This window comes from Emys orbicularis, chromosome 6, assembly GCF_028017835.1.
Source record: "Emys orbicularis isolate rEmyOrb1 chromosome 6, rEmyOrb1.hap1, whole genome shotgun sequence".
Taxonomy (NCBI): Eukaryota; Metazoa; Chordata; order Testudines; family Emydidae; genus Emys; species Emys orbicularis.
The window spans coordinates 1,007,226-1,075,700 of NC_088688.1; the positions used below are offsets into that span (position 1 = coordinate 1,007,226).

The 68,475-nt window shown below is 64.4% G+C and overlaps 1 protein-coding gene across 1 annotated transcript; it reads left to right on the top strand.

The window, feature by feature from the left end:
• Positions 1 to 5,613: 5,613 nt before the first annotated feature.
• On the top strand, positions 5,614 to 55,374 carry NPR2 (natriuretic peptide receptor 2). The gene is made up of 22 exons (XM_065406324.1): positions 5,614 to 6,310; positions 18,096 to 18,295; positions 25,675 to 25,788; positions 30,410 to 30,545; positions 30,881 to 30,975; positions 31,277 to 31,409; positions 31,885 to 31,969; positions 33,671 to 33,791; positions 44,392 to 44,466; positions 44,652 to 44,729; positions 45,271 to 45,375; positions 47,385 to 47,456; positions 47,966 to 48,125; positions 50,094 to 50,249; positions 51,129 to 51,297; positions 51,916 to 52,062; positions 52,705 to 52,828; positions 53,767 to 53,835; positions 54,093 to 54,267; positions 54,431 to 54,529; positions 54,759 to 54,850; positions 55,312 to 55,374. The coding sequence occupies exons 1-22, from the start codon at positions 5,614 to 5,616 to the stop codon at positions 55,372 to 55,374; spliced, it is 3,165 nt and encodes a 1,054-aa protein (XP_065262396.1).
• The last annotated feature ends 13,101 nt before the right edge of the window (positions 55,375 to 68,475 follow it).

Here is a 68,475-nt window from a genome sequence, read left to right on the forward strand (position 1 = left end):
GCACGTAACGAGCACGGATGGGCCTGACTTTCGCATTTAAATCTGTGCAGCTCCATGCACAGAACTGTGTGTGCAGTGGCCTGGCTGATGGGCAGGTGCGATGCCGGGACGTGCACACCCCTGTGATCAGAGAGGGGCACACCAGGTGTTCAGGCATGGAACTGTACAGCCCGCAGGCCCTGGGCAAAAGGCCAGCTCTGTGCACAGAACTGCGTGTGCACTCGCCTGGCTGATGGGCAGGGGCGATGCCGGGACGTGCACACCCCTGTGATCAGAGAGGGGCACACCAGGGGTCTAGGCATGGAACTGTGCACCCCGCAGGCCCTGGGCGAAAGGCCAGCTCTGTGCACAGACGGGCCTGGCTTTCTGGGGGGAGTGTCTTTCTCCCTTCGTGTGTGCTCTCTACAGACAGGCCGGGGTCTCGCCCTCTGGGCAGCTCCAGGGCTGGGCGGAGAGCTGCAGTGGCCTGTCTGCACAGCTCCCCGAGCGGGAGGGAAGTTTGGGGCTGGTGTGAGCTCCGGAGAGGCAGGTGCGACATGCTGCTGCAGAACAGCCCAGCCCCAGCCGGGCTGCACCACGACTTCGCTGGGGCCAGGCCCAAAAAGAGCCCCAGCGCTAGGCCTGGGACACTCCCTGGCTTCAGTGAGGCAGGGAGCCCCCAGCACTGAGCGCCCGTGCGGTGTGACGGCTGGGCAGCAGGCACGGGGCAGCCGGCTGACGGGGGAAGGACAGGAGTCTGGTGGTGCCCCCTCTCCTGGGGGGAAACAGCCACTCCGAGCTGCATCCCCCCCGCCCAGGAGCCAGAGGAGTTTGTGGGGGAGGGAGGAGGGAGCAGCTCACAGGAGGGGAGGGGGAACAGAAAGAGCCCTGCCTGCTCCCTGCAACCCCCACCTGGGAAGGGGCCGAGTAGGGTGAGGGGCCCCTGGAGGAGCCGGCCTGGGTGGGGGTAGAACTGATGTCGGAGCAGAGCAGGGCAGAATTAATTGCTGGGGTGCGGGGGCTGGGAGCCCAGTGCTGAATCCAGCTCCCTGTAACTTGATCTCAGTCGCCTTGTTCCAGCTCCAGAAATGTGGGTTGCTGGCAGGAGCGCGGAGGCCGTGAGGCGCTGGGGGAGCTCGACAGCCAGAGGCCAGGCCAAAAGCCACACGCTCCTCGTGTGAAGATCTGTGGGGCTGGCTCGTGCAGTATGACCTTGGGGGCCACATCCCGCAGGCTTGGCTCCTTGGCCGGCTGCCCCGGGAGCTGATGGGAGCTGGAGGGAGCCTGGATTTCCCCCGGTGGCCACCAGGTGTCACCTCATGTCAGTAAAGCCACCCCATAGCTGGCCGGGGGCACTGAGGCAGTCCCCAGAGAGGGAGAGCAGGCCCCAGCCCCCGGGTGCGGCTCTGGGGCAGAGCAGGGGGCTCCACGTGTGGGCCCATGAGTGACGGCCAGGGGCGCGCTGGAAGCATAGGCGTAGTTTGATGTCTACAGTAGAACTCAGCGTTACGACCCCTCGGGGATGGAGGGTTCGTAACTCTGAAACGGGCGAAACTCGGACAAAACCTCCTGGTTCCTTCCAAAGTTACAGCAGAACAGTGACTTACTGCAGCTTCGAAACGTTTCTGTGCAGAAGGAAAATGCTGCTTTTACCCATGTGAGTTTAAATGAAAGACGCACGGAAACAGTTTCCTTCCCCGTCAAAGCTTTTTTAAACTTGCCCTTTATCTTGTAGTAGTTCACGTTTAACACAGAACTGTGCGGGATTCGCTTCATTTATTTTATTTCTTTACTGGTCTCTGCTGCTGCCCGACTGTACTTCCGGTTCCAATGAGGTGTGTGCTGACCGGCCAGTTTGTAACCCTGCTGTCCGTAACTCCGGGGTTCTGCTGTACATTTGGGTGGGGCAGCTCCAGTCAGGCCAATGGGGCCGTGCGTGTGCGTGTGTGGGGGGGGGGGGAATTCTGCACCTGCCCCAAGCTTGCAGTCTGGGGGGACTATGTCCCCCCACCCTTCCCAAACTACGCCCATGGTTGGAATGTGCCCACTGGGGCCAGGGCCTCACCTCACCTCACAGAGGGCCCTGCCCCACCTGCCACCTCCCTCAGGCCTAGTGTCTGTGCCTGAGGGCAGGGATGGGGGGGAATTACCCCCACCCCACTGTGCACTGTTTTCCCCACCCCACAAACCACTCCCCACCCTCCCCTACTGGGCCCTGTCCCATCCCCCAACTAGGCCTTGCCCCCCCCACCACATCCCACTGCCCCCACCTCCACCGGGCCCCTCCTTGTCACCCACGCACACCACAGGGCACTGCCCCCTCCCCCACTGGGCCCTGCCCCTCCCACCACAGGGCACTGCTCCCCCTGATGAGCACTGCCCCTGCCAGGCCTCACCTCTGCCTCTGAACCCTTTTCTCTCCCTGTTTGCCCAGCCCATCCTTGGCCCTTTGTACTTCGGTGTCTGCTTCCCCCCCCCCGGGTCCTATCTGCTCCTGGGAGCTCCGAGCACCACTCCCCAGCATCGCTGCCAGCTCCTTGTGCGTGGATCAGTGGGCACCGGGGGGGGCAGGGGATTGGTGCCCCCCGCACATCAGGCCAGGCTCTTTCCCACAGCCCTGCTGCAGGCTGCAGCCCGGGCCCCCGGGGAAGCTGCGTCTGTGGCGGGGTGGGGAGCAGCTCTCACATCTGCTGCCGAGTTTACGAGCGTTGGCGTTGCGTGCAGCAGGCCCTGCTCCAGGGCCGGCCCCGCAGGACCATGGGGCCTGCCCAGGAATGAGAGGAATGCTGCGTGCAGCGCGAGACAGACACATGCAAACCTGCTTTGTGCTGCGCGGCCCAGGCCGGGCGCTGGGCACCGGCCCCAGCTCCAGGGCCCCAGCCAGACGCGCCTGCTCCCCCAGCCCAGCGCTTCCTCTCACAACAGCAGCCTGGAGAAAACAGGAGGTGGCAGCCAGACGGGAGGGTGGCCACGGGCACCCGTAGTGCATTTGGGTGCAACCCCCAATGGGCAGGGCCATTCCAGCCCTTTGCTGCTGGGCGACTTCTGCAGAGCCTGCCTGAACTCGGGCTCTGAGCCCTGCTTCTGGAGGGGACTAAGCGCCCTTCCCTCAGAGCCTGTTGGGCCGCGTCGGCCGGAGAGCCTCTCCCTGCCTGGGGAGGGGTGATGCCAGTGGGCTGGGGCAGGGCTGCGGGTTACGCTTGCTGAGCGGAGGGTTCCGGGCTCTGTGAGGGAGGCAGCGGGGCGCGCAGGGCGCTGTGTCTAGATGCACACACTTGTACCGCGTGGGGGCTGTTTGGCGATCACTGGCTCCTTGCGCTGGCCTCGGGGCAGAGCCGGTCAGGCAGCCCCACAGAGACCTCAGTCCCCGCCAGGCACTCAGGCAAGGGCACAGCTCAGCTCCCAACAGGCGACTCACCAGGGACGAGGCTGGGAGGGAATTTGGGGGGCAGGAGGGCAGGCTCTGAGGCAGCTGAAGGCAGCGTGTCTGAGGGGGGAGCCAGGGACAAGGCTGGGAGGGAATTTGTGGGGCAGGGCAGGCTCTGAGGCGGCTGAAGGCAGCGTGTCTGAGGGGGGAGCCAGGGACAAGGCTGGGAGGGGATTTGGGGGGCAGGACAGGCTCTGAGGCAGCTGAAGGCAGCGTGTCTGAGGGGGGAGCCAGTGGCACTGGCTGGGCGGGGATTTGGGGGGCAGGAGGACAGGCTCTGAGGCGGCTGAAGGCAGTGTGTCTGAGGGGGGAGCCAGGGACAAGGCTGGGAGGGGATTAGTGGGGGAGGCTCCGAAGCAGCTCCAGTTGTTTGGAACCTCAGATCCGACGTTTTACAGAGCTCATAAAATACTTCCCATGGAAACGTCTGGCAGTAACCAGGCCGATGAGCTAGGGCTCCGCTTGCGGCAGAGACCAGTGGAGTACCCGCAAGCTGCTCAGATGGGTGTAAGAGCCCTCCTGGGCATGCCACGTGCTCTCCATGGAAGGGCCACTGCAGCCGAGCCCGGGACTCGTCCCTCGGCCACCCTCCTGTGTAAGGAGACAGGAGCCACAGCTGTGGTTCCCAGGCTGCCAGATGTTGCACACCCGCACTGGCGCTACGGAGGACACCTAGTGCACTGGAGTCGCCCCTGGGGAGCTGTGCTGAAAACGGGCTCCCAGCTTGCTCTGCGCCCTGGAGCCGACCGAATTCCCGCCAGCAGCGCCCGCGGAGCCCATGGTGGGCGTGTGCCACGCTGCCAAGCCCGAGGCTGCGGCCTGCTGAGAAAACAGCCTTAGCCGGGCCCTGAGCGCGTATGCCCAGGCCTGTCCTGGGGAGAGCAGGTCTGCAGCCCCTCTGCCCTGCAAGGCAGGTGCGGGACCCCGTCCCATCCACACCCCCAACACGCTCGGGTGCTCGCACCCATGGGACCACGAGGCCTCCTGCTCCAGGTGTGGGAGGAGCAGAGCTCGGCGCGGCACAGCTCCACTCCGAGTTTGCCAGCTGAGAGCCCCTCTGCCCCTCCCATGCCGCTTCCATACCCCCCCACCATGCTCTGGCTCCAGTCCTGTGCCAGTGCCCTGTATAGCTACATGGCACGGCGACTCCCCCACCGGGGACATTGCTCGAGGCAGTGGTTACGTGGGGGGGGGTGCAGGGGGAGCGCAAGGGCCTGCAGCTGGCTTGACAGCTGGGGGCTGCAGTTCTGCTGTGGAAGTACCATCCAGGGGCCTGGGGAGGGTCTGGGGAGCTGCTCGGCTGGAGCACAGGTAGGGGAAGGCGCCAGGCAGGGATGGGGGGCACTAGGGGAAGGATAATATGGAGGGGGGCCTGATCCTGCTGCCCGCAAGGGGGATACTCCTGATGGTGGCTTGATGCAGAGGCTCATCCCCTAGGACCACAGCTCCCGTCACACCCCGTCCCGCAGTGGGGGGTCCGTCTGGGGACTGGGTGCCCTGAGCTCCCAGAACAAGCAGCCCAGCCCGGAGAGGCGGAGTGCCCCTTCCACCCCCGCGGGGCGTTGACTCTTGTCCCTAAGGATGGCGGAGCGCTGTGAGCTTTCAGCGGGAACCGGTGATTGTGCTTCCTGCCCCGTGACCGCCTGCCCGGCTGCAGCCCGGGGGCGTCCCGGCCGCGCTCCAGGATTTGGTGCCGGGATCGTGGGGCCAGCGCGCGAGGCGCCCACGGGCTGCAGCCGCCGGCCCCGATTCCCGCCCCGGGCGCCGCAGCCCGCAGCTGAGCGCTGGCCTGGGGCGGGGCTGGCCGAGGGGGCGCCCAGCTCTACCGGGCGGGAGCAGCCGGCCCCTGGCTCGGGCCGCGGATCCGCCTCCAAGCCCCGGTGCCGAGCCCCGCGGGCCGCCCCGGCCCTGGCCAGCGCGCAGCCCGGGGAGGGGCGGGCGGGCACCGGCGGGCGGCTGGGTCGCTCCTGGCGGCGGCGGAGGCGGCAGGGGGCGCTGGGCGGCTCCGCGGCAGCGGGCTCTGTGCAGTCACGTCCGGAGGGAGGCGCAGGGCAGCGGGGGCCGGGGCCGGGGCCGGGGGAGGAGGCGCCTCTCCTGGGGAGCTCGGCGCATTCGGAGCCAGCGGCGGCCGAGGGAGCAGGAGCCGCGTCCGGAGCGTGGCACGGACAGCCCCGCACGGCTCCCCCCGGGGCAGGCTCGGGCCCCCCATGGCGCCGCCGCTGCTGCTCCTGGCCGCGCTCTGGGCCGCCGGGCGCGCCGAGCCCGAGGACGCGAACCGCAGCCTGAGCCTGGCCGTGGTGCTGCCGGAGCGCAACGTGAGCTACCCGTGGGCCTGGCCGCGCGTGGGCCCCGCCATCCGCCTGGCGCTCGAGGCGCTGGAGCGCGGCGACCCCCCGCTGCTGCCCGGCCCGCTCGCCGTCCGCCTCCACTTCAGGAGCTCGGAGCTGGAGGGCGCCTGCTCCGAGTACGTGGCGCCCCTCAACGCCGTGGACCTGAAACTCTACCACGACCCCGACGTGCTCTTCGGGCCGGGCTGCGTCTACCCGGCCGCCTCGGTGGGGCGCTTCGCCTCGCACTGGCGCCTGCCGCTCATCACGGCCGGGGCCGTGGCCACGGGCTTCAGCCACAAGCGGGAGCACTACGGCACCACGGTGCGCACCGGGCCCTCCGCGCCCAAGCTGGGCGCCTTCGTCTCGCAGCTCCACGCGCACTTCAACTGGAGCGCCCGCGCCGCGCTGCTCTACGCCGACCACAAGACCGACGACCGGCCCTACTACTTCACCATCGAGGGCGTGTACCAGGAGCTGCAGGACGCGCTCAACCTCACCGTGCGCTACCACATCTACGCGCCCGACGAGGGCGGCGCCGACGCGGCCATGCACTTCCTCCGGGCCAGCGGGCGCGGTGAGTGCGCGGGTCTCTGCGCGGGGCAGGGCGCAGCGCGGGGCGCACGGGCAGAGGGGGGCCGGGCTGCAGCGGGACGGCCGGGCGCACTCATGGGTCGGTTCCCGAGGGGTCCGCACCCCGGTTTTGCTCCCTGGGTGGGCACTGAGGGCGCGCGCAGCCCTTGGGAAACTGGGCTGAGTGTTCGCGCAGGAGGTATCGCCTGGCGCGCTGGGCCGTCCGCGGAGCAGGGGGCATCGCCGCGTCCGGAGGAGTGTCGGTACCAGCGCGGGGTTCCGGCCGGTGCCCAGACACCAGCCACGCCTTGGTCTCCTCCACGCTCCATGGCACCTGACACAGCGCCCCACAGCCCCTGCCCGGCCCCCTGCGCGGGGCAGCCCCCCGCCGCCCCCAGCCCAGAAGCGCCAGCCGCCCAGCTCTCCTCGGGCTCCGGCGCGGACCCAGCCTCCCCGGCGCTGTGGCCGTCCGGCGGTCCCGGGAGGCGGAGCGGGGACAAGCGGCCGAGCCGGAGCCTGAGCCGGGGCAGGGACCGTGCGCGAGGGCGGCTCAGCTCTGGGGGGGCCTGAGGCGGGGGACGCGGCTCCGGCCGAAGAGTAAATGGAGCTGGCCGGGTGGGGCGGGGCCCGCAGGAGCCAGGAGAGACCCCAGCGACTCCTGGGCTGAGCTCTGTGCCCAGGCGGGGGGGTGAGACCGGCCAGAGGGGAATGAACTAGCCCCTTCCACACCCCAGCCACCGGGCTGCACCTTACAGGAACTGCACCCGCTCTGGCGCAGGCCGCTCCCCACAGGCTTTGCAGGCCTGGCTCTGGTGTGGGGTCCCGGGCTGTTCCAGGGACATCCCTGGTCCCGTCCCGGCAATGTGGCTTAGGGGCACTGGGTGGGACTTTATTATTATTATTTGTGATAGCAGCACTTAGACGCCGTCTGAGATCGGGCCTCCATTGGGCCGGGCGCTGCCCAGAGCCCAGCCAAGGTTGGGGGCCCCGTCTGGCCGGGCGCTGCCCAAGGCCCCATCAGGCCGGGCGCTGCCCAGAGCCCGGCCGAGGTCGGGGGCCCCGTCGGGCCGGGCGCTGCCCAGAGCCCGGCCGAGGTCGGGGGCCCCGTCGGGCCGGGCGCTGCCCAGAGCCCGGCCGAGGTCGGGGGCCCCGTCGGGCCGGGCGCTGCCCAGAGCCCGGCCGAGGTCGGGGGCCCCGTCGGGCCGGGCGCTGCCCAGAGCCCGGCCGAGGTCGGGGGCCCCGTCGGGCCGGGCGCTGCCCAGAGCCCGGCCGAGGTCGGGGGCCCCGTCGGGCCGGGCGCTGCCCAGAGCCCGGCCGAGGTCGGGGGCCCCGTCGGGCCGGGCGCTGCCCAGAGCCCGGCCGAGGTCGGGGGCCCCGTCTGGCCGGGCGCTGCCCAAGCCCCCATCAGGCCGGGCGCTGCCCAGAACCCAGCCAAGGTTGGGGGCCCCGTCTGGCCGGGCGCTGCCCAAGGCCCCATCAGGCCGGGCGCTGCCCAGAGCCTGGCTGAGGTCGGGGGCCCCGTCGGGCTGGGCGCTGCCCAGAGCCTGGCCGAGGTCGGGCCCCCGTCGGGCCGGGCACTGCCCAGGGCCCCGTCAGGCCGGGCGCTGCGCTGATGCAGCGAGAGACAAGGCAGAGGGGAGGGGAGCAGCACAGTAGTGGCAAAGGACATGCTAGTGCCATGATGGGGGCGGGATTTGGCCTGGGCAGAGCCTGGGGAAGGCACCGTGGGCTAAAACCCCCTTGCAGGGAGTGGCAGAGCAGTGCCAGTCTCTGAGCTGTCATGTGCCCTTTGGGCCAGGCTGGGCAGTGTCACCTTCTCCGGCCCCAGCCCGGTTCCCAAGAGGGGCAGCTGCAAGGGAGCAGAGCATGGAGCTGGAAACAAGTGCGTGACTTTTCCCGGCAGCTGGCCGGAGCTGGGATTCCAGGCCCGGGGGATGGGGGGAGGGGGCTGGGGGCTGCGCCAGCCTGCTGATGGATTGATAAAGCTGCCGGCCCACCGGGGAGGTGGCCCTGGGAGAGCGGCTATATCGGGAGCAGGAGGAAATGGAGAGGATTACGGAGCAGCTGGAGCCCAAGGGCAGCCTGAGGCTGGTTCATTATTGATGAGAAGGGGTTATTGATTCCGGAGGCAGCTGCTCGACTGCTGGCTAATGGATCCTAAGATGCTGTGTCATTAAGAAGGGCAGGGAGTCTGGGATGCTGGAGCCGGCGTGGCTGGTGGGCGTTCCGCTCTGATCCCATGGAAGCCTGGCCACCGCAGAAGTGGGGCATGGGGCAGTCGGTGCTTCGCACTGGTTCCTGCCCCAGGTGCTGGGCCTGGGGTGCCCCCTGTGCTGCCCCACACTCATGCTGGGAGCAGGCAGGTGCAGGCCCAGGCTGGAGACGCAGTTTTTGCTGCTGAGAGTTAGGAACGGGGAACTGCAGTGACCTGGCCCTTGGGGGGCATCGCATCCCTGAGAGCGTGAGGGGACGCGGCCCCATGCCCAGCTCAGGGAGGGGTCAGTGACCCGGCCCTCACATCGTGCCAGGGCTCTGTGACTGACAATGGGCACTTGTTGGGCTAGGTCAGAGGAAGGGGACTGGGGGTGGTCCAGTGGCCAGCCAGCGCACTCGCTAGGTGTTGGAGACCCAGGCTGAGTCCCTGCTCCAGGGATGGTTTAATTAGTTATACGGGTGGCAGCGAGTGACTGACCCCATTGCTCAGGGTGGGGAGACACCCACCGCCAGGTCTCCTCTGTTCATTGCGCTGTGGGTGCCCAGCGTCTCCCACGTCCCAGGGGAATGTGCTCGGGGCTAGAAGGCCCAGCAGGCCTCAGCTTGGGCTAAAGGGCCTGAGATTAACCGGAGAAGTGCTGGGCTGAGACGGAATGTGGGCATTGGGTCGCATTAATGTGGGCGTTAGCAGATCCCTGCCTGGGAGCGATACTGGCACCGGGGCCCTGCATCCTCCTGGCTCCTTCCAGCGCCCAGGCCTGTCCCAGAGCCTGGCGTCTCCCCCGTCCCGCTGCGCTGCTCCCCCCACGGCAGGGCGTGGGCATGCCTGTGTGCAAGGGGTTGGCCTGCAGCACCCTGTGACATTCCTGCTGCAGCCTCCTCCCACGGCTTGCTCAATCCCACGGCCTGCGAGCTGCTGGGGGAGGCCCTGGCTGCCCCCTGGCCTCTGGCCCCCCTGCTGGGGGAAGGGGCCCCCTTGGGGAGGGGATTTCAGCTGGCGGCCGGGGTGCTGAGCAGGGCTCTGGCCTGGCCGGGGAGACAGCCTGGCCGTCCCGTTCCTGTCCGTGGAGGCGCCGGCAGGGCAGCCGCTCTGTTTCCAATTAGCGCCGGGGCGGCGCTAGGGGCAGGAATCCAGGGACCTGCACATTCCTGCCGCCGCCGCAAACCCAAACATGTTTTCACCCCGCTTGGAGCCTGGTGGCTTTGGTCAGGGATTCCCCGGCTGCGCCAGACTCTGCCCCATGTGGGTGTCAGGGGCTCCTGGACCCAGGGCCGGGGCTGAGCCAAGGGGGACGGCTCAGAGCAGGCTCCCCCAGCACTTTTCTGCCCCACACTGAGGGGCCCGCAGAGCAGCCGGGGCCTGTTTTGAAGCCTGTCTCCCATCAAAGGCAGGCCCTGGGCTCCGTCGGTGCCCCCCTCGGCGGCTGCTCATGCTGTGGGTCCCCGGGCTGTCCCGGGGGCAGAGGCCCGGGCTCCGTCGGGGGCAGAGGGGCTAGGCCGGGGATAGAGAGGAAGAGGGGCAGGGATCTGGGGGCAGGTGGGCGCTGAGTTCTGGAGCTGCCAGAGCAGGAGATGGGGGTCAGGAGGGGCAGGTGCAAGGCTGGAGCAGTGGGAAAGGGCAGGTCCCCCCTTAGCTACTGGAGCACTTGCTGGGGTTGGCCTGGTACATGGGGCTGGCTGGAGGCCTGCAAGGGGGGGATGCCCAGCATGTGGGGGGCTGGCAAAGGCGTTTGGCTGGAGGTCTGCATGGGGGGGGGGGGCTGGCACAGGGGTCTCACTGTGGATGTCTGTGGGGCTGGCTAGGGTTCTATGGGAGCTAGTTAGAGGGGGGGTGTGGGGGGGCTGGCTGGCCGGGGGTGCGCAGTGGGCTGGCTGTGGGCATGTGGGGGCGAGGGGCTGGTTGGCGGTGTGTAGGGGGACTGGCCAGAGGCATGGGGGGGGGGCTGGCTAGCAGTGGTGGGGGGCTGGCTGGCTGGGGGTCACTTTGATGTATGTAATTTTTTCTCCTGTAAGATCACACAAGTCTCTGCAGGTGGTCCCCCTTGTCCCCCACCCTGGGGATCGAACCCCCTGCCGGCCACCCTAGAAATGGCACTTTCATTCTCTGGGGCACTTAGCAAAGGGGGGACAGGCAGGGCCATAAGCTCTGGTCCCGGTGTGCCGAGAGAGAGGAGGTGGGCGGGGGAAGTTCTCCCCCAGTGACCGTTTTTCACTCAGGATGGGATGGGTTGCTCCTGGTGTCTCTGGCCCGTGTCCTGGGTGGGCACAGGGGTCCTGCTGCCCTTGGAGTCGCCAACCCTGGGAAGGGGCCGTGGGGGGATGTTCACGTTCTGGCTCTTGGTTAGTGCAATGTGCAGCAATGGGCCCATCACAACTCGGGCACCATCGGCTCTCGGGCCACAGCTTGAGGTGGGGGAGAGGGAGAGAGACAGAGTGCCGGGGGCGGGGGAGGTGTGCGCACGGTGGGGGTGCACACGTGGGGTGTGGGAGGGCGTGTGCACGCGTGGGTCGGGGGGGTTTCCTGCACTGCCGGAATGGTGTGTTCCTACCTCGAGCTCCATTAGCGGCGCTGGCTCGGCCCCGTGGCATTTAACCGGGCGCAGGAGCCTGACTTACACGCTGTGGGGCAGCCTGGGCTAGAACTCGGTTAGCCACGGCCACCTGCGCTGCTCTTGCTCTTTTTGCAGTGAAGAGGCACATTGAGTGACAGCGGGGGTGGGGGTCTGCGGGTGACAGCGGGGTGTGAGGGTGTCACGGGGTGGGTGACAGCAAGGTGGGGAAGTGGAGGTGGGTGATAACAGGGTGGGGGTGATGAGAGCGGGGGGGCTGTGGGTGACAGCAGGGTGGGGTGGTGAGGGGGGGGCTGTGGGTGACAGCAGGGTGGGGGTGATGAGAGCGGGGGGCTGTGGGTGACAGCAGGGTGGGGTGGTGAGAGTGGGGGGGCTGTGGGTGACAGCAGGGTGGGGGTGGTGAGAGCGGGTGGGCTGTGGGTGACAGCAGCAGGGGGTAATGGGCTGGGGGGGCTGTGGGTGACAGCAGGGTGGGGGTGATGAGAGCGGGGGGGCTGTGGGTGACAGCAGCGGGGGGTGATGGGCTGTGGGGGCTGTGGGTGACAGCAGGGTGGGGGTGATGGGCTGTGGGTGACAGCAGCAGGGGGTGATGAGAGCAGGGGGGCTGTGGGTGACAGCAGCGGGGGTGATGGGCTGTGGGGGCTGTGGGTGACAGCAGGGTGGGGGTGATGAAAGCGGGGGGGCTGTGGGTGATAGCAGCAGGGGGTAAGGGGCTGTGGGTGACAGCAGGGTGGGGTGGTGAGAGCAGGGGGGCTGTGGGTGACAGCAGCGGGGGGTGATGGGCTGGGGGTGACAGCAGCGGGGGGAGATGGGCTGGGGGGGGCTGTGTGTGACGGGGGAGCTTTTCTTGGAGAAGGAGCCAGGTGAACTTTCCATTCTTCCTTAGCGAGCTGCCTGCCCCCCACCCCCGTCCCTTCACCTTTACTCTCTTTGCTGGCCCCCGGCTCACTTGTGGGTGGGGGCAGGGCTGGTCCAGGGGCACCACCTGCAGGAGTCCCCAGTGCCATGAGGGACGTGCATTGGGGAGCTCAGGGCATGGAGGCGAGTGGGTTCGGGCCATTGGACTCCGTCCGGGGCTGCCCTGAATCTAGCGTGGGATGGGGTCGCTGGAGCCAGCATCCTAGGGACCAGTCTGACCATCTGGGGCTGCCCGAGCTCCAGCATCGCCTGGCCAGAGACACCCCCCCTGAGCCATGGGGAGCCAGAGCCCAGCTGCAGGAAGAGATGCCCCATCTCTTGCAAGGGCCCGAGTGATGGAGAAACCCACCCCCCCCCCCATCTCCAGGGCAGCTCTTCCCAGGCATCGTGCCCCTCCCTAGGCCGCGTCTGGCTGGGTTTGCCCAGTGCCAGCTGCCGGCTCACTGCCCTGAGTGCGCTCCCCCCCGAGGGGCTGACAGGTCGGGGGGATGTCACCGCTGAGCCGTCCCTTCAGCGCTCTCACCGACAGGCCGAGTTCTCCACTGTCCCCATCCTCCGGGGAGCGGGATTCCCGGGATGGGCTCCTGGCGCCGTGTGCTGCGTGTGGGGCCGCCCCTGCAGAGCTGAGACGCAGTGTGGGGAGCAGGGGACAAACGTGGGTCTGTCTGTGCGGGGAGGTTCCCCGGCAGGCGGTGCGGGCCACTGAGCGCAGCAGGGCAGGGGTAGCGCCATATTGGCTGGGGGAAGGGTCTTGCCCCACCCAGGAAGGGCAGCAGCCCTGACCAGGCACCAGCCCCTTCGCCGCCGCTACTCGCAATAGTCTGACCAGTCTTGGCAGTGCTGCAGAGCGTGAGCAGTAACGCGCCCGGCATCAGCCACACAGCACTGGGGCAGGCGGGCAGGGGCTGGGGGGCGGCCGAGATAAACCAGAGAGCAGGGCCGGTGTTAGACTCACTGGGGCTCAGGCAGGGCCGGTGTAACCACTAGGCAAACTAGGCAGCTGCCTAGGGTGCCAAGATTTGGGGGTGCCAAAAGGGGGTGCCCCCAATTTTTTTTTATACTAGTGCTTAGGGGCAGGTACCTGTCAGTCTCCAGCGCTCGGGCCGCGCCAGCAGCCTGTTCACCTCGGAGTCTCCCCCGCTTGCCCGGGGGCCACTCCTCCTCTCAGGCTTTCCGGCGCTGCCGCGCGGCGCAGAAAAAGGACAGCTGTAGGTGGGAAACAGCAGCAGCAGCGCGGCCTCTCCTGTCCCATGGCGGGCTACGCTCCCCGCCTGCCCCTGCTGCCGCGGAGGCTGCCACTGCCCTGGCCTCGGGCCGCCCGGCTCCCCCTGAGCGGCGCCCGGTTCCTGCTGCTCTCGGCCGGCAGGCGCAGGGCCCCGGCTGAGCCCGGCCCCTTGCGTCTCCTCCGCGGCGCTGCCTCCCGCCCGTGTCCTCTTGGGTGGCCGCGGCGGCAGCGGCCGGGGAGCCTGAGAGGAGGAGCGGTCCCCGGGCAAGTAGGGGAGACTCCGAGGGGTATGGGGGGTGACTTATTGGGGGGCCGTCCCGCGGGGTGACTCTTGTTGGAGGGGTACAGGGGGTGACTCATTGGGGGGGCTGTCCCGGGCAGTGATTCGGGGGGCACGTTGGGGCCGTCCCGAGGGGTGACTGTCACGGAGTCACAGCGGGAACGGCTCTGGATAAAGTCAGCCAGGACTCTGGGGCAGCATCTCCCCTCAGGGCACCTTCCCCAGGACAAGGAGCCTGCTCGGCTTCGGCACCTCTTGGGTCTGACCTCGGAGCGTTCAGCCCCCTGCTCACCCCGGGAGCTCCCCGCAGCGAGTCCCCCTGGACGGGACCCCTGGGGAGCCTCACGTCCCCACAGAGCCCTGCCCCCTACTCCGCAGCCAGCAGTGACCCAGCCAGTGTGTGACACAGACGCGTTATTAGTCGTCGGGACCCCTGCGTAGAGCAGAGCTTGTTAGTTCAGAAACATTCAGCAAAGTCCATCTTGGGGGGACCTAGGGCTCCCTCCCCCCATCCCCACCTCCGAGTCCCAAAACAGGAGACTGACCAGCCCAGCCTCTGTCAGGCCCAGCTGCCCCCCTCTGGGCTTTGTCTCTTTCCTGGGCAAACAGCAGGTCACCTCACCTGGCCTCCACCTCTCTTTGTTCTCCACCATCTCCAGCTGATTCTTGCAGGGGCTGGCTCCGAGGCTACAGATTGTTGGCCGTTCTCTGTCCCGGGCAGCCAGTCCGTGTCACACTTGCCCTCTAGGGGCCTCTGCAATGATCACACCCTTGTCCCACCACCTAGGTACATGAGTAACACGTAGGGGAAACTGAGGCACACACCGTATTCAGACAAAATATTAAGAACATTCCCACTTCGTCACAGACTCATTGGGGGGTTGGGGTGTGACAGGGTTGCCAACTTTCCAGTTTCTGAAAACCGGACACCCTGCTCTGGCCTCTCTCCCTGAGGCCCTGCCCCCGCTCACTCCTCTCCCCTCCAATCCAAACAAAAACCCCTAAACCCCAAAGCAGGAATTATGGCAGGAAATCGCATGTTTCCTGCCCCCTCTTATCCCGTGTTCTGAGGAAAGGGGGCGGTGAAGCTTTGCTGCAACACTTCTCTTGTCTTTGTCAGGGGGCGCTGGGAAGTGTGAAGGAGTTGCTCACTCCTACTGCAATAAGTGCCATGCCCTGTATCCCTGCCGACGCTGTGGGAAAGAGGCATGAGACTGCTGCCCTAACAACCCGTCAGCAGAGAACCGTTGGGATACGGATAGTTATACACAAGTACTGTGCCGCACGAAATATAAACGCAGAAAATGCATTTCAGCAGCAGAACCCTGCTCTGATTCCCCCTCTGTACAACGAAAGCAAAACCTGGATTTTTGCTGGCTGCATTTTCACTTTGGCTGAGAAGTTCATTCTTGCCCCTCCTCTATGCGAAGAGCCAGCCCCCGAGCCCCACCTTCGCCAAGATCCCATTGAGATCAGGTGATGCGTTCCTCTCTGCCGAGATCTCGGCGCTGTGCAGAGAAAAGGTCCACGGCTCTACGAGGCAAGTCCTGGAATAACCCCAATGAGGTAGCGGGTATTTAGGACCCTCGTTAAGACACAGCATTGAGGGAAGCAGGGGGGGAGAAGGAGAGATATGGGCTCTACTGAGCTAAACCTCCAGTGCCTTCCCCAAAAAGAGGTTCCTAAAAAAGTCAAAGACCTTTAAATAAACTCCAATACTGACAGAATGACACCCCGGCCCCCTGCCCTCCTACACACCAGAGGTGCTGCAGCACAGAGTAATTCCGGGGGGGGGCATTGTGGTATCTGCATTCCTCCTGGGGAATGAGTGGCAGGGGAGCTGGCTCTAGTCCTGCGCAGGGAGGGGGGAGGGTTGCATGGGCAGGGTGCAGGCCTGGGAAGGGGGATGAGGCTGAGAGCCAAGGTGGCCCCATTGGGGGAGTGGGGCACACGGGGGTTTTGCAGCCACAGGGGCTGGCTGAGGACACGGCAGCTCCAGGCTGTGTGTGGGGGGGAGTCGGCAGTGAGGTGACACTGCCAAGGGGCAGGTGGGCTGCCCTGGGCAGGGGGGACAGCCAGGGCCGGCTTTAGGCCGATTCCCCCGATTCGGGCCCCGCGCCCTAAAGAAGAGCGCCTAACTTTCAAATTTTTACTCACCCGGCGGCGGTCCGGGTCTTCGGCGGCACTTCGGCGGCATTCCAGCGGCGGGTCCTTCAGTGCCGCGGAAGACCCGGAGCGCCGCCGGGTGAGTCATCCCTGCCAGGGCCCCGTCAAATCGGGCCCCGCACTTCCTAAAGCCGGCCCTGGGTGGGCACCCTGCCCCGGCTACTCACCCATGCCAGGTGGGAGCTGGCAGCAGCGCAGCAGGGGCGGGGGGGGGGGGGGGGGGAGCCTAGCCTGCCCCTGGGCTGCCCATCCCTGCTGCTGCCGCTGCTGGAGGAGGCGGCAATGGAGACTCCAGTGCGGGCACACGCTAGGAGGAGCAAAGGGGGGGGGGCACGGCCGCTTGCTGCCCCCGCTGCCGGCACTGTGCCCGATCCCCTCACAGCGCCTCCCTGTCTGCCAGCCTGCCTGCTTGGCCCCAACTGTTCCGGCGCCCCTGCAGGCAGCAACTGGACGTTGGGTGTCCGGTCAGCGTTTCTGACTGGACACTGTCAGGTGCCTTTTCAACTGGAAAGTTCAGTCGAAAAGAAGGGGCACCTGGCAACCCTAGGCCATGTGGAGGGGGCGTCCCAGAGGGGTGATGCTTGTTGTGGGGGAATGGGGTGTGGAGGAGCTGTCACGGGGGGACACTCATTGTGGGGGTTGGGATGTAGAGGGGCCATGTCGGGAGGGTGACTCGTTGGGGGGGGGGTTGAGGTGCAGAGGTGCTGTCCCATGGGGGTGACTTGTTGGGGGGGTTGGGGTGCAGAAGTGCCGTCCAGGTGGGGATGATGGAGCATTGAGGGCTTTTTGTGGGGGTGTAGTCACCTTAAATAGAAAGGTAGATTGGGAACTTTCCCTGTCCCCATTCCCCCCACGAGGAGAAAGGGGGAACGCCCAATGAGACTGAAAGGAGGGAAATTGAAAACGGATCAAATGAAACTCTTTTGCACATGGTGTGTAATTAGCCTGTGGAACTCACTGCCACAGGATTTCATTGAGGCCAAACTTTTAACAAGTTTCAAAGGGGATTGGCCATTCCTGAGCATGACAGCAATATTCAGGGTACAGTTAATGCTAACAGTTCTGGCAGGGAGATTAAACTTTGTTCTCAGGGCTTGAAGCAATCTCTAACAATTAGAGACCAGGATGGGGCCTGATGTGGGGTACATAATCCCACACCTGCTACTGCGGGGTTGTTGCACCTTCCTCTGGAGTATCTCGCACTGCCCATGGTCGGGGCCCTGGGCTGATGGTTGCCGGTTCAATCCTGTCTGGCAGTGCCTGCGAACCCGTCCACGTGGTGGGGCTGGGCTCTGGGTACATTCCTCTGCTGATCTGGTGTGAGTCCTGCATTGGCCCCGAGCCTCGTGTGCTGCCCTTCCATGAGGCCTGGGCCTCGGGGCTCTGGGCCCTGCATCACACTGGGACCAGTCCCCCCAGCTCTGTGCAGACTCCCAGCTTTTCCTGCCTGGGACAGCTCGGTGTGTTCCCAGGGGGCCCGCAGCCCTCAGCCGCATGGCAGATCCCAGCTGGCCAGCCGCGGGAGAGCCCAGGCCTGCGGGTATGAGCAGGGGCATGTGTTTGTGCAGTGAGGTGTGACTGATGCTTACACTCTCCACCTGTCTCTGCCCCACAGCGATTGACACCACATCACCCCCATTCTCTGCCTGTCTCTGCCCCGCAGCGACTGACACTGCCTGTCCCCCCTCCTCCGCCTGTCTCTGCCCTGCAGCGACTGACACCTCATCATCCCCATTCTCCGCCTGTCTCTGCCCTGCAGCGACTGACACCACATCACCCCCATTCTCTGCCTGTCTCTGCCCTGCAGCGACTGACACTGCCTGTCCCCCCTCCTCTGCCTGTCTCTGCCCTGCAGTGACTGACACCTCATCACCCCCATTCTCCGCCTGTCTCTGCCCTGCAGCGACTGACACCTCATCATCCCCATTCTCCGCCTGTCTCTGCCCTGCAGCGACTGACACCACATCACCCCCATTCTCTGCCTGTCTCTGCCCTGCAGCGACTGACACCTCATCATCCCCATTCTCCGCCTGTCTCTGCCCTGCAGCGACTGACACCACATCACCCCCATTCTCTGCCTGTCTCTGCCCTGCAGCGACTGACACTGCCTGTCCCCCCTCCTCCGCCTGTCTCTGCCCTGCAGTGACTGACACCTCATCACCCCCATTCTCTGCCTGTCTGTGCCCCGCAGCGACTGACACCCTATCATCCCCAGTCTAATCTTCACCTGTCTCTGCCCCGCAGTGACTGACACCATTCTGTCCCCATCAGCTCTTCGCCTGTGTCTGCCCCACAGTGACTGACACTGCCTGTCCCCCTCCTCCGCCTGTCTCTGCTCTGCAGCAAACTGACACCTCCCCTTCCCTCCCATCTCTTCCCCACAGTGACTGACGCCCCCCTGTGTTTCCCCCCACAGTCATCTACATCTGCGGCCCCCTGGAGATGCTGCACCAGATTATGAGGCTGGCCCAGCGGGAGAGCCTGACCAACGGCGACTACGTCTTCTTCTATGTGGACGTGTTTGGGGAGAGCCTGCGTGCCAGTGCCACCCGCGACGCCTTGAAACCCTGGCAGAACAAACAGAGTCAGGACGTGGGCCTGCGTCAGGCCTTCCAGGTATCCCCGGGGCTGGGGCTCAGGGCTTGGACCTGTCCCGTGCCAGTCCCGTGTCAGCCCCTAGGCAGGCCCCCAGTCTCCAAGACTCCAAAGCTGGGCCTTTGGGTGCACAGGATCCCTGTCTCCCTCTGAGGCTCTGTAATAGTCAGCTGCTTCCAGAGCACCCCCTGGTGCCCCGGGGCACCTCTGCAGTGCTCAGCCTCTGCGTTCCCCTTTTCGGGGCTTCTTAAACGAGCACCACCCGGTCCAGAGAAAACGAAGCATTCCCCCCTAGGATCCAATTGCCCCTGCCCCTCCAGCCCCAGCTCAGCGTCTCTCTCATGATAAACTCCAATAGTAGTCGCCCACTCAGGCAGCCCTCCTCCCAGCTGCAGCTGGGCACAGTCCTGCCCCCCAGCACCTCCCACCTGGAGTGGGGCCTTCCCCCAGCTGCTGACTCTGGGCCCTGCAGGAGCCCCCTCAGGCCATGTCTACGCTACAGACCTGGGCTGGCGCACAGGACGCTGGCACGAAGCCGCTGCGGTTAGTGCATGGATCGTGCACATGCCTGCTGGGCTCCTCGTGCTGGGCTGGTGGCCGTGCTCCATGGGTAGGCAGCACGCTGGCTTTTGGCAAATGTTGGTGATGCGACGTGGGGCAGAGACGACTCGTGCAGGGGTGACAGGGAGTGAGGCAGCAAGTCCCCAGCACGCGACGTCCTCCCAAATGCCATCCCTAGGCTGTACGTTTTGCACCTTTTTCAAAAGTCCTGCAGAGCCGCCCAGCACTTTGCAGTCTGCTGGTTCCGGCGGGAGCGTGGAGCCTGCACCGCTCTGCGCTCTTGTCAGACGCGTTGCGAACCTGGGACGCACGCGCCTCTGGTGTTTGCAGAGCTGCAGGAAGAACCGCATCAACAGGGAATGTGACGATTTCATGGAGGACAGATTGCCGTGGGACATACGAAAACCAATTCAAGGTGGTGGGTGGTCTTCACAGGACAGCTGCAGACGGTGGAGCACCGCTTCTGGGCTGGGAAACGAGCAGTGAGCGGTGGGATCGCATTGCGGTGCAGGTTTGGGATGACAAGCATTGGCGCAGTCCTGGATCTGTGTGCCGAGCTCACCCCAGGCCGCCAGCGCAGGGACACCAGAGCGAGAGCTGCACTGACAGCGGAGAAGCGAGTGGCGATTGCACTGTGGAAGCTTGCAACGCCCCATGCTACCGGTCAGTGGGAAATCCGTTTGCAATTGGAAAATGCACAGTGCAGGCCGTCATCATGCAAGCCTGCAGGGCCGTTAATCGTCTCCTGTTCTGCAGGACTGTGACTCTTGGCAGCGTGTAGGACATAGTGGATGGGTTTGCAGCTATGGGGTTCCCGAACAGCGTGGAGCAATAGACGGCACGTATAGCTCTATTTTGGCCCCAGGCCACCTTGCCACAGAGCACATCGGCAGAACGGGCTTTTCTGTGGTTCTGCAACGCTGGTGCATCACGGGGACGCTTCACCAACATCAGCGTTGGCCGGTCAGGGAAGGTGCCTGACGCTCCCATCTTTAGAACACAGGACTGTTCAGAAAGCTGCAAGCAGGGACTTCCTTCCCGCTCAGTGGATCGTCATTGGCGATGCTGAAATGCCAGTAGTGATCCTGGGGGAGCCAGCCCACCCCTTACTCCTCTGGCTCGGGGAGCTGTACTCCGGCCACCTGGACAGCACCAAGGAAAGATGTGCCAGTGGAATGTGCTTTTGGTCAAGTGAAGAGACACTGGTGGCGTTTGCTCACAAGATTAGATCTCAGTGAGAAAAAACATCCCAATGGTTAGAGCTGCCTGTTGAATACCGGTGAGGCACTGGGGGAAAAGCTGCTGCTAGCGTGCAGGGGGAGTGGCTGTCTCCTGAGTTTGACCAGACAGACAGAAGGACTGAGAGAAGAGTTCAGTGCAGAGCTGTGTGGTTGCGGGAGGCCGTGAAAGAGCCCTTTACCCGTGAGCCAGACAATGCGGCGTGGGGGACAGGGCTGCACCTGGCCCTTACGTGTTGGGGCTGTTAGAATTATGGAGGGGCTGGGGGCCATTTCTGATGAGAACAGCTTGTCAATGGACCTGTTCATTTGGCGCTGCGTGCTGTACCTTTATCATTGTCACACTGTGTGTGTGGCTGAGCCCAAGAATTCTGGTGCCCTGGACAATAACAAGTCGGGGGTGCAAATTTGTTAGTCTCTAAGGTGCCACAAGTACTCCTGTTCTTTTTGCGGATACAGACTAACACGGCTGCTACTCTGAAACCTTTCAGTAGCACTGGCCTTCTGTAGCACGTGTGGCTAAATAAAGATCAATTATGGTCCCCAAACCAGATTCTATTGGGTACCAAAACCAGTGCATAGAAATGGCATGCAATTAAAAAACAACATGATAAAAAGTTCAGAAAGAAAGGAACAGAACTAATCTAATCAAGGGGAAAGAACATTCTTGTCCATTTCATCCCATTTTGGCTGCCCATACCACAGCCGTGGCTCTCTCCTGTCAGTGTACAGGAAGCTGCGCTTGTCCTGGCTGGTGTAGGGGTGCAGGCAGGGCTGCGCCCCCATGCGACATGGACTGTTAAGAGGGCTGTAGGGAGGTGCTGCAGTGGAGCTCTCCATGGACTGCAGAGGGAGGCGAGCCCGGGCTTGTTGAACCTGTAGGTCCACAAGAGTCTGCAGCATCTGTGTTTGCTGCGGGAGAAGCCCCATCATGGCCTGGTGCATCTCCCTCTCCTTGGCCTGCCAGGACCCTGGGGCCTTTCTCTTGTCTGCTCTTTCCTTCTCAGTCTGCAATATTCTCGCTCTGGGACCTCTGCTCACAGTCGGATGCAGCGCTGGCTTGCAGGATCTCACTGGACATGGCATCCTGTCACGGACTCACAGATCGTGCCCACTCTTGGCCCCATGCGGTCCGTGGGGGGTGCCCCTTTCAGGGGACAGCCCTTCTCGGGGGTCCACTCTCTCTCGGGGTCAGGCCCCTCCACCTCCTGGAGCCGCACCTCTCTGAGCCTCAGCACGTCTGTCTCTGCCGTGGGCCCCCTCAGGGAGTCCACTCGCTCTGGACCCCCTGGGCCTCCACCCCCAAAGGGGTTGATGCCACCCTGTTCTCTAGCCCGGAGTGACTCCCAGCCAGCGTAACACAAAAGGGTTATTGAGTGTTGAACACAGCACAGGAAACTCTCTGACCCTCAGGCCTGGCCTCCCTCAGCCCAGCACATCCCAGTCTCCCTGCATCCAGGTGGGCTCTGCCTGCTCCCCCTCTCCAGCCCAGAGCCCCCCTGCTCCCAGCTGGGCATCTGAGATCCCCGGCCCCAGGCCCCGCCTCTGTCCATTGTCTTCTCTCCAGGTAAACAGGGTCGTAAACTGGGGCCTCCTCTCCTCTCTTCTCTTCTGTTCTCTGGCTGGAACCGGCTGGTTAGGTCACTGGGTCCTCACTCTGCAGCCCACTGTCCACCCACTGGCCAGAACCGGCTGCAACTCCTGAGCTGGGTCTCCGGGTCGCCAGGTCACCGGTCACTGAGGTATCCGTCCTCCCGGCCATCGGCTGGGTTCCCAAGTTCCCTCTCCGGTCCTCTGCAACAACTCCCTTTCCCCTCACCTCGTTAAACCAGTAACACCCGGGGAAACTGTGTCCCACTCCCTCTGCATGCAAACCATTGAAACCCACCGAAAACAAACCCCCCACTTCGTCACACATCCCAAGTCCTCTTCTTTCTCCTCCTCTTCTGGCTCAAGAGGGGGAACCCCCCGAAGCCGCAGTGGCAGAGCTAGAGCTGAAGCACACAGCCGTACCCTTGTCAGCGTAGTCACAACGGAAAGTGAAAGCAAAGGTGCAGAACTCCCCTTGCATTTTAAACAAGACTTTCTCGTTGACACCTGCCCTGAGTGATTGTGCCCAGCTCCATTCTGCCGTCTGGGGAGTCTGGCGGCAGGGGGCGAGGGAATGTTACACACGTGCATGGGGCAAAGGCACTGAGTACAGGCACTCGTCGGGCCGTGCGGATTTCAGCTGAGCTTTCGCTCATAAGAGGCACAGAGACCACAGCGGCTGCTGGTGTCCCGAAGCCGGTTTCCTGCAGTGGTGCCAGCCGAGCTCATCACAGACTGGCGTGGGACGGGGTCCTACTGTGGAGGAAGAAATCGGGCTGCCATCCCTAGAGTCCTTCGGGAGAGGATTGCAGAGTCTCTCCGTGAACATTTCACCGAGAGCTCGCGGGAGGAGGCAAGGAACATCCCTCAGCACATCAATAAGCTGCTCCGCCTGCCACCCTTGCCTAACTCTACAGGGCAGATACCACCTCTCCCTCTGGTCGGTGTGCTGCTATCTCCTCTCGTACGAGTAAATGAGTGAGAAGTCGATGGCTGTGTCCTTTCACAGTGCGCTCCGTCACCACCACTGCATTTAAACTGTCATGAGAAATGCATTCATGTTCCTTCCCATGCTTCAGGCGCATCCAGACGGGAGTGACTGGCCTGGGGGAGTCTCAGACGGGTCTTGGCTCGTGGCGTAGCAGGACTCACCAGTTGCATGTCCCTCCTCCTCGTCCTCTCCGTTCACAGCAGTGGTCTGGCTCTGGCTCTTGGAGGCATCCATGGTGGTGTGCGGGGGTGTGTGTGTGTCTCTGCTGAGGGTGGCATGCAGCTCTTCGTATAAGCAGCAGGTCTGTGGCTTGGCACCGGATCGGTTGTTGGCCTCCCTGGCTGCCTGGTACACCCACCACAGCTCCTCTGCTTTCATGCGACACTGCCACTGGTCCCTGCCGTACCCCTTCTCCTGCATCCCCCAAGCAATCTGCTCACGGCTGCCACGTTTCTATGGCCGGCGCGCAGCGGTGTTCCCACAGGCCCGGGAGATCCGGCACCTGTCTGCTCCAGGAAGGAGCGCGTCTGGAGCGCGTCGCTGGCTGGGCGCTGGCACGTGACCATGGAGAGCTGCTAGGCGAGCTGGGCACCCAGGAAAAGGCATTTCAGAAATGTCTGGTGGTGGGTTCCGGTCTTCGTGACCCTGGGGCAGCCGAGTTCACAGTTGTGACCAGAGTGGTTGTGCTGGGCATTGTGGGACAGCAGCTGGAGGACTGGTGGTGTTACTGCATCGCCGTAACAGGGCGCGTGCATGGGCGGGAGACAAATGGAAGCGTAGAGACATGCACAGCTAGTTCGACACGAGCCTGACTCTGAGTGTAGACAAGCCTGGCTCTCTGCAGACATAACCACAACTTCCTGGACTTCCCCTTCTCCGCGGCCTCCTGCTGCTTCTCTCCTGGCATCCCCCGATTCCTCTTGGGGGGGCTCAGTCTGCAACCAGGGTGGGCCGGCCCCAGCTCTCCAGCTGTTAAGGGGTGAGCCAGCCTGTTATCGGTTCCCTGCAGAGCAAGACCCCCGAGGGAGCTCCCCCAGGGCATGAGGCAGCAGCTTATTAGTCACCTGGCGCAGCGTGCGAAGGTCCCGAGGTCAGCAGACAGATGCAGAGGTTCAGACGGGTCAGTCTAGCCAACCCCCAGCCAAGGTGCTGTAGAATCCAGTTGGGCCCTGTCTCGCTGTCTCGCCCTTTGTCGTTTGTCCCAGGTGTGTGCTCGGTGTCTCTGCACACTCAGCTCTTGGCACCGCCACCTGTGCTCTCCGCTCCGGGCTTTGCTCTGCTTCCCCGCAGCGAGGCAGGGAACCTCCTTCCTCGGCTGTTATCACTCGGTGCGACTGTCCCGCCACTGGGGCTCCCCGGCTCTCTGGAGCCTCCACTCACACACCTGTGGGCTTTATTCATGTGAATGACTCTGGTTTCCAGCCGGGCTGCTGAGTCAGCGCCTCCTCCCTTCCCTTCCACGCAGAGCCTGGCCACGCCACGTCCAGAGGGAAATGGAGGCACGCATGGGGATCATAAAAATATTACCAAAATTCCCACATGGCACAGGCCGGGCACTGGGCTGGGGGTCAGTGGTCAGGACTAGGGCTGGGGTCAGGGGTCAGGCCTACGCCAGGCAAGGGCTGAGGTCAGGGGTCGGGATTAGGTCAGGGGTTGGGCCTACGCCAGGCCGGGGCTGGGGTCAGGGGTCAGGCCTACGCCAGGCCGGGACTGAGGTCAGGGGTCAGGACTAGGGCTGGGGGTCGGGACAGGACGGGGCTAGGGATTGGGGGTTGGGCCTATGCCAGGCTGGGGCATCGGGCCTATGCCAGGCTGGGGGTCAGGGGTCGGGGCTGCACCAGGCTGGGGCTGGAGGTCAGGGGTCGGGCCTACGCCAGGCCAGGCTAGAGGTCGGGGGTCGGACCTGTGCCAGGCCAGGGGTGGAGTCAGGGTCAGGCCTATGCTAGCCTGGGGGTCAGGGGTCGGGACTGCACCAGGGCTTCCAGGTCCATGCCTGGGGTCGGGTTTGGGGGCCCCCACCAAAGCCATTCCCTCTTCAGTGATTGTGGGGAGCCTGACCTAGTGCCCTCTCCCTCAGGAGCAGGCCACAGGGCGTGGGACCCCACCCGTGGGGGGGATTCTGAGAGACTCCAGGGGGCACATGGTGTCAGACCCACAGGACCGGTGCTATGACCCCAACTTTGGAACAGCTTCTGCAGGGATCCCATCATGTGCCAGACCCCCGAGGGTCTCACTCTTCCTCCAGGATCAGCCATGCGATTTCACCACCTCCTCAGGCTGGACCCCTGGGCCTGCAGCCCCCCGCCCCACCCCGTGAGCTCCGCTCAGCGAGTCCGAGGCAGACCTGTCCGATCCTGGGGAGCAACGCACCCCTCCACCAGGGTCTGCAGGGACACTCTGCCAGCGGGGGCAGACAGTCGGGGTCATTAGTCGACTAGCACACAGCATAGGAAGTCCTTGGTTAGTCCAGAGAAAAGAAAGTTACAGCTGGTCAGGTCCGCCCAGAGCCCCAAGCCTTGGCCCCTGACCGCTGTGTCCCAGTCGGTGTGTGCCCCAAGCCCTCAGCAGCCAGCCCTTAACCACCCCCTGGCACCTCCCCAGCCCTTTGTTCTCCAGCTGGGCAAATGCTGCTGGGCTTCCTGGTGAGAGGTAGCCGTCCATGGCCGCTGGTTGCTAGGCATCAAAGTCCCGGTGACTGGGGTTGCCATTGTCTTCTCACAAACTCCCTGGATTATGGGGCCCAAGCCCCAGACTGCAGGGAGCCATCCACACCTGAGTCGCTGAGCCGCTGCAGAGAGCACCAAGCCTTTCTACCCACTAGGTAACACTGCAGCACACAGGGGAAACTGAGGCACACACAGACTGCATAAAAATGTTACAGAAAATTCCCACGTGGTCACCCCTGGGGCCCTGAGATAGAGCACCCCTCTCTGAGTGGGGCTGTCGCCCTCCCCTCCCTGGCCCCAGCAGGGTGGGTTCGCTGCTGGGTACGAGGCAGTGGCCTGTGCTTTGCCTTGCAGACGGTGCTGGTGATCACCTACCACGAACCCCAGAACCCCGAGTACCAGCACTTCCAGACCCAGCTGATCCTGCGAGCCAAGGAGGAGTTCAAGGTGGAGCTCGGCTACTCGCTGGTAAGTGGGCTGGGCCTGCCGGTGCGTTGCCAGGGCTGGTGTGTGCCCGGCACCTTCCCTGCTGGGCTGTGGGCAGGGGTGCTGTGGCACGACCCAAGAGGCCTACGGGGACTGGGCCCGGCCCGAGCATCCTTGGCAAGGCCTGTAAAATGTTGGTCCTGGTCTCAGCCGCCTGGTCCCTGGGCTGGGCCGGGCCGGCCTGCCCCATGTGTGCCGGTGGCATAGACCAGCCTGGGGGCGGGCGTGCGGGCTGGCTCCCCTCCCCGGAGCAGGGGTGGGCTGGGCGAGCCAGCAGGAGATGAAGGGTGCAGGGTGGGATGGAGAGAATGAAAAAGTGAGAGAGGAGGCGGGACCCAGCACAGGAGTGTGGAGGATGAGCCCCCCCCCCCCCCCCCCCCGAGCTCTACACACACACACACACACACGCGCGCGCGCCTGGGAGTGCTGGTGGCTGGGAAGCGGCTGGGTCCCGGCCACTCCCCATCCCACCCATCTGCCCCGCTCCGGGAAACCTCTCCCAGGGCTCCAAGCAGGAAGGGAACAGGCTGGTAGGAGCAAAGGACCCTTCTGGCTGTGCCACGGGTCGGCAGGGGCCCCGCCTGGCCTGGTTGCGCCGGGGGATCTAGGGCCCCGCCCAGCCCCCATTCCTGTCAGTGCTCTGTGAGCCCCAGCCGTTGAGGTCTGTGCTGTGGGGCTGCAGGGTCCTGTTCACACGCGCATGGCACTGGATGAACTTGTAGGAAGCCCTTACACAGACAAACACACACTGCCCTTACACGTGTGCACGCTGCGCTGACACACACACACACTGCCCTTACACGTGTGCACGCTGCCCTGACACACACACACACACACACACCGCCCTTACACGTGAGCACGCTGCCCTGACACACACACGCTGCCCATACACGTGTGCATGCTGCCCTGACACACACACCCTGCCCTTACACGTGTGCACGCTGCCCTGACACACACACACCCTGCCCTTACACGTGTGCACGCTGCCCTGACACACACACACCGCCCTTACATGTGTGCACGCTGCCCTGACACACACACACACTGCCCTTACATGTGTGCACGCTGCCCGGACACACACGCGCCCCCCTTACACGTGTGCATGCCGCCCGGACACACACGCGCCGCCCTTACACGTGTGCACGCCGCCCGGACACACACGCGCCGCCCTTACACGTGTGCACGCCGCCCGGACACACACGCGCCGCCCAGACACACGTGCACGCCGCCCGGACACACAAGTGCCGCCCAGACACACAAGCGCCGTCCTTACACGTGTGCACGCTGCCTTGACACACAAGCGCCGCCCTGACACGTGTGCACGCTGCCCTGACACACACACGCTGCCCTCTGTCTCTGGCACGTCAACCCCACGCAGCAGCGGCAGTGGGGGCTCCCCCCAGACTCTGTCCCTCGCTGAGGCCTGGCCCTGGGGATGGTCCCCGTTGAAGGACAGCAGGGCTGTGTCTCATGGTGGCAGCGTGGGCTGCGCCCTGCCGGCAGCACTCCCAGAGTTACGGCCGCTGCAGTGCCCTGCCCAGTGACAGCAGCCCCTGATTGCGGTGCAGGCAGGTGGAGGCTGAGGGCATCCTTGACATTGTTTCTGTGCTGCTAAGGGCCTGGGCTTCTGAATGCTCCGAGAGCGTCGCTTAGCAACCTCCGGGATTCAGAAGGGGCACCGCGTGCGGTCAAATCTGGCACGCTGCCGCGGGAGTCGCCTGGGCGGTCGCTCTCGGCGGTGCCTGTGGTGCACGTGGGCTGGGGGTGGCTGCTTGTGAGAGCCTCTCTCTCCTCTCATGTGCCACGAGGACAGGGAAGTTCCAGGGAAACCAAGGGGCAGCAGATCAAAGGAAATGCACAATGTGTGATCGGCCTGCGGAACTCTCCGCCACAAGGTGTCACTGAGGCTGCAAGTTCAGGGAAGGCTCAGCTACTTCTGTGCTGAATGAGACCAGCCAGACTCACAATACTAAGGATTAAAAGCAGTTTGGGAGGGACCCGTGCCTCGCCGTGAGAGAGCCCTGAGCGATGGGGCTGCCGTCCCGTCCTTGGGGCAAGGGGCTGCGGCAGGTTCAGCTCCTCTGGTGCTGTGTCTGGGGATCATTGGCTCAGGTAGCACTTAACTTCTCTGTATCTTTATGAACAAAGGGAATTGCCCTGGTTATGCCGTGTGCTGGGATCCCTCCTATGAGGGCAGAGTGGCTGTAGTGGGGATACTCTAGGGGTTCAGCCCCATTCTGTGAAGGTTGTGGTTAGAGCTGGAGCCCAGACTTCACTGCCCTGTGGCCAGGGGGCTGGGAGTCACTGCTCAGCCAGGAAGCTGGAGGCTGGAGTCGTCTCAGGGTCTGTCTACACAGCAAAGCAAAACCATGGGGCTCGTGGATTCTGCAGCCTGAGCTCTGGGATCCTCCCACCCTGCAGGGTCCTAGAGCCCTGAGCTCCAGCCCCAGCCCCAGCCATGAAACAGCCCCGCAGCGCAGCCCAAGTCAGCTGGCAGGGGCCAGCCGTGGGGTTTTCTTTGGTGTGGAGACAGACCTTTAGGAGCTTCCCCATGGGGCTGGGCTGGTGGGTGGCCGAGGGCCCCAGGATGGGGCTGAAGGCTGCCGTGGAATGGCTGGAGCAGGGGCCTGGAGCCGGGGGTCGCTCTTGCTGTTGGTGAGTCTCTGGAGCGTGGCTGGATTGGCGGCACTCCCAGTGGGGCTGGGCTGGGAGCCCAGCCAGCTGCTGTTGGGCTGGGCAGGGCCCTGGGGTGGCTGCCCGGCAGACCCCGTCCCCCAGCACTGTGATGGGCGACGCTCAGGCTGCAGCACTGCCTGGCTCCCTGTGTCGGGCAGAACCCGGTCCCCTGGGGTTGCCCGTGCGGAGCGGAGGGCGCGGACACTCCCCTCACAAGGAGCCAGGTCACGGCCTGCACAGCAATGACGGGCAGGGGACAGCTCCAGTGATGGATCCAGGCTTGCTGGGCCAGAGGCCGGGAAGCTACAGGGCTTGGTGCCTGGGGGCAGATCCTCTCTGCCAAGCTATCTCTGGAGTGAGATTGGGAAGCTGCCCTCTCCCCCAACCCCCACTGTCCCCAAGGGCCCCACGCAGCCCCCCAGGTGTGACCCCACCGAGCTGGAGTGGGTTCTCCTGCTGCCTGCCGGTGCGGCCCAGGGCAAGCCAGGGGATCTGATGGTGCCCTGGGGAGCGTGTGGGGAGCCCACCTGCCGTGTGCAGGCCCCAGGCATCTCCCGCTGGGAGCTTGGACAGAGAGATGTCAGCTGCTTAGCTGGGAGGTCTCCTGCCCCACGGAGCTGGGAGGTCTTGCTGCAGGTGGGAGAGATGGGCGGGTGCTCACACAGCCCCTAGGACAGCAGCCCCTGCTCACAACAGCCTCCTGAGCCTGCCCCCTGCACCCCACAGCCTGGACCTCTGAGGGGAGCAGCAGCACCCCAGCCCCCTTCCCTCACCTGTCATCGTGGGTCCCTCCTGTACAGCTCCAATCTTTGCACTCTCCCCCTATACCGGGCGTCTCCCCAGCCCCTGCTCATTCCGTGCCCTTCTCAGAAGCCCTGCATTCCTGCGCCATCGTTGCCAGGTGGGGCACGGGGGCTGTGGGGTCGTGTCAGGGATAGGGGCCACGTCGGGTGCGGGGCTCTCTGGTAATGGGGACTGTGGCAGGCATGGGCAGCTGTATGGGCTGTGTTGTGGATCAGAGCCATGGAGCTGTGACTGTGTCAGGCATAAGGGCCTGTATCGGGGCCATGGAGCTGGGGGCCGTGCTGGGGATTGGCGCTGTGCTGGGTGTGGGGCTGTCTCCGGTGCAGGGCACCATGGAGGAGGTAAGGGGAGGGGGTGTATGGGCCGTGTCGGGGATCAGGGCTGGGGGCCGTGCTGGGTGCGGGGCTGTCTCCGGTGCAGGGCACCGTGGAGGAGGTAAGGGGAGGGGGTGTATGGGCCGTGTCGGGGATCAGGGCTGGGGGCCGTGCTGGGTGCGGGGCTGTCTCCGGTGCAGGGCACCGTGGAGGAGGTAAGGGGAGGGGGTGTATGGGCCGTGTCGGGGATCAGGGCTGGGGGCCGTGCTGGGTGCGGGGCTGTCTCCGGTGCAGGGCACCGTGGAGGAGGTAAGGGGAGGGGGTGTATGGGCCGTGTCGGGGATCAGGGCTGGGGGCCGTGCTGGGTGCGGGGCTGTCTCCGGTGCAGGGCACCGTGGAGGAGGTAAGGGGAGGGGGTGTATGGGCCGTGTCGGGGATCAGGGCTGGGGGCCGTGCTGGGTGCGGGGCTGTCTCCGGTGCAGGGCACCGTGGAGGAGGTAAGGGGAGGGGGTGTATGGGCCGTGTCGGGGATCAGGGCTGGGGGCCGTGCTGGGTGCGGGGCTGTCTCCGGTGCAGGGCACCGTGGAGGAGGTAAGGGGAGGGGGTGTATGGGCCGTGTCGGGGATCAGGGCTGGGGGCCGTGCTGGGTGCGGGGCTGTCTCCGGTGCAGGGCACCGTGGAGGAGGTAAGGGGAGGGGGTGTATGGGCCGTGTCGGGGATCAGGGCTGGGGGCCGTGCTGGGTGCGGGGCTGTCTCCGGTGCAGGCACCAGGACCGGCGCAGGGCTCTGATGTCTTTCTCCCGGGGCAGATGAACCTGGTGGCCGGCTGCTTCTACGACGGTGTGCTGCTCTACGCCATGGCGCTGAACGAGACGCTGGCCGAGGGCGGCTCCAAGAAGGACGGCACCCGCATCGTGCAGAAGATGCGGGACCGGAAGTTCCAGGGTACCGGCCTGGGGAGCCTGTGGGGGGAGGAGATATCAGCCCAGGCGCTCTGGCTGGCACGGGCTGCGTCCCCGGCACGATCCCAGCAACGCTTTGCCAGGGCAGCCGTGGCCTGGGCTGGCCCCGCTGGGTGCGCTCGGGCTCAGCGCCCGGCCTGGCACACAAGTTGCCCCAGGGGAAGCAGCCCCAGGCCCAGCTGCCTCTCGTCGGTGTACGGGAGAGAAGCTGGTGCCGAGTGCTCACTGGTCAGGAGGGGACCCCCGCACCCCAACACCCCCACACCCTCCTTCTGCCTCCCTAGCCCCAGGGCGCTCACCCCTGCCCCTCCCTTCCAGGGGTCACTGGACTGGTGAGCATGGACGGCAACAACGACCGGGACACGGACTTCAGTCTGTGGGTGATGGGCGACCCCGAGAGCGGGGAATACGAGGTGGGTGCGGCCCCGAGGCAGGGGGGCTCCAGAGTGCACAGGACTGTCCCAGCTGCTGAGCCACCTCCCAGGGCAGGAGCCTGCCGTGGGCTTTGGGGGAGGGAGACGCAGCAGGGTCAGTGCCCCCGGCAGGGGTCGGAGGGGTTTGGGGGGACACAGGGATGCGTGGGGGGAGGGGGAGGCTCTGGGCTGTTGGGGGGCTGCTCGTCAAGGAAGGGGGTGCATAGAGGGGTGGGGGAGGGGCTGGTGGTCTGGCTGGGGAGGGGTCGCTGTGGCCCAGCTGTGCCCTCTCTCCGTGCAGGTGGCAGGGCACTACGCCGGGGCGGAGAAGAAGCTGAACTGGCTGGGGAGGCCCATTCGCTGGGTGAAGGGGGCGCCCCCCCTCGACAACCCTCCCTGCGTCTTCGATGTGGATGACCCCTCCTGTGATAAAAGTGGGTGTGATGGGGAGCTGGCTGGGCCTGCACCCCTGCCCTGGGCAGTCTGCATCCTGCTGGGCCTGTCTCCTGAGCCCCCGGCATCCCTGCCTCCCGTTCGGCCTGCCCTGGGGCGGTCGGGGGGCCCTGGATCCCCCTGTCCCGGCAGCGTCTGGACTGGAAGGCGCCTGCCCCATATGCAGGAAAATGCCCAGCTAAGCCAGGAGCCTTGGGGCTGCAGGACACCTGCTCCCCTGCCAGGTCTGGGGCTGCCCGCCCTCCTGAGCCCCCGGCCCCAATCTCTGGGCATGGGGAGCTCTGCCAGGTCTCTGGCTGCTGCCCTCAGGGCTGGGGTTGGGGCCCGGCTGGGCCGGGCAGCACATGCTGGGTGCCTCGAGGGAAGGGCAGAGCATTCGACGGGGAGCTGGACAGGGCCTGGGGGCTGTGTGGGGAGCCCTGCCCCCGCTAACCAGCTCTCCGCTCGTCTCTCCAGCCCCACTCTCCACGCTGGCCATCGTGGCGCTGGGCACCGGCCTCACCCTCGTCATGTTTGGAATCTCCAGCTTCCTGATTTTCAGGTGAGACAGCCGTGCCCCGCCCTGGCACCCTGCTCCCGGGGCCCCGCACACAGCACCCTGCTCCCGGGGCCCCGCATACAGCACCCTGCTCCCGGGGCCCCGTCCTGGCTCCCTGCTCTTGGGGCCCCACCCACGGCTCCCTGCTCCCAGGGCCCGCCCACAGCACCCTGCTCCCGGGGCCCCGCCCTGGCACCCTGCTCCCAGGGCCCCGCCCTGGCACCCTGCTCCCGGGGCCCCGGCCTGGCACCCTGCTTCCCGCCCACAGCACCCTGCTCCCGGGGCCCCGCCCACAGCACCCTGCTCCCGGGGCCCACCCTGGCACCCTCCTCCCGGGGCACCGGCCTGGCACCCTGCTTCCCGCCCTGGCTCCCTGTTCCTGGGGGCCCAGCCTGGACCCTGCTCCCGGGGCCTGGCCTGGGGCTCTGCCGCTGGGAACACCAAGGGAACCTGGTGCCCCACCCGGGTCGGATCACAGCCAGTGCATGTGCACTGCAGGGTGTGTGTGCAGGGTGGGTGGGGTGAATCCTCAGCAGCCCCCTCCCCACTGGCACCCAGCAGCCCCCCAGCAGAGGCCAAAGGCAGAGGGGCCTGTAGAGTGGAGCCCCCAGGACGGGGGGGCCAGCTGGGAGTGGGGGGCGGCTCTGCCAGTGCCCCGGGTGCTCTGTGCCTGGCCCAGCCAGTCCCATCCGCAGAGCGCCAAGGCGCAGGGCCTAGCTGTTGGCCACCCCGGCAGAGACGTCCTGTCCTGGGGGCTCCTGGGCGAATGTCCCACCCTGTGATCACAGCCCAGGCAGCCCCAGCGGGGAGGGAGCCGTACACAGCACAGCCAGATCCCTCGATACCAGCCGCCCTTCGGAGGGCAGCTCTGGGTCCTCCACCCGGCCGGCTCCAGTCCCACGCTGCCCAGCCTGGGGCCACCCCCACATTCCAGAGCACCAGGCCCACCTCCGGCAGCTGGGTTCCTCTGGGAATCGCTCTGCTCAGAGCTTCTGTCTTAACCCCGGAGCCTCCCGGGGAGCTCAGCCCCATGGCACCATCCTGCTCCGTGGTGTCAACTGGGAAACCATTAGCCTGGCACCCCCGGCACGGGATCTGAGCTGCCGGCCGGCCTGCCCCCCCCCGCCCCACAGTATCCGAAGGCATTGGCTGGCGTCACAGCACTGGGGCAGGGCCCGGGAGGCTGCGGCCAGGGCTTTCCGGGTCCCCTCCAGCAGCGAGCCTGCCACGTGCACCACCCTGGGGAGTGCGTGCTGGCCCCCTGCTCCCGCCTACTCTGCACTGAGTGCCACGTCCGGCGCAGGGGGACTGGGTCCCCCACAGGGATCCCACAGCAGGCTCCGGAGGATGCTGCTCCCAGGGGACAGCGCCCCATTCCCTCAGACACCCCGGTGCTGTGGCTAACAGTCACAGGCCCCCACCCCATGTCATATGTGCACATGCTTGTGCTCCACTGCACGCGTGTGCTACACACACACAGCATAGCCCGCTGCACATGCCTGGTGAATCTCACACCCAGTGTGACTGGACTCTGAGAGCAGACGTGGGGCGGGCTGCGTGGCACTAGGGTCTGACTCCACCCCGGGCAGACGGTGGTGGGGACAGGCCCTGAGGCTGGACTCCCTGGGACACTCCAGAGGTGTCACCTGTGAGCACGGTGCCCCTGGGGATCCGGGGGCTCCCCTGACACCCTGTGCTTCCCAGGAAGCTGATGCTGGAGAAGGAGCTGGCCAGTATGCTGTGGCGGATCCGCTGGGATGAGCTGCAGTTTGGGAATGCCGAGCGCTACTACAGGGGGGCAGGCAGCCGGCTCACCCTGTCGCTGGTGAGAACGCCCATCCCCGTACGCCCCGCGCCTCCAGAGCGCCCGCACCTCTGGCCATCGCTGCGCCCGTACGCCTCGGCCCCTCTGTGACGAACTGGGACTGGTCTTACTGTGGTCTTTGAATGCTGAGTGGGGAGTGTTGGCTGGGAAGGCAGGGGAGTGTGGCTAGGATGGTCTGCATGGGGGGATGGGAGACTGGCCCTGAGGGAGAATACCTGAGCATGTAACATGAGAACCCAGGAAGGTGTTAGAGGCCAGGTGACACCTTTGCCCAGGAAACTGAACAAAGGGTGGGGGGAGAGTTTCAGAGCTGGCTGGTGGAATGGCTGGGAAGCAGACGGGTCTCTGACCTTCCAAGGGGGCTGTGGTGCCCTGGGACCCCCAAGATGGACCTAACTGAGGGGGTCCTGTTGTCTGTGCCTGCAAGACCTGTCTTGGACTGTGTTCCTGTCGTCTAAATAAACCTTCTGCTTTACTGGCTGGCTGAGAGTCATGGTGAATCGCAGGAAGCCGGGGGTGCCGGGCCCTGTGTCCCCCCACACTCCGTGACAACTGGTGGCAGAGGTGGGATCTACTGCACCCCGTGGACAGCGCTTCCTGCAGTGAGTGACTGGGGAGCAGTAAAATGAAGGGGGATCGACGGGGACCAGGTGGGCTGAAGAGTCAGAGAGAGACGGTTCAGGGGGCGATTAACCCCTGGGAGTGTGTGACCAGAGAGAAGGACTGTTGCAGTAACAGGGTCCCCCGGGAGATCGCAGCGAGCGGGCCCGGGGCAGAGGAGTCTGCGGCTCGACCCTGGCAGAGAGGGGGTGACCTGAAGAGGGGCTGGCACACTAGGGGTCCCCCTGGAACGGTGAAAAGCGGAGAGCACAGGCCGGCGAGGGGCCAGCAGGAGGATGTATGCTAAATGCCTTAAGAGTGACCTGGTGGAGCTGTGCAGGCAGAGGGGGCTGCGCATTGGGAGGTCCACCAAAGAACAGCTCATTGCCCAGCTGGAGGAGAGGGATCGCTTGGATGAACCGAGCCCTGTCCCTAAGAGAAGCCGCCCGGCGGATGCAGCGTGGGCCCCGGGGCCTGACATGGCTGGGAGGGGTCAGACTGCTGCCGAGGACATCCCGAGACCCTGCCTACCTATGCCTCGGGGAGGGGTTGGGGGAAGCCCAGCGAATACCGAGGGCACCCTGACCCCGGCAGCCAGCAGGGGATCGTCCCGGCGGAGCTCCCCGTCCCTGGAACAGAGGTGGCTGGAATGTGAATGGGAGATGAGACGGGAAGAGCTTGAGTTAAGGCAGCAAGAACTGAAGCAGGAGCGGGAAGAGAAGGAGAAACAACGTCAGCATGAGCTGGAGCTGGCCAGGCTGAGGAGCAGTGGGGCCCCGGCTGCGCTGAGCGAGGGGGGACCCAAGACTGCAAAGAGCTTTGATAAGTGCTTCCTGGCCCAGCGTAAGGAGGGGGAGGACATGGATACCTTCCTGACGGCCTTTGAGAATACCTGCGAGCTGCTCCAGGTTGACCCTGCAGACAGGCTCCAGTTTCTCATCCCCTCACTGGACCCCACAGCCAGGGAGGTGTACAGCCGACTGAAAGGGGTGGAGACAGGGGACTACGAACTGTTCAAAAAGGCCCTGCTCCGCGAGTTTGGGCTGACCCCTGAGATGTACCGGAAAAGGTTCCGGAGTCAGCGTAAAACCCGTGAGGTCACATACCTACAACTGGCCAACCGGGCGCAGGGGTATGCCCGCAAGTGGACAGCTGGGGCCCAAACTAAAGAAGACCTGCTTGACCTATTCGTACTGGAGCACGTGTATGAGCAGTGCCCATCCGACTTGAGGCGATGGTTGATGGACCAAAAGCCAGAGAACCCGCAGCACGCAGGGCAGCTGGCCGACGAGTTTGTGAACAGTCGGGCAGGGGATAACAGGGAGGAGTCCCAAAGGAACAGTCCCGCCACAACGCAGAGAGAGAGTCACCATGGGACCTCCCAGCGAGGAAATATGGAGAACCCCCACCAAAGGGGAACACCTGGCGTCAGGTCCATCTGACCCGCTCGAGGGGACCCACGGGACAGGGGCTGCTATCACTGTGGCCAAAGAGGCCACATACGGGCCCAGTGCCTCAGGCTCAGGGACAGACTGAGCAGACTGAACCCACAGAGGGTTGACTGGGTAGAGACCCAGCCGGACGAGGGGCAGCGTTCCCAGGCAAGGGGGGCTGGCAGTGTACCACCTGCTAAGGAGGGAGGAGAGCTCCAGGCCAGCTCCTCTGGGGGGCTGTTTGCTCCAGACTAAGGGTTTTTGGTTTATACGGTGGGCGCGGGGCGGTCCCTCCGGAGAGAGTACCTTGTTCCCCTGGAGGTGGATGGGAGGAAGGTCAATGGATACTGGGATACGGGCGCAGAGGTCACGCTGGCCCGGCCCGAGGTGGTGGCCCCAGATCGGGTGGTGCCCAACACCTACCTGACCCTGACGGGGGTGGGCGGGACCCCAGTCAAAGTGCCCGTGGCGAGGGTACACCTGAAGTGGGGGGCCAAGGAGGGCCCCAAGGACGTGGGGGTACACCCGTATTTGCCCACTGAGCTGTTGATGGGGGGGGACCTGGAGGACTGGCCAAGCAACCCCCAGGGTGCCCTGGTCGTGACCTGTAGCCCGAGCCTGCAAGGGACACTGCGCCTTGACCTCGGGGAGGGTACCTTGCCCGAGGTGCAGGACCCTAACCTAGTGGGGAGGGAACGCCCAGGGGCACGGCTCAAGGAGGCTGCGGCTTCAGGCCCAGCCGGCGAGAGAGAGCAGGTGGCCATCCCTGTCCCAGCTGCTGAGTTCCAGGCCGAGGTGCAGAAAGATCCCTCCTTGCGGAAGATAAGGGACCTGGCCGACCTCGGTGCGGTACAGACCATGGGGAGAGGTGGCCGGAAAAGGTTCCTGTGGGAGAAGGGGTTCCTGTACCGAGAATGGGCTCCCCCAGGGAAAATGGAGTCAGGGGGGATCAGGAGGCAGCTGGTGGTACCCCAGAAGTATCGCCGCCAGCTGCTGTACCGGGCCCATGACACCCCCCTCTCAGGGCACCAGGGAACCTGGCGTACCCAGCAGAGGCTGCTACGGAGCTTTTACTGGCCTGGGGTCTTTGTTACTGTCCGACAGTACTGCCGATCCTGTGACCCCGTCAGAGGGGAAGGAAGGCCCGGGACAAGGGGAAAATGGCTTTAGGACCCTTGCCCAGCATAGAGGAGCCTTTCCAGAGGGTGGCCAAGGTAAAAAGGGGGGCTCTGAACCAAGAGAGCCCGAATCACAGCCCTCCAGACTGGAACGCTGGGAGAAGACCCCAGCCCTGTTTGAACCCCAGGGGTATTGGGGTGGGAAAAGGGCACGGGCCACATAAGCCTTCCCACATGTGAACTACGAGTGTCATCAAGCATCCCCGACCTAAGGGGGGGCGTGAAACTGGAAGGGCCTGGTGTAATTCTCACCAAGGAATGGTAGGGATGCGGGGGCATCCATGGGAATGGGGGTAGGTTCGAACTTCCCCAGGTCACTGGCTGAAGTGACCCCACTCAGTTCGGTCTCGAAGGGGGGAGAGATGTGACGAACTGGGACTGGTCTTACTGTGGTCTTTGAATGCTGAGTGGGGAGTGTTGGCTAGGAAGGCAGGGGAGTGTGGCTAGGATGGTCTGCGCGGGGGGATGGGAGACTGGCCGAGGGAGAATACCTGAGCATGTAACGTGAGAACCCAGGAAGGGGTTAGAGGCCAGGTGACACCTTTGCCCGGGAAACTGAACAAAGGGGGGAGAGAGTTTCAGGAGCTGGCTGGTGATATGGCTGGGAGGCAGACCGGGCTCTGACCTCCCAAGGGGGCTGTGGTGCCCTGGGACCCCCAAGATGGACCTAACTGAGGGGGTCCTGTTGTCTGTGCCTGCAAGACCTGTCTTGGACTGTGTTCCTGTCGTCTAAATAAACCTTCTGCTTTACTGGCTGGCTGAGAGTCATCGTGAATCGCAGGAAGCCGGGGGTACCGGGCCCTGTGTCCCCCCACACTCTGTGACACCCTCCCCGATAGAGCCCGTACACCTCGGCCCCTCCCCGATAGAGCCCCTGTCACGGAGTGGGGGGAAGTCAGGGCCCTGCACCCCTCTTCCTGAGATTCACCGTGACTCTCAGCCAGCCAGTAAAACAGAAGGTTTATTAGATGACAGGAACACAGTCCCAAGCAGAGCGTGTAGGGGTACAACCAGAACCCCTCAATCCAGTCCTTCTGGGGGGTTCAGGGAGCTTAGACCCCAGCTTGGGGTTCCCTGCGTTGCACCACCCAGCCCAAAACTGAAAACAAAAAAAACCCTCCAGCAGCTCTCTCCCTCCTCCCCCCAGCTCCTCCTCTCCTTTGTCCGTCTCCCGGGCAGAAGGTGTCACCTCTCCCACCCCCCTTCCTGGCTCAGGTTACAGCTCAGGTAGCTCAATGTAACTCCCAGGCTACATTCCCAAGTCAAATCTGCCCCGCTCCCTGCTCCGTCACATCTCTCCCCCCTTCGAGACTGAACTGAGTGGGGTCACTCTGACCAGTGACCTGGGGAAGTTCAGGGCCCCCTCTCCGGGACAGCGCGTCCGCTATCAGGTTGTCACTTCCCTTCACATGGACCACATCGCTGTCATAATCCTGCAGAAGCAGGCTCCTCCTCAGGAGCTTGGCGTTGACTCCTTTCATCTGGTGCAGCCAGGCCAGGGGAGAGTGGTCGGTGTGCACGGTGAAGTGTCGCCCAAAGAGATATGGCTCTAGTTTCTTGAGGGCCCACACCATGGCCAGGCATTCCTTCTCGATGGCCGCGTAGTTCTGCTCCCGGGGTAGCAACTTCTTGCTCAGGTACACGATGGGGTGTCTCTCCCCCTTTTCATCCTCCTGCATTACACCACCCCCAGTCCCGTGTCTGAGGCGTCGGTGAACACCATAAAGGGCTTGTCAAAGTCTGGGTTTGCCAGAACTGGGCCGCTGACCAGAGCCTCCTTCAGCGCCCGGAGAGCCTCCTGGCGCTCCTCGGTCCAGACCACCTTGTCTGGCTTCCCCTTCTTGCACAGCTCAGAGATGGGGGCGGCTATGGCGCTAAAGTGGGGCACGACCCTTCAGTAGTATCCCGCCATCCCAATAAAGGCTTGGACCTGCTTTTTGGTTTGGGGAGCGGGCCAGTCTCTGATCACCTCCACTTTGGCTGGTTCCGGCTTTAGGCAGCCGCTCCCCACCCGGTGACCTAGGTAGGATACCTCAGCCATCCCCACCTTGCACTTCTCTGGTTTTACAGTCAGCCCAGCCTCCTGGAGTCGGTCCAGCACATGTGGTCCTCCCAGGTCTGGCTAAAGACACAGATGTCGTCAATATACACCATGGCAAAACTCTCCATCCCCCTCAGTAGCCGATCCACCAGGCGCTGGAAGGTGGCCGGCGCTCCCTTGCGGCCAAAAGGCAGGGTCAGGAACTCCTAGAGCCCCAGAGGGGTGATGAAGGCCGATTTCAGCCTGGCATCTGCATCCAGCGGCACTTGCCAGTAGCCTTTTGTAAGATCCAGGGTAGTAAGGTACCGAGCGCCTCCCAGCTTGTCTAGGAGCTTGTCAGGCCTGGGCATGGGGTAGGCATCGGCTACAGTGATGGCATTGAGCTTCCGATAGTCCACACAGAACCGGATCGACCCGTCCTTTTTGGGGACCAGCACCACCGGCGAGGCCCAAGGGCTGGAAGACGGCTGGATCACCCCCAAAGCCAGCATGTCCCCGACCTCTCTTTCCAGGTCCTGAGCAGTTTTCCCTGTGACTCGGAAGGGGGAGCATTTTATAGGCGGGTGCGATCCTGTCTGCACCCGGTGGACAGTCAGATTAGTGCGTCCAGGCTGGTTGGAAAACAGTTGTCGGTACAGATGCAGAACCCCTCTGATCTCAGCTTGCTGGGCAGGGGTCAGCTGATCCGCGAGGGGAATTGCTTCCAGGGGGAAGCCAGCTCTTGTCCCAGGGAATAGATCTACTAAAGGGTCATCTCCCTGCTCCTCCCAATGTCCACACACGGCCAACACCACATTCCCCCTGTCATAATATGGTTTCATCATATTCACATGGTACACCCGGCGGTGGTGTGCCCTGTTCGACAGCTTCACCACCTAGTTTACCTCAGTTAGTTGCTTGACAACCTTGAAGGGCCCTTCCCAGGCGGCCTGAAGTTTGTTCTTCCTCACGGGGATGAGGACCATCACCTGATCCCCGGTGGCGAAGGCGCGGGCCCGCGCCGTGCGGTCATACCAGACCTTCTGCTTCCTCTGGGCTCGGGCCAGATTCTCCCTGGCCAGGCCCATGAGCTCGGCAAGTCGTTCCCGGAAGGTCAGGACATACTCCACCACCGACTCTCCCCTGGGAGTGACCTTCCCCTCCCATTCGTCTCTCATCAGGTCTAGGGGCCCCCTTACCCGCCTTCCATATAACAGTTCGAAAGGTGAAAACCCGGTAGACTCCTGGGGTACCTCCCTGTACGCGAACAGCAGGTGAGGTAAGTACTTGTCCCAGTCCTGCGGGTGCTGGTTCATAAATGTTTTTAGCATCATCTTTAGTGTCCCATTGAACCTCTCCACCAGCCCGTTGGATTGGGGGTGATACGCTGAGGCCCAGTTGTGCCGGACCCCGCATTTCTCCCACAAGCACCGGAGTAGGGCCGACATGAAGTTGGACCCTTGGTCTGTTAAGACTTCCTTGGGAAACCCCACTCGGCTGAAAATGGTCAGCATCTGCCACAGTGTCTGTTTCGATGGATGATAAGGGCACTGCCTCGGGGTAGCGGGTGGCGAAATCTACCACCACCAGAATGTATTTCTTCCCCGACCGGGTCGTCTTGCTGAGAGGTCCCACTATGTCCATAGCCACCTTCTGGAAAGGCTCCTCTATGATGGGCAAAGGTCTCAAGGCTGCTTTCCCCTTGTCCCGGGCCTTCCCCACCCTCTGACAGGGGTCACAGGATCGGCAGTACTGTCAGACGTTGGTAAAGACCCCAGGCCAGTAAAAGTTCTGTAGCAGCCTCTGCCTGGTGCGCCGGATTCCCTGGTGCCCTGAGAGGGGAATGTCATGGGCCCGGTGCAGTAGCTTGTGGCGAAACTTCTGGGGAACCACCAGCTGCCTCCTGATCCCCCAGGACTCCACTTCCCCTGGGGGAGCCCATTCTCGGTATAGGAATCCCTTCTCCCACAGGAACCTCTCCTGGCAGCCTCTCCCCATGGTCTGTACCACACTGAGGTCGGCCAGGTCCCTTATCTTCCGCAAGGAGGGATCTTTCTGCAACTCGGCCTGGAACTCAGCAGCTGGGGAAGGGATGGGCACCTGCTCTCTCTCGCCGGCTGGGTCTGAGGCAGCAGCCCCCCTGAGCTGTGTCCCTGGGTGTTCCCTCCCCACCGGGTTAGGGTCCTGCGCCTCGGGCAAGGTACCCTCCCCAAGGTCAGGGAGCAGTGCCCCTCGCCGGCTGTGGCTATGGGTCACAACCAGGGCACCCTGGGGGTTGCTTGGCCAGTCCTCCAGGGCCCCCCCCCATGGGCAAATGGTGGTGCACCCCCACATCCTTGGGGCCCTCCTTGGCCTCCCACTTCAGGTGTACCCTCGCCACAGGCACCTTGACTGGGGTCCCGCACACCCCCGTCAGGGTCAGGTAGGTGTTGGGCACCACTCGATGTGGGGCCACCACCTCGGGCCGGGCCAGCGTGACCTCTGCGCCCGTATCCCAGTATCCATTGACCTTCCTCCCATCCACCTCCAGGGGAACAAGGCACTCTCTGCGGAGGGACAGCCCCGCGCCCACCCTGTAAACCAAAAAACCAGAGTCTGGAGCATCCAGCCCCCCAGAGGAGCTGGCCTGGGGCCCTCCTCCCTCCTTAGCAGGTGGTACGCTGCCAGCCCCCCTTCCCTGGGAATGCTGCCTCTCGCCCGGCTGGGTCTCTACCCAGTCAACCCTCTGTGGGTTGGGTCCGCTCAGTCTGTCCCTGAGCCTCGGGCACAGGGCCCGTATGTGGCCTCTCTGGCCACAGTGATAGCAGCCCATGTCCCATGGGTTCCCTCAAACGGGTCGGATGGACCTGAAGTAGGATGTTCCCCTTTGGTGGGGGTTCTCCATATTTCCTCACTGGGAGGTCCCATGGTGACTCTCTCTCTGGGTTGTGGTGGGACTGTTCCTTTGGGACTCCTCCCTGTTATCCCCTGCCCGACTGTTCACAAACTCATCGGCCAGCTGGCCTGCGTGCTGTGGGTTCTCTGGCTTTTGGTCCATCAACCATCGCCTCAGGTCAGATGGGCACTGCTCATACACGTGCTCCAGTACGAATAGGTCAAGCAGGTCCTCTTTAGTTTGGGCCCCAGCTGTCCACTTGCGGGCATACCCCTGCGCCTGGTTGGCTAGTTGTAGGTATGTGACCTCACGGGTTTTACGCTGACTCCGGAACCTTTTCCGATACATCTCAGGGGTCAGCCCAAACTCGCGGAGCAGGGCCTTTTTGAACAGTTTGTAGTCCCCCGTCTCCGCCCCTTTCAGTCGGCTGTACACCTCCCTGGCTGTGGACTCCAGTGAGGGGATGAGAAACTGGAGCCTGTCTGCAGGGTCAACCTGGAGCAGCTCGCAGGTATTCTCAAAGGCCGTCAGGAAGGTATCCATGTCCTCCCCCTCCTTACGCTGGGCCAGGAAGCACTTATCAAAGCTCTTTGCAGTCTTGGGTCCCCCCTCGCTCACCGCAGCCGGGGCCTCACTGCTCCTCAGCCTGGCCAGTTCCAGCTCATGCTGACGCTGGTTCTCATGCTGACGTTGTTTCTCCTCATGCTGACATTGTTTCTCCTCATGTTGACGTCGTTTCTCCTTCTCTTCCCACTCCTGCTTCAGTTCTTGCTTCCTTAACTCAAGCTCTTCCCGTCTCATCTCCCATTCACATTCCAGCCGCATCCGCTCCCGGGACGGGGAGTTCCGCCGGGACAATCCCCGGCTGACCGCCGGGGTCAGGGTGCCCTCGGTATTCGCTGGGCTTCCCCCAACCCCTCCCCTAGGTATAGGTAGGCAGGGTCTCGGGATGTCCTCGGCAGCAGTCTGCTCCCTCCCAGCCATGTCAGGTCCCGGGGCCCATGCTGCATCCGCCGGGCGGCTTCTCTCAGGGACAGGGCTCGGTTCATCCAAGCGATCCCTCTCCTCCAGCCGGGCAATGAGCTGTTCTTTGGTGGACCTCCCAATGCGCAGCCCCCTCTGCCTGCACAGCTCCACCAGGTCGCTCTTAAGGCGTTTAGCATACATCCTCCTGCTGGCCACTCGCCGGCCTGTGCTCTCCGCTTTTCACCGTTCCAGGGGGACCCCTAGTGTGCCAGCCCCTCTTCAGGTCACCACCTCTCTGCCAGGATTGAGCTGCAGACTCCTCCGCCCCTGGGACCACTCGCTGCGATCCCCCGGGGGACCCTGTTACTGCAAAAGTCCTTCTCACTGGTCACACACTCCCAGGGGTTAATCGCCCCCTGAAACCGTCTCTCTCCGACTCTTCAGCCCACCTGGTCCCCGTCCATCCCCCTTCGTTTTACTGCTCCCCAGTCTCTTACTGCAGGAAGCGCCGGCCATGGGGTGCAGTAGATCCCACCTCTGCCACCAATTGTCGCGGAGTGTGGGGGACTCAGGGCCCTGTACCCCCGGCTTCCTGCGATTCACCGTGACTCTCAGCCAGCCAGTAAAGCGGAAGGTTTATTGGATAACAGGAACACAGTCTACAGCAGAGCTTGTAGGTACAACCAGGACCGCTCAATCAAGTCCTTTTGGGGAGTGCAGGGAGCTTAGACTCCAGCTTGGGGTTCCCTGCGTTGCACCTCCCAGCCCAAAAGTGAAAACTCCCAAATCCCTCCAGCAACTCTCTCCCCCCTCCCCTCTGCTCCCCCTCTCCTTTGTTCTGTCTCCTGGGCAGAAGGTGTCACCTCTCCCACCCCCCCTCCTGGCTCAGGTTACAGCTCAGGTAGCTCAATGTAACTCCCAGGCTACATTCCCAGGTCGAATCCGCCCTGCTCCCTGCTCCATCACATCTCTCCCCAATAGAGCCCATACTCCTTGGCCCCTCCCCAATAGAGCCCCTACGCCTCGGCCCCTCTCCGATAGAGCCCGTACGCCTCGGCTTCTTCCCTATAGAGCCCCTACACCTTGGCCCCTCCCCTATAGAGCCCGTATGCCTCGGCCCCTCCCCTATAGAGCTCCTACATCTCGGATTCTTCCTTATAGAGCCCCTATGCCTCAGCCCCTCCCCAATAGAGCCTGTACGACTTGGCCCCTCCCCTATAGAGCCCCTACACCTCAGCTTCTTCCCTATAGAGCCCCTACGCCTCGGCCCTTCCCCTGTAGAGCCCTACCCTTTGTGCCATGCCCTATACACTCCCTCAGCCATCCCCCACAGAACTTTTCTATGCACTATCCCCTGTCGCCTCCCCAGCCATCCCCACGTAGCTCTTCTAACTCACCCATCACCTCGAGGTCCCTGCCAAGCCAGCCCCTGGCCCTCCTTCCGGCCCCTGGCCTAGAGCGCCCTCAGGCCACACCCTGCCCCCCACTCTTCCTACCATGCTCTCCTAATTGCCTTGTTCCCTTCCAGCGCGGCTCCAGCTATGGCTCCCTGATGACGGCCCACGGCAAGTACCAGATCTTCGCCAACACTGGCCACTTCAAGGTGAGTCCCTGGCGTTCGCCTGCCCCATCCCCTTGCATTGAGCCCCCCCGTGTGGCGCTGACCCTGTCCCTGTCCCTACCCCCCAGGGGAACGTGGTGTTCAAAAGGCATCCGCGCCTGCCCCGTCCCCTTGCATTGACTTCCCGCCCGTGCGGCGCTGACCCTGTCCCTGTCCCTGGCCCCCAGGGGAACGTGGTGGCTATCAAGCATGTGAATAAGAAGCGGATCGAGCTGACGAGGCAGGTGCTCTTCGAACTCAAACACGTATGTACTGGGGAGCTGGGCAGGTGATGGGGGGTCCAGGGGTCTGTGCTGGGGCAGGAGTGAAGCGACGCTGGGGGGGTTCCCAGCTTGCCCCAGCACTGGCTGAGTGTGGCGTGGTTCAGAGCCCTGGCCGTGCTCAGCTCACAACCAGGTGCCTTGTGGAGCCTGGTGGGTCTCACGTGGCGCCAGGTGCCAGAGACATGTCAGGGACACGTGTGTCCATGGGGGGGCACACAGGCAGCAACGCACACATGCAGATGCACCCACCTCCCTGCTCCGCCCAGGACTCCACAAGCCCCATTTTATCATCCAGCCCAAATCTGGCTCTCAGGGCCTGAGCCGAGGCCCAGGAACGGCCGTCGCTGTGCTAGCGTCAAGCATGTCGCGAGGCTCTGATTCCAGAGTGCCTGCGGCCTAGGGCTTTGCAGCGACTGCGCTGGTCGCCGGACACCCAGACCGGCCCCATCCCCTCCCAGCCTGGGTGGTGCGAGGTTACCCAGCCAGGGCTCTGATGGGTCCCTGCTTCTGTTTCTGGCCCTAGATGAGGGACATCCAGTTCAACCACCTGACCAGGTTCATCGGCGCCTGCATCGACCCGCCCAACGTCTGCATCGTGACGGAGTACTGCCCGCGGGGCAGCCTGCAGGTGAGGGGGGTGGGCATGCCGCCGGCTCGCTTGCTACTGGGCGGTGACCCCTGGAGAGGCTGCGGTGGCCGACAGAGCCCAGGAAAGGGGCTGGCGGGGTCTGTTACAGAGCACTGGCCCAACAAGAGAGCAGGACGAACTCCTCTTTAGGCACCTCTCTGCAACGTGCAGAAAGAAAAATTGCATTGTTGTGGGTGACGTCAGTCGGGAGGTCTCCTGCCGCCCGTGGTACAAGATCAGCAGTTTCTAGACATTATAGATGATGCTTTTCTAAGACGAAAGGTGTTACACCCAGCACGGGTGCAGATGAATTCATCACTGGTGTGGAGGCTGGTGGTTGCCCAGGGACCAGTGATTGAGACCTGACCACTTTCAGTACGAGCAAGCGGAGGACAGTGAGATCAGTACTTGCTGCTTCAGAAGGGCTTCTCCCAACCCAGAGGAAAATTATGAGTAAAATTTATTGGGAGGAAAAATTTAGACAGAAAAATGTGAATTAAAAGTGGGAATTTTGAAAGCAGAGTTTATTGGCTGGCCAAAAATGATCCCACGACTGTGCAAGAGGGAAACTCTGGCGAAGAGCCCGTCAGGGCCGTCCTTACCCATACACAAAGTACGCAGCTGCGTAGGGCACCAGGAGATTTGGGGCACCACATTTCCTGGTGCCCTGCACAGCTGCGTGCTGCTCCAGCTCCTGCCCCGCCTCTTCCCCATGGCCCCAGCTCCGCCCCTTCCCTTCCCTTCCCTGCCCCGTGCCTGCCTCTTCTCGCCCTTGCTCCGCCCCACCCCGCCCCTGCCCCTTCCCCATGGCTCCTGCCCCTGCTCTGCCCCCACCCCTTCCCTTCCCTGCCCCAGGCGAATTAGGTATTGCTGGCAAACGAGGTGAATGAGAATGTACAACGTGAAGAACATTCCTGTACTCGTCGAGTTTAAATGGCTAGTCTGACAGTGACCCCCTGCAGAGCACAGGCTAGCAAAATCCCCGCAGTTACCCTGGGACTGAGCCCCAGAACTTGGGTTTGACTAAAGCATCTTCCAGGAAGGCCTCCGGGGCTGATCTGCGGACACGAAGGGATGGAGAGTCCACCACTGCCCATGGCAGTCAGTTCCCATGCTTCAGCAGCCGTGTTTCCAATTGAAATTTGTCTGGCTTTAACGTCCAGCCATCAGTGGTGGTTCTGCCTTTCCCTGCTAGATTGGGAGCCCTTCGGTGCCCAGGATTTTCCGTCTGTGAAGGCGTTTACACGCCGATCGCGCACTCGCCAGCGTTTGGACTGAGCTCTTTAAGTCTGTCACTGTCAGGCATTTTCTGCAGCCCTCGAATCATTGTTGTGGCTCTTTTCTGCCCCCTCGCCAAGATCCGGCTCAAGATGTGGACACCAGAACTGGACGCAGTATCTGGTTTCGGGCTCCCCAGTGCTGTAGAGAGGTAAAATCACCTCCCTGCTTCATAGCAAAGGGAAGACTGAGCAGCGACTTGCTGACAGCGTGTAAGGACCTTCCCAGGCAGCAAACCCTGGGCACTGAAGGCTGAAGCCAGATACATTCAGCTTGGAAATACAGCATCAGTGAGGGTGGCTGACCACCGGATCAGACTGCCAAGGGCCCTGGCGTTTCTCCATCTCGGGGCCTTCACACTCAGGAGCAATTCCGGGAGATGCTTTGCCAAACACAGTCGGTGGGCTCTGTACAGGGGTATGCGGGGAACTGGAACGGCCTGTGCTCTGCGGCAGTTCAGACTAGATGATCTAATGGCCCCTTCTGACCTGGCACTCTGTGAATCTATGAAAGAGAAACCCCATGCAGCGCCGTCTCTCAGCGCGGGGGTTGCTGTGTCCAGGGGCTGGGGGCCTTGGCACGGGGCCACGAGGGGGAGTCATGGTGCTGGTGGCTGGAGTGTCCCATGGGGTGTGGCCCACCTGCCCAATGGAGAGGGCCTGGCTGGGGGTGGCTTGGCTGGAGTGCCCGGAGCCCACACCTGACACACTTCCCTCTCCGGCTCCTCCCAGGACATCCTGGAGAACGAGAGCATCAACCTGGACTGGATGTTCCGCTACTCACTCATCAACGACATTGTGAAGGTAGGAGAGCGTGGGGCGGGGCTCCTCTCTGCCCTGGACCTGTGGGTCTGGCTCCTCGTGCTTGGGGCCCTGCTAGCACTGGGGGAGCAGCGCTGGGGTGAGGGAGCTCCGTGGCCAGACAGCGTCACCGGCCCTGCAGGCATCGCTCCCTGCTCTGGGCTGTGGTGTTGGTGCTGGGGGGGGGGGAACCCTGTTAGGCCCCACCCCACACTAGGGAAGGTGCCAGGGAACCACCTGTCCCTGCTCTCGGTGCCTCAGGGAGTGTGGAGCCCCGTGGCACCAGCCCGCTAGCCAGGGTGGGACACTGGCGCTTTCCCTGCTGGTGACCCCTGGGTAGCCGTGGCTGGGTCATGCCAGCTCTTGTGCCCCCTGGGCCATAGGGGGTAGAGTTTCTGCCCCGATGGGGTGCCCCCAGGTTCTGGCTGGGGGGGTAGGTCGGGGCTGTCTCCTGGTCTGGAAGCCCCAGGGGTCCCGACGGGCGATGTCTCAGCAGCGTCTGTCTGGCACAGGGAATGGCCTTTCTGCACAACAGCATCATTGGGCACCACGGCAGCCTCAAGTCCTCCAACTGCGTGGTGGACAGCCGCTTCGTGCTGAAGATCACGGACTACGGGCTGGCCAGCTTCCGCTCCAGCTGCGATGCCGAGGACAGCCATGCGCTGTATGCCAGTGAGTGCCCCCCCCCCCCAGAGTGCACCTGCTCTCCACCCTCCCCCTCCTCCCCAGGAGCCCCGCTTCCTTCCCTGCCAGCAGCATGTAACGATGCTGCCTCTGGCGGGACACAACTGAGAGTATCAATTGAGGACAAATTGCTTAGAGCAGGGCAGTTACAGCCCAAGGCTGGGGTTTCTCCACCTCTAAGGCACCAAACCAGCCAGACAGAGAGAGAGGACTTTGGTCTCACCCCACTGGCTAACCAGAAGTCACACAAGCAATTCCCTTAGACACTCGTTTCCCAGTATCACTACCAGTGCCACTCGTTATGGGGACGAATGGTTATGAAAACCAATACCCCAATAAAAGAAAAAGGTTCTCCTGATCCCAAAGGGCCAAGCCCCAGACCCAGGTCAATATACAAATCAGATCTTACCCACAAATCACGCTGTTGCCAATCCTTTAGAACCTAAAATCTAAAGGTTTATTCATAAAAGGAAAAAGATAGAGATGAGAGTTAGAATTGGTTAAATGGGATCAATTACATACAGTAATGGCGAAGTTCTTGGTTCAGGCTTGCAGCAGCGATAGAATAAACTGCAGGTTCAAATCAAGTCTCTGGAACATCCCCAGCTGGGATGGGTCATTCAGTCACTAGCGTAGCTAGCGGGGTGCAGGGGAAGCAGCCGCTTCCCCGGCCTTTCCAAAAGCAGCCGGAGAGGAGCAAGGGGGGACGCAGGCTGGCGGCCCGGCAGCCGCGGCCGGGCCGGAGAGGAGCGAGGGGGGACACAGGCTGGCGGCCCGGCAGCCGCGGCCAGGCCGGAGGAGCGAGGGGGGACGCAGGCTGGCGGCCCGGCAGCCGCGGCCAGGCCGGAGGAGCGAGGGGGGACGCAGGCTGGCGGCCCGGCAGCTGCGGCCGGGCCGGAGGAGCGAGGGGGGCCCAGGCTGGAGGCCCGCAGTGCGGCCGGCAGCCATGGGGGGGCGGCAGCCATGGGGGGGGGGGGCACAGCATGGCGGCCGGAGGAGCGAGAGCGGGGGCCACGGGGGTGGCACGGCAGGGCTGGAGGAGCCATGGATGGGGAGGGTCAGTGCGGCTGGAGGAGGAGTCAAGGGGGGGCGCCTTTTTTATCTTTGCTCCCCCTCCTCTTAAAAGCTGGCTACGCCACTGCATTCAGTCCTTTGTTCAGAGCTTCAGTTTGTAGCAAGGTTCCTCCAGAGGTAAGAAGCAGGATTGAAGACAAAATGGAGGGGTTTCCAGGGCCTTTTATAGTCTCTCACTTGTGGAAGGACGCCCCTTTGTTCTCCTGTGCAAAATCACAGCAGCAAGGTGGAGTTTGTAGCCACCTGGGCAAGTCACATGTCCAGGCATGACTCAGTTTGCAGGCGGCAGCCATTGCTCACATGCTGCCTTAAACATTCCCAGGAAAGCTCAGCTGTGGACTGGCGTCTCCCAAGGTTCATTGTCCGTTAAGTGTTTCTTGATTGGGCACTTCCTGAGAATAGTCCTTCCTCAAGAAGCTGACCAAATGCGTCATGAGGCTACTTGAAATCAAATACATTTGAGCTACAAGTACAGAGCCAATATTTATAACTTCAAATACAAAATTGACACACCCAGACAGACAGCATCATCATAACCAGCAAATCACCTTTCCATAGACGCCTCACACGACAACCTTGGCACAATATTTGCTGCAAATATAGAACAGTGGCTGCAACAATGATCTATACAGTCACAGTTCATGTCAATAGCGTCACAGAGGAGAAGGGGTCCCCTATGCTCCCCAACCTGGCCAGGGCCGAGAGGGCAGCTCCGCGTGGTCCTTCAGGCCTGGGCTGCCCCACAGCCTGCTCCCCCGGCAGCACCCAGCCTGGCCCCTGCACTAGGCTGGGTGGCTCTGGGCTGCTGGGTTCTCTCTGGGCGGGTGGAGGTCGGACGCGTGGGGTCGGCTCAGACGTGGCTGTGCTCCTTGCTGCTCCCAGAGAAGTTGTGGACGGCCCCCGAGCTGCTGCAGCAGGGGCGCCTGCCCCCCCCGGGGATGCAGAAGGCGGATGTGTACAGCTTCAGCATCATCCTGCAGGAGATTGCCCTGCGCAATGGGCCCTTCTACATCGAGGGCATGGACCTGAGCCCCAAGGGTGAGTGGGCTGGGGCCCTAGGGACGGGGCGGTGGGGCCTGGACCCCAGAGCTTAGAGTGCAGGGGGGCAGGGCTGGGGCCCTAGGGACGGGGCAGCGTGGGCCCGGACCCCGAGGTGAGAGTTCAGGGGGGCAGGGCTGGGGCCCTAGGAACGGGGCAGCGTGGGCCTGGACCCCGAGGTGAGATTGCTGCAGGGGAGGCAGGGCTGGGGCCCTAGGGACGGGGTGGCGGGGGGCTGGACCCCGAGGTGAGACTGCAAGGGGGGGCAGGGCTGGGGCCCTAGGGACGGGGTGGGCGGGGGGCTGGACCCCGAGGTGAGACTGCTGCAGGGGGGGCAGGGCTGGGTCCCTAGGGACGGGGCGGTGTGGGGCCTGGACCCCGAGGTGCGAGTTCAGGGGGGCAGAGCTGGGTTCCTAGGGACGGGGCAGTGGGGCCTGGACCCCGATGTGCGAGTGCAGGGGGGCAGGGCTGGGTCCCTAGGGATGGGGCAGTGGGGCCTGGACCCCGATGTGCGAGTGCAGGGGGGCAGGGCTGGGTCCCTAGGGACAGGGCAGTGTGGGCCCGGACCCCAGAGCTCAGAGTTCGGGTGGGGGCAGGGCTGGGTCCTTAGGGACAGGGCGGTGGGGGGCCTGGACCCCGAGATGTGAGGGCTGGGGGGGGCAGGGCTGGGTCCCTAGGGACAGGGCGGTGGGGGGCCTGGACCCCTAGGTGCAAGTGCAGGGGGGCAGGGCTGGGTCCCTAGGGATGGGGCGGCGGGGACCCGGACCCCAGGTGCGAGGGCTGGTCCAGCCCAGGGCGAAGACACCCCAGCCGCTCAGCCGGCAGCGCGGGCGTTGGTCCCCCGGCTGGCCCAGGCTGGTGACGCTCCCGTCCCCGCAGAGATTGTGCAGAAGGTGCGGAACAGCCAGAAGCCGTTCTTCCGGCCCTCCATCGACTTGGGGCTGCACAGTGAGGAGCTGGCCGTGCTGATGGAGCGCTGCTGGGCGCAGGAGCCCGCCGAGCGCCCCGACTTCAGCCAGCTCAAGATCTTCATCCGCAGATTCAACAAGTGGGTTCCCCGGCCGGGGCGGGACCGGGCTTGGGGCGCAGCCACACGCAGGGGGCGCTGGGGGAGGTGTCGGGCGCGGGAGCAGGGCTGGGACGGGGGAGGGGGGCACACACCGGGCAGGAACGGGGACGCAGGACGGGGAGTGCGTGCGAACACAGGAGCGTTACATGGTCTTATCTCCCACCTCCCCAGTCCCGTGTTCTCAGCTGGGGCACGCTCAGGGGCGTTGGGTGCCAGGTGTCACTGTCCTGGTGACTGGGTTTTCGGATCCTCCATTGCTATGGGGCCGGCCTCAGACCCAGCAGGGCGATGTTCAGACCTGTGTCCTTTCTACCCCCCGCCCCTCCCCCATAGCCATGCAAAATATAGGGGAAACTGAGGCACACAAAAAGGTCATGTAACATATTCCAGAAATTTCCCACTCAGTCACAGTACCAGGCGGGGTTGTGTGGTGCCACAGCCTCTCCTTGAGTGCCAGCCCCAGGAGGAGACTGGGGAGCAGCAGCCCTTGGGGAGCAGGCACTGGGGGGGTGGGCGTTATGGTTCCCCCCGTGTCGTGGACACAAGGTCCCCCCATTAGTCTCCTCCCATGGCCTCCCTGCCGGCCTGTCTCTGCAGTGAAGGCAGCACCAGCATCCTGGACAACCTGCTGTCGCGCATGGAGCAGTACGCCAACAACCTGGAGAAGCTGGTGGAGGAGCGGACGCAGGCCTACCTGGAGGAGAAACGCAAGGCCGAGAACCTGCTCTACCAGATCCTGCCCCAGTAAGAGACCCACACAAGCCCCTGAGCATGTGCTGGCAAGGGGGAGAGCCGGGGGGGCATATGCCAAGCTCCCCCACGGGTGTGTGCTGGCACGGGCTGGGTGTGCAGAGCACCTCCATGAGGGTGCGGTGGGGTGCGGGGCAGCATGCCCCCAGGCGTGTGCAATGGCGAGGGGGTGTCAGCACCTGGTGCACATGCATATTGCCTGGGACTTTGGCACAAGCAGGGAAGGGCAGGTGGGCTGGGCCTCGGTGAGCCCGAGGAATTAGGTCAGTAGGTCAGGGCGGCCCCCTGAGGTGAGAGGCACAGACGTGCTCCCCTGCCCTGGCTGGCCGCCCACCCTCGCACACTGAGTCAGGAGGGTGCCCCTCCCCTTGGGCCCTCCCAGAGCCCCACAGGATCCTTGCCATTCCCTCAGAGACCCTCCCTCGCCCTGGCCCCCAGACTGACTGGGGGGGCAAGGGGGCTGCTGGGCAGAGTCGCGGGAGTGGCTGGGGGTTAGAGGCCTTAGCACTGGTGCACCCGGCCCCCGTGCCTGGGGGGGGGAGGGGCAGGGGCCTGGTGCTCCTGCCTTGCTCCCATTTCACAGCGGGGGGGCCGCCAGTCTGGGGCAGCAGCTCACACTGACCTGCTCCCCCCAAGCTCCGTGGCCGAGCAGCTGAAGCGCGGGGAGACGGTGCAGGCCGAGGCCTTCGACAGCGTCACCATCTACTTCAGCGACATTGTGGGGTTCACAGCCCTGTCGGCTGAGAGCACCCCCATGCAGGTAACTGGGGAGAGAGAACACACCTGTGCAGGTAACCAGGGGGAGAGCCCCCTGTGCAGATAACCGGGGGGGAGAGAACACACCTGTGCAGGTAACCAGGGGGAGAGCCCCCCGTGCAGGTGTCATGGAGTGTGGGGGGACACAAGGCCCTGCACCCCCGGCTTCCTGCGATTCACCATGACTCTCAGCCAGCCAGCAAAGCAGAAGGTTTATTTAGACGACAGGAACACAGTCCAAGACAGGTCTTGCAGGCACAGACAACAGGACCCCCCTCAGTTAGGTCCATCTTGGGGTCCCAGGGGCACCCCAGCCCTGTTGGGGGGTCAGAGCCCCGTCTGGGCTCCCTCCATTACCAGCCAGCTCCTGACCAACCTCAACTCCTTCCAGCGTCTCTCACCCCTCCTCCCCCGGCTCCTCCCCCAGCCTTTGTCCAGTTTCCCATGCAGAGGTGTCACCTGGCTCCAACCCCCTTCCTGGGTTCTCACTTTACATGCTCAGGTATCCTCCCTCAAGGCCAGTCTCCCATCCCCCACTGCAGACTGTCCCAGCCAAGCTCCCCACTCAGCATTCAAAGACCACATTAAGAACAGTCCCAGTTCGTCACAGCAGGTAACTGGGGGGAGAGCCCCCTGTGCAGGTAACCGGGGGGGGGGGGAAGAGCCCCCCATGCAAGTCACCTAGGTGGGGGGAGAGCAGCGCCCCTGCAGGGAGCCAGGGGGACCCCTGCGGGGGAGGATCTGTAGGAAAGCAGCCAGTAAGCAGCCCTCCCCTCCCCCTAGCAGCCCAGTTCCTGGGGCTCTGAGCATGGGCTGGCCCGTGCGTGGAGGGCCGTGGCCCGTGGTGTGGGTGTGGCTGGGCGCCCCGGGGCAGTGCCAGCTGCGCAGCAAGTGGCCAAGGAGACTGGGCGCCCGGCCCACACCTGTGCTCCCCGCCCCCAGGTGGTGACCCTGCTGAACGATCTCTACACCTGCTTCGACGCCATCATCGATAACTTCGACGTGTACAAGGTGAGACTGGCCGGCCGCTGCGCATGGCGCTGTCGGGGCAGGGCCTGGACACAGCCCTGGCACTTGGGAGGGTGGGGGGAAACCGTGCCCCAGAGAGGGGGTGGGGAGCTGAGACGGTGCACCTTGGCAAGGGGCCTGGGGCCTGGCTCTCAGCGGGATGGGCGTGTGGGTGGGGTCTCTCCCCTTTGCACTCCCTGGGGTGGCAGACCCGGGCCTGCGTTTGCGGGTGCTCGTCCTTGACTCTGCTTGGTCCCCAGGTGGAGACGATTGGAGACGCCTACATGGTGGTGTCGGGGCTGCCGGTGCGGAACGGGAAACTGCACGCCAATGAGATCGTCCGCATGGCGCTGGCGCTGCTGGAGGCCGTGAAAACCTTCAAAATCCGGCATCGGCCCAACGACCAGCTCCGGCTGCGCATCGGCATCCACACCGGTGAGAGACCAGGCTCCTGCAGCCGGCAGGTGGGCCCGGGGGGGCACCAGGCTCTGAGTCACCAGCAGGACTGGGGTGACGTGCTGTCCTGGGGTTAGAGGGGGCCTGGGAGGGGAGGGGTTCCCGGGGCCTGCGCAGAGGTGACGGCTCTCTCCCCCGGCAGGTCCTGTGTGTGCCGGGGTCGTAGGGCTGAAGATGCCCCGGTACTGCCTGTTTGGGGACACGGTGAACACTGCCTCGCGCATGGAGTCCAACGGGCAGGGTAAGTCTCCTCCCCCGTGGGGCAGCTCACCCAGCCCCCACCCAGGGCCCGCCCAGCTGCAGGGCGCGGTCAGGGTCTGGCCTGCACCGCCCAGTGGCAAGGCGAGTTGGCGGCAGCGCCGTGGGAACTGCCCAGTAGCCCCCAGCCAGATTCAAGCGGTGGGTCTGCGGGTGTAGCTCCAGACCCCCTGCTCTGGCCCCTGCTGACGCCTCCCCCTCCTCTGACCCAGCACTGAAGATCCACATCTCGTCCACCACCAAGGAGGTCCTAGATGAGTTCGGCTGCTTCGAGCTGGAGCTCCGAGGGGACGTGGAAATGAAGGTGAGTCTGGGGCTGGCTGGCCAGGGGCAGGGCTCCTGGGCAGGGACAGGCCGGCTGGGCCCCCAGCGGGGATGGAGGTACAGAACCGACGGGGCACCGGGAGGTGAGCACGGAGCTGGGAGCAGGTGGAGGGGCCAGGCGCGGGGCTGGCAGCCCAGGATGCCAGGGCCATGGGAATGCACAGACTTGCCCCTGCACTGCTGAGAGCCCAGCAGCCCTTGTTTCACCTTCAGCCACAGCAGCTCTGCCCATGGAGGGCACATCCTGGCAGCCGGGAGACCCCTCGGCAGCTCACTGCACGGCCTGGAACGACGGGCACAGCCGAGCTCTCAGATGCGACGTCCCTTCCCAGGGCATGGGCGGCCCCGGCTCTGCGGTGGGGGGGCCTGGCTCCAGCTCTGGGCCATGGAGGACGCGGGGGTGTGTGGCGCTGGCCTGACCTGCTCCCCTCTGGCTTCCAGGGGAAAGGGAAGATGCGGACGTACTGGCTGCTGGGCGAGCGGACAGACGACAGCATCATCTGAGGCCGGCCCTGGGCTGACTCGGGCTCTGCACTGAGGGGGGCTCTGTCGCTGAGCTCCGTCTCCGAGCACCACTCCCTGGCCACAGCAGGGAGCGCCCGGCACGCAGGCCCCGACCAAAGCAGCCGCGCTCCACGGGGCCGAGCAGCGGGGCCCTGGTCTGCTGGCAGACACGCAGGGCTGGCACTCAGCCGAGGCGCCCTGTGCACAGTGAGCCGTGCTGCCCACCCGGCCCGGCCCGGCCCGCCCCAGCTGAGTCTCCAGGGCCTGGTGGTGCTGGCGGGAGCTAGCCAGGCCCTGACTGGCGCCAGCAGGGCCGGCACGACCCCACAGTGCTCCTCGGAGCCTGGCTGTCCTCTGTGCTAGGGAGGGGCTGGCGGGGCCCTGGGCCCCGCCTGAGAACGAGCCCTTGGGGCCCTGAGTCTCTGTAACCCATGATCCCCTCTCCAGGCTCGGCTGGCTCTGAGCCCCTCAGCCTCGCCACCCCCGGGCCCAGCTGGCTCTGAGCCCGTCCCCCCAGGGGCCTGGCTGCTCCCCCATGGCACTTGGCCTTCTCTCCAGTACTCAGCACCCTCCCCCAGGTGGGCGAGCTGGGGCTGCTGCCAGGGCTGGCCCTCAGCTGGGGGGCGGCTTCCTCGCCCACTGTCCTGTGGCCTGGTTCACACGAGCACGCTGCAGCTGCTCGCGCCGTCCCTTGCCCTGTAACTACCCAGTGGGCTGGGCAAACACCCACACCCTGGCAGTGCCCACAGCCTCCCCCGGGTGTAAATACAGGGATCAAACCGTGCACACGACTGTGTTGAAATACAGACTTCCTGAACCGGACCCCGTGTGTCTCTGGGGGCTGACGGGGAGACGCTGCCGCGGTGTGACCCCGGGCAGCTGTCGGGCGGGGGGGCGGGAGGGAGGAGAGACGCTGCCGCGGTGCGACCCCGGGTGGCTGTCGGGCGGGGGGGGGAGGGGGGGGAAGAGAGACGCTGCCGCGGTGCGACCCCGGGTGGCTGTCGGGGGGTGGCGGGGAAGAGACACTGCTGTGGTGCGACCCCGGGCAGGGCAGGGAGAGAGACGCTGCTGCGGTGCGACCCCGGGTGGCTGTCGTGGGGGGGGGGGGGGGAAGGAGAGACGCTGCCACAGTGCGACCCCGGGTGGCTGTCGGGGGGGGGGAGGGGGAAGAGACGCTGCCGCGGTGCGACCCCAGGTGGCTGTCGGGAGGGGGGGGGGGAGCTGGTGCCACCCTGAGCGGAGGGCTGGGGAGACCTGGCCAGTCAGGTTGCTTTGCCTGGCTGGGTAGTTTGTGACCAGCTGCAGGGGCTGCTGTGAACACTGGCTCCTGCAGTGTGTGCCCGTGCCATGGGAGGGGGCCCTGCGTGCAGTGATGCCCCGGGCACTGCCCTGCAGCAGCCGTGGGCCCCGCCTGGCTCCTGGGCGCGGGGCGGGGCGGGGCGGGAGGCTGCCTCGCTGCGTCTCCTGGGGCACGTTCAGGGAACGGCTCGCTGCCCCCGCCAGGTTTGCTTTGGCCGGTGGCCGGAGTGCTTTCCTGCTCAGCCAGTGCCTTCCTGGAAGGCACCTTTGCCCGGAGCACGGCAGCGGGCGGGGGCTCTGCCTGGCCGAGGAGCTGGCGGTAATGAGATCACCCCTGCTTCCCAGAGAGCGTGGGGGGAGCAGTGGGCCATGACCGGTCCCATCCCTGCAGGACTGGGGCTGCTCCCCCTTTCAAGGCAGGAGGGGGGTCTAGGGCCAGGGCTCTGCTCATGCCGTCACTGGGGTTGCACTGGTGTCATGGGGAGCAGGACACGGCCCCCTGAGGCCTGTTCAGCTTCTGGGTTCACCAGCAGGAGGCAGGAGTGAGCAGGCTGAGACACAGGGGTGGGCAAGTCCCCCCAGCTGGCAGATCTGGTCCGTCCCATGGGGACCAGCAGGGGCGGGCTCCCCTGTTCCATGATGCCAGGAGAGCGAGGATGGGCGAGCCCTGTGCAGGCTCACGGTGCTGTCTGTGCCCACAGGAGGCAGGGCTTAGCTGGCAGCTCTGGTACCCCACCCTGTGCCGCAGATGCCTGCACCAACCCCAGAGCTGCAAGGAACTCAGCAAACCTGCCACCCCACGGCCTGATGGCAGCAGCTGCTGCCTCCGCCAGCCCCAATAGCGCCAGGGCTGGATTGGGCCATGCCTGCCCCGGTGGCAGCCAGCCTCGCCCTGGGGAACTGCCTGCTACTGCCCCGAACAGCTGCATGAGACTCCTGCAGGGAGGGGGCTCTGGGGAGGCCCTGGCCTCAGGCCGGAAGTGGCTGGGACAGGAGCCCTTTGCCTGGGACAATGCCCCCAGACCAGGCTCCCTGGCCTGCTGCAGCTGGGCTCACTGGACAGGCCGGCTAACAGGCCCCATTCAAGCGGGGCAGCCAGGGGTGCTGTCAGCCCTGGCTCAGCACAGCACCTCCCCCCCAAATGCACTGGGGAGGGGGCAGGGCTGGCGGGGGCCCAAGTCCGTGCCTGAGTACCCCGAGCCTGCACTGGGCACTAACAGCCGTGCGCCCTACCCCCACTGCACACGCAGCATCCCCCCAGCCCAGCGCGGAGCCCCCAGTGTCACACCAGCCAGCCGGTCCCGTCCACTCTTTATTGCCCTGCGGGGCCTAGAGTTTGGGGTAGTTCTCTGGGGCGTAGGGCAGGGGCTGGTCCAGGTACTCGCTGATCGGGGTGGTGAAGGTCGCGTTCCTCCTAAAGGGGGTGTCGCTGGTACGGATGTTGGATACGCCCTGAAAGAAGAGGAATTGGACAGTGTCCCAGGTGAACAGAGCAGGGCTTCCAGGGAGGGGCCTCGGATGGGGGATGTGGCAGATGTGGCAGGCCCCTAGCTGGGGGACAGGGCAGAGGCAGCAGGGCCCCGGTTGGGGGATGTAGCAGGGCCCCGGCTGGAGGGATGTGGCAGAGGCGGCAGGGCCCTGGCTGGGAGACAGGGCAGAGGCGGCAGGGCACCGGATGGGGGGAGGGGGCAGAGGCGGCAGGGCCCCGGATGGGGGGACGGGGCAGGGTCCCGGCTAGAGGGATGGGGCAGAGGCGGCAGGGCCCTGGCTGGGGGATGGGGCAGAGGCGGCAGGGCCCCCGGCTGGAGGGATGTGGCAGAGGCGGCAGGGCCCCCGGCTGGAGGGATGTGGCAGGGCCCCGGCTGGGGGGATGTGGCGGACGCAGCAGGCCCCCGGCTGGGAGACGGGGCAGGGCCCCAGCTGGGGGATGTGGCGGACGTGGTAGGGCCCCGGCTGGAGGGATGGGGCAGAGGCGGCAGGGCCCAGGCTGGGGGATGTGGCGGACGTGGCAGGGCCCCGGCTGGAGGGATGGGGCAGAGGCGGCAGGGCCCAGGCTGGGGGATGTGGCGGACGTGGCAGGGCCCCGGCTGGAGGGATGGGGCAGAGACGGCAGGGCCCCGGCTGGAGGGATGTGGCGGACGTGGCAGGGCCCTGGCTGGAGGGATGTGGCGGACGTGGCAGGGCCCCGGCTGGAGGGATGGGGCAGAGGCGGCAGGGCCCCGGCTGGGGGATGTGGCGGACGTGGCAGGGCCCCGGCTGGAGGGATGGGGCAGAGATGGCAGGGCCCCGGCTGGAGGGATGTGGCGGACGTGGCAGGGCCCCGGCTGGAGGGATGGGGCAGAGGCGGCAGGGCCCCGGCTGGAGGGATGTGGCGGACGTGGCAGGGCCCCGGCTGGAGGGATGGGGCAGAGATGGCAGGGCCCCGGCTGGAGGGATGTGGCGGACGTGGCAGGGCCCCGGCTGGAGGGATGGGGCAGAGGCGGCAGGGCCCTGTCTGGGGGATGTGGCGGACGTGGCAGGCCCCTGGCTGGGGGACGGGGCAGAGGTGTGCTGAGGAGAGGAGCAGGCGTCACTCCACTCCCCTGCCCGTGGGGGTGGCTGCCAGTCTGTTGGGTCAGCAGCCGTGCGCGGGAGGCAGGTGGGAACGGCTGAGCTGCTGGGGCAGTCGCTCGCTGCCCGCAGGCAGCCTGGCTGGCATGGACTGGGGGTACTTACAGGCAGCTGGCGGGCGCTCTCCAGCCAGAAGGTGTGGGGCTGCTCCAGGCGATAGTCGTGGGGCTGGGAGAAGCACAAACGCAGAGCGTTCCCATCAGCAGGGAGTGCCCGCCAGCTGTGCAGGGAGCTGCACCCCCCAAGGCTTCCCGAGCTCCTGGGATGGGCGCTCGGCTTGCCCTGTCTGAGGACCCCCCAGGGGAGTCTCCTGGCCACGGCATGCCCCAGCCTCCCCAAGGCGGGCACTACAGAGTGGGCAGCTCAGCCCCCGTCAGCGCTGGCTGTGATGCCGAGCGCCAGGAACAGCACGGGCTGAAAGGCTGCGCATTACCCCAGCTGGGAGAGTGCAGGTGACAGGTCCCTGCCCTGGCCATGTACCCGGCCACGTGCCCGTCCAGCTACCCCTCTGCCTGGCCCCTCCTCCCCCACCCAGCCCAGTGCCCCACCTCCCTTCCCTGCAGGCTGAGCACCGAAGCTGGGGGCGGCTGACGGTGCAGAGCCCTGGCCCCTGGTCTCACCCTGCTGGGGGGCGGCAGTACAGCCTGGAAGCCCTCCTTGCAGTAGTGCCGGTGGGTGGTGGAGAGCGACTCCATGGGCCCGGCGGGAGGGTAAAGCTCCGTCAGGGTCTCCTTCCTGCAGAGAGATTCAGGGGTTACTGAGGGACGGGGTCGCGGCTCCCCAGGCACCTGCCCCCGTGGCCCAGCCAGTGGCCCCGTGGGAAAGTTCTGCAACCACACAGGACCCAAGCTGCAAAGAGCCCCGCCCCCACGGGGAGGAGCCTGCACAGAGTTCTCCCCTGGCCCCGCCCCATGGGAGGAGTCTGTGAAGAGTCCCGCCCCCTCCCAAGGGTGGCGCTGGGGGAGTGTTAACGTGCTCAGGAGCAGGGCTACAAAATGGACAAAAGCCTCCCAGGGGCCGGCCAGAGCCTGGGAGCGAAGCTGACGTCCTCTCTGCCCCGGCAAGCCAGTGCCCCTGCAGCATCACGTGGGCCCTGGCTGGGCCGTGCCCCCAGGGCTCCCATTAGTCAGACACCCAAAGCCGCTGGCTGCCCCCTGTGACCCCCCAGAACAGTCCATCTTCGGGGCTCCATGAGCCAGCTGGGACACCCCACCAGACCAAGAGACGGTGCCCCTCCTGCGGCCTCCAGCTGCCATCCCCCAGGCCAGGCCCATGGCCACCCAGGCATTTCCCTCCCCATTGGGCATGTGCTAGAACAGGTACCCCCAGTGCTCCCCGGGCCCAGCCACTGGAGCAGCTGCTCCCAGCCCCGCCTGCTCACACTCCGCCTGGGGGGAGCGCTGCCCCCCAGACTCCTTGGAAGGGCTCCTAATCTCTCCTGCTGCCTCTGCTTTCCCAGGCTCACAACAATGGCTTCCCTTATCACGGAATGGGGGAGCTGGCCAGCACATGGGCCCCAGACGCTATCACGAAGGAAAAGCAACAGGAAACCCCCAGGCCTGGAGCATGACGCAGCCCTGCGGCTCAGCACAGGGTGCAGGCGAGGAACAAGGAGGCCGCAGGCCTCGACTTGAATCTGAGCCGGACTTGCCCTGTCCCTAGGGACCCAGCCCTGCCCCCCTGAACTCACACCGCGGGGTCCAGGCCCACGCTGCCCTGTCACCACAGGGCTGACCCAGGAACCAGCCGGCACTGGCCCCAGGCCCTTCGCAGCAGTGACCCACCTCAGTGAGCCCGCCAGCCGCCCCGCAGGGGTGCTGCAGTCCAGACAGGTACCCGGCACTGGGCCACACGGAGCGCTCACCTGGCGGGGCCTGGGCCAGCCAAGTGTCTCATACCCCACTCCAGGCTGAGCACCCGTCTGGGCCGGGCAGCCTCGGGAGGGGCCGCGCCGGGCTGGGGCTCTAGGTATGCAGGATAAAACTGCGCGTGAGACAGACGCCCCCCCCCCCCCAGCTCCCAATCTGGCTCCGCCAGCACCTCAGTGATCAGGACCCCCACAGGATGTCCCCCTGCCCTAGCCCCATGGGGCGCCCTGTGACACTGTGCTGGAGCTGTGGAAATCTGGAGGGCCTGTACCCAGGGCTGGGGGCGGGAATCCAGGGCAAGCAGCACCCAGCGGGGGCAGGAGGCACAGGAATGTTGGCAGTGCCAGGGCAGCCAAGCAGCACATCAGGGGCATTTCCACAGGCTCATCTCTCCACCGTAGCTGGCACCCAGCCTCCCCGCCGGGGGGACGGACTCCGCTAGTGGGACTCCGGCCAGCACGCTAAGAACAGCAATGGAGACTAAGGTGACCAGATGTTCCGATGTTATAGGGACAGTCCCGATTTTTGGGTCTTTTGCTGATATAGGCTCCTATTACCCCCCACCCCATCCCGATTTTTCACACTTGCTGTCTGGTCACCCTAATGGAGACGCTGCAGCACCAGCGGAGACTCAGGGGGAGCCCACACTTGGCCCCCGGGGTCGGTAGGGTGGGCGGGCTAGAGCCCGGGGGGCTAGCCTGAGCCCCTGCCGCAGCTGCAATGCCCAACTGTGATTCAGAGCGGCCTGGTGAGGGCTGCTCCCCAGGCTGGAGATCCATCTCCCACTGCAGCATAGACAGCCTGCCCATTGCCAGCCCCAGCACTGCCCTACCCGCCCTCCCTGCAGGGAGCCTGAGCGTGGGCAGGGAAGGGGCAGCAGGCTCACCTGTATTTCTGGTACAGCATTAACTCCAGCATGGCCTCCCGCTGCCCTGCAGGGAGAGACGGGGGCAGGCACTGTACTGCGTCTCCTGGACTCAGAGCCCCTGCCAAGGCAGCGGCGTGGGGCGGGCTGGGAGGCCAAGAGAAAACACCAGGGCAGCCCGCGAGGCGCAGGGAGCACCATGGCCAGATAGGGAAGGGCAGCGACCTAGACCCACAGATACAGCCCCAGGCACCTGAGACCCAGAGTGAGCCGTGCTGCCCAGCCGAGAGCCCATGAGCACCAGCCCGCAAGGAGCAGCGTCGGGGGGTCACAGATCAGCCAGCCTGAGACGTGAGGGAGGCAGGGGCCGTTACACACAGCATTACAGCAGCACGGAGCACAGGCCCGTCCTGCTGCATCCCTACTCACCCCCCTGCCCCCACGGGATGCTGGGGCACTGTGCCGCCTCACACACCATGGTACAGCTTCATTTCCTGTCCCAAATGGCTGTGTCGCTGTGGGGCTGTTAAACAGCTGGCATGCCCCACCCCAGAGGCAGCTGCATTCCAGTGGTGGGTAAGTGATCCCTGCATACACAGTTACAAAAAGCTTGGGTGCTGCCTGGAGGAAAAGCTAAGACTGCCTGATACTGTTACTGCACCCAAGCCAGGTGGGCTCCCTGCCCGTGGAACAGGGATGGGGGCTGCCATGGCAGAGGTGGGGCGCTCACCCTTCCACAGACCAGCGCTGCCAGGCCCGCCCAGCCACACTGGGTCTTGGCGATGGGGCCCATCTCCACAGACAGAGACTGAGCCTGCAGGCCCCTGGGAAGCCAGTGGGGCAGAGACAGGCCCCAGAGCACAGGGACAGGCGAGTGGCCCAGGATGCTACACCACCCCACCTTCACACTGGAGTACATGGAACCACATCCCTGCGCCCCCCACCCGAGCTGCTCCAGGGCCCTGGGCCTCACCTCTCACAGGCAGCCCGGTCCTCCGGGGCCTGCGGTAGGAATCCTTCATGGTGGTGCTGTCGACCAGCTGCGAGAGGAGCTGGAGGGTGAGCAGCCCGCGGTGCCCATGCCGGTAGAAGAAGCCCTCACTGCCCAGCTCTGGACTCGGCACTTGATCCAGCTCGTTCGTGGCTCTCTGGAAACAAGCAGCAGCAGCACGAAGTCCAGGGTGGGGAGGGCACAGCCGGCCCCGGCCCCGGCCCCAGCCCCAGCCTCCCACGCCAAAGGAGGACAGCTATAGGGCAGTGTGGCCTGTGGAGACTGCAGTACCCAGCATGCACCGCTCCTCTGCAGCGAGGCAGCCTGCCAAGGAGACGGGTCTGAGGGCAGCTCACCCCAAGCCCAGCTCCTTCTCCAGCTTCCTCTGCTCCCCCAATCCCCGAGGAGCTCCGAGACACAGAGCTGCTGTGCCAACGCCTGCTAATGCCAGGACTGTGCCCTTGGCGGGGGCCTTGCAGACCCCTCCTCACAGCGAGACGTGCTGCACGGATACAGCCTCACACCAACACGAGCCCAGAGAGCAGCAGGGCCTGAGACCGGGGCACTTTCTCCTGCAGGTCCAGACAAGCAAGGCTTCCTCGCTGTGTCAGGACTTGTCTCAGAGACTCTCAAAAGGGGAAGAGGGAAACCAGCCCTCGGCCCTGGGGAAGGAAAAAGGTGCAGATGGCAGCAAACTGTCCAGCCCATCCCCCCTCCACCAGGGGTCACACCCCACTGTTCCTCTCTCTCCCTCAGATCCCTGTGACGATCCCTAGTGACCCCTCCTAGGCCAGCACCCCGGGTGCCTCCTGTACAGTCTGCACATATCTACAAGGGGAACAAATACTGACTAGTGGCTCTTCAGTCTAGCAGAGGAAGGTGTAACATGATCCCACAGCTGGGAGTTGAAGCCAGACACATTCAGACAGGAACTCCGGTGTAAGTGCTTCGCAGGGAGGGGAATTCACCATTGGAGCCATTTACTGAGGGTCCTGGGGGATGCTCCATCACTGACCCTTGTAACTCAAGATAGGATGTTTTCCTAAAAGCTGCTCTCCTTCAAACAGGAATTCAGGGAAGTTCTCCAGCCGCTGTTATTCAGCAGGTCAGACTGGTCCTGGGGCCCGTGCCGTGCAGGGGGTCGGACCGGTCCTGGGGCCCGTGCCGTGCAGGGGGTCGGACCGGTCCTGGGGCCCGTGCCGTGCAGGGGGTCGGACCGGTCCTGGGGCCCGTGCCGTGCAGGGGGTCGGACCGGTCCTGGGGCCCGTGCCGTGCAGGGGGTCGGACCGGTCCTGGGGCCCGTGCCGTGCAGGGGGTCGGACCGGTCCTGGGGCCCGTGCCGTGCAGGGGGTCGGACCGGTCCTGGGGCCCGTGCCGTGCAGGGGGTCGGACCGGTCCTGGGGCCCGTGCCGTGCAGGGGGTCGGACCGGTCCTAGGCCCTGTGCCGTGCAGGGGGGTCGGACCGGTCCTAGGGCCCGTGCCGTGCAGGGGTCAGATTGCTCCTAGGCCCTGTGCCGTGCAGGGGTCGGATTGGTCCTAGGCCCTGTGCCGTGCAGGGGTCGGACTGGTCCTAGGCCCTGTGCCGTGCAGGGGGTCGGACCGGTCCTGGGGCCCGTGCCGTGCAGGGGGTCGGACCGGTCCTGGGGCCCGTGCCGTGCAGGGGTCAGATTGCTCCTAGGCCCTGTGCCGTGCAGGGGTCGGATTGGTCCTAGGCCCTGTGCCGTGCAGGGGTCAGACCGGTCCTGGGGCCCGTGCCGTGCAGGGGTCGGATTGGTCCTAGGCCCTGTGCTGTGCAGGGGTCGGATCGGTCCTAGGCCCTGTGCTGTGCAGGGGGGTCGGACCGGTCCTAGGGCCCGTGCCGTGCAGGGGTCGGATTGGTCCTAGGCCCTGTGCCGTGCAGGGGTCGGACCGGTCCTGGGGCCCGTGCCGTGCAGGGGTCGGATCGGTCCTAGGCCCTGTGCTGTGCAGGGGGGTCGGACCGGTCCTAGGGCCCGTGCCGTGCAGGGGGGTCGGACCGGTCCTAGGCCCTGTGCCGTGCAGGGGGGTCGGACCGGTCCTAGGCCCTGTGCCGTGCAGGGATCGGACCGGTCCTAGGCCCTGTGCCGTGCAGGGATCGGACCGGTCCTGGGGACCGTGCCGTGCAGGGGTCGGACCAGTCCTAGGCCCTGTGCCGTGCAGGGGTCGGACCGGTCCTGGGGCCCGTGCCGTGCAGGGGTCGGACCGGTCCTGGGGCCCGTGCCGTGCAGGGGTCGGACCGGTCCTGGGGCCCTGTGCCGTGCAGGGGTCGGACCGGTCCTGGGGACCGTGCCGTGCAGGGGTCGGACCGGTCCTAGGCCCTGTGCCGTGCAGGGGTCAGACCGGTCCTAGGCCCTGTGCCGTGCAGGGGTCAGACCGGTCCTAGGGCCTGTGCCGTGCAGGGGTCAGACCGGTCCTAGGGCCTGTGCCATGCAGGGGGTCGGACCGGTCCTAGGGCCTGTGCCATGCAGGGGGTCGGACCGGTCCTAGGGCCTGTGCCGTGCAGGGGTTGGACTGGATGATCACACTGGTCCCTTCCAGCCTTGGAGTCTAGGATTTATGATGGAAAACTGGCATCAGGGTATTGGACCCTCCCACCCTGGAACTCAATTCACTGAGCCACGACTGGCCTGGAGAGTCGGACAAGTGTTGCCATAGCATGAAAGAGACAGATCCTTTGAGCCTCTGAACAGAAAGGCCCAATCCCCACACACCCTGTGGCTCTTTATCCTGGCAGGCACTGGGGCTATTGGGAGGATAGGACCCCCCAGGGAACCCCATCCTGGCCGGTGCTGAGTGTACAGGGTTGGGAGAGCCCTGTCCGGGGGGGGGGCGCTGACGCTGACATTTCAATAATGAATGAGATGTTAGGTCGGGTGGAGATCGGCCATGTGGGCCAAGTGCAGACAAGCGGCTTAGGTTGGCCGGGGAAGCCAGGGCGAGGAGAATGACCTGGGTAGCAGCATTGCGAAGGGATCCGAGTGGGGCAGGGCTGCATTGTCAAGGCCAGAGAGAGGGATGCGAGGCGCTGGGATCCCCGAGGAGAGTTTTCACTGTGTGGGTGGACAGGAAAGACTGGGTCTTCCAGACATGATGCAGAAAGAATCAGCAAGATGTAGACCTAGCCTGGGTGTGAGGACCTAGAGAAGTGCCCGAGTGGAAGATGAGGCGAGGTTATGGCCCCGGGCAGCAGGCAGGATGGTGGGTCATACCAAACTCTGCCTGGGGGGGGCCGGGGGGGTGTCTGATACATGTGACCTCCCACCAGGAATGGCTCCAGTACAGCCACTGGAACCATTCAGCATAAGACACTGCCATAGGACTCCATAGCACCCCCACTGCTCACAGGGATGGCGAAGCAGCCATGAAACTGACCAGAGTCTCGTTAGTTCCTTGCTGCTGCTGCTTGGGAAGCCCAGAGCAGCAGCAGCCGCCGCAGGGGCCTACAGACTCAGGCAGACGCTAGGCATTGGTCTGATCTGGTACAGTGAGGGGTGGGTACCAGGCTAGATGGGCCCTGATGCAGAATGCGGGGGGGGGGGGGGGGGGAAGATAGCGGCCTCGCTGGGCCATTGGCCTGATGCGGAGTGCGGGGATAGCGGCCTCCCTGGGCCATTGGCAGGGTGGGGTGATGCCAGGCTGGTGGCCACAGGGCAGTGATGTAGGGACATCACCGTGCTTTGCATCAATGTGGCATTGTCTGTGTTGCTGTGTGAATACCAGCAGGCAGCCGCTTTGCTACAAACAGATGGGGGAATTACCTCTTCCTGCCAGTTATGGACTAGGCATTTCCCTCGGGACACAAGCCTCGGTTGCTCCTCAGGCATCTCAGCCTTGCTGGGCAGCATCTCGACCATGCAGGGCAGCAGCTCTCCAAGGCTGCCCCCCGGCTCTCCATGGCAGGGTGGCATCTCAACCAGACAGGGCTCCATCTCAGCGTTGCTGGGTGGCATTTCTCCAGGCATCTCTGCCATGCAAGGCGATAGCTCTCTGTGGCAGGGCGGCATCTCAGCCACACTGAACGGCGTCTCTCCGTTGCTCCCTGGCAGCTCTCCCTGGCTGTGCAGCAAGGCTTGCTCTGTAAGAGCTGACCTGTTTGTAGGAGGAAGGAGAAAGCGCTGTCATTACACTATGGTCACAGCGCAATGGGCTCACAATCGACGTCTGCTCTCCACAGCAAACGCCGATTCACCCTTGGCCCAACCCAGAGAGCCAGCAAGACCAGGGCCTAGGTGCACCTTGATGCAGAGGTCCATGGCCCTCCCCTCTCCCCCTGGTCCCGCCATTCTCAGACCAGTGCTGGTGGCAGGGATTCCATTCTCCCCCACAATGAGGCAGGAGCTGCAGCAGGGCCCCTCTCCCTTCAGGAGCACCAGGGTTTCCTGTTCCCTCCTGGAGAGGTACAGTGTGAGGAAACTGGAATTTTCTGTAATATTTTTGAGAATCCTGTGTGCCTCAGTTTCCCGTGTGCTGCATTGTTGCCAAGTGGGTGGAAAAGGGCTGTTTGCTCTAGGGTGGGCTAAGAGAGACAGGTGTGTGTGTCATCGAACTGTGTGGGCCTTGGTCCCCACATCAGTAGAGCATTTGAGAAAACAATGGCAACTCCAGTCACCCAGACATTGACTCCCTGTGACCAAGGCCCCAGAGGGATCGGGATTTCCCACCTCTCAGCAGGGAGGCTGAGCACCATTCCCCAGCTGGAGAACAAAGGACTGGGAGGTGGGAGATCAGAGCTGGCAGCTGGGAGGAGTCCGGTTCTCACCTGGAGTCTGACCTACAAGATCAGATGGTGAGACAGACAGAGCTTGACCCAAGGGCAGGAGTGCAAGTAGGGCAGGACCCTCCAGTATGCAGTACCGGCAAGAGATTTTAGCGGGTACAGGGTACCGGAAAGACTTGGAGCTAGCCCCCCCCTCCCCCCTCAGGCTGCATGCTGCTCCTTAAAGGAGCAGAACGCTGTTAGGGAGGGCATTCATTCTTTAACTGGCTTTAACAGCACAATACATATGCTAACAAACTTAAACAAAGGCTTTGTTTAAGTTTGGTAGCATATGTATTGTGCTGTTAAGTTGGTCAGGAGTCCTCAAGAGGGGAGAGTGGGGGGATGGAAGGTGTTTAAACAGTGGTTTGATTCTGTTTCTCCCCATTGGTCTGAATTATCCATGACGTCCATACTGCATCACATCAAGTCCAGATCATTAGAGGAATGCCTCTGCTTGCACTGACCAGAGGATGTTTGGATTCTGATGTCAGCCCAGTTCTGCAGCCTGACGGGAATCAGGTGTTGGCCCCAGCGTACAAAGAATTCTTCTTTGCAGACAAACTAGTCTAACATGCATTTTGTTAACTGGAACTGGAGCAGCAAAACAAAGAAAACAAATGCTTCATTTTCCAGCTTTGTGGGTGAGAGAACTAGAAGTGAAGATTATAATGCCGGACACTGATGGCCTTAA

Excerpts from the sequence above, each read along its gene's own strand:
- NPR2 (XM_065406324.1), top strand. The coding sequence starts at position 5,614 with ATGGCGCCGCCGCTGCTGCTCCTGGCCGCGCTCTGGGCCGCCGGGCGC. Across the intron at positions 44,467-44,651 it reads CCAACACTGGCCACTTCAAG|GGGAACGTGGTGGCTATCAA; the intron begins GTGAGTCCCTGG and ends CCTGGCCCCCAG. Across the intron at positions 54,530-54,758 it reads CATGGAGTCCAACGGGCAGG|CACTGAAGATCCACATCTCG; the intron begins GTAAGTCTCCTC and ends CCTCTGACCCAG.